The sequence below is a fragment of the Arvicola amphibius genome, chromosome 2 (genome assembly GCF_903992535.2).
Source record: "Arvicola amphibius chromosome 2, mArvAmp1.2, whole genome shotgun sequence".
In the NCBI taxonomy this organism is placed as follows: domain Eukaryota; kingdom Metazoa; phylum Chordata; class Mammalia; order Rodentia; family Cricetidae; genus Arvicola; species Arvicola amphibius.
This window is the reverse complement of record NC_052048.2, coordinates 188,919,714-188,991,802: the sequence shown is the minus strand read 5'-3', so window position 1 is coordinate 188,991,802 and position 72,089 is coordinate 188,919,714. Positions and strand designations below refer to the sequence as shown.

Genomic DNA, 72,089 nt, shown 5'->3' with positions numbered 1-72,089 from the left:
CAACTCCATCAAAGACTCCAGAAGGATATAATATTACCTAGGTGAACAAAAAGTAAGCTACTTCCAAAACTCTAGAAATCACAGAGACATCTTGCTACCTGGACAGTCACCCAAAGTTCTTTTGTACCGTTTGGGGCATCCATCTTTGGCCTACAGGCCCATAAGTATCCAGCAGACATTTCCATGAAGTAGGACATTTCAAAGGCATTTCAGTCAGTATCTGCTGTGTCCTGCAGAATGTCTTGCAGACTCTTTCATGAATCAGGAACCCCGAAAGACCATCTCACCTTTAGGCAAGTCCAGCAGTCCTCTTTCTGTGGGTTCTTTGTGTCGAGTTTATGCAACAGTCCAGGCAAGAGCAGTTTCTTGCCCAAATGGCTATCAAACTCCATAAGGAGCCTCTTTGATGCCCATCTTCCTCTTGAAGTAGATTGGTGCTGCCAGGAGCAGACATGTCTTATTGTCATGAAAAGCCCTAAGTTATTAAAACATTTAAATGCCATATTCTGTAGTCTTTGAAAGATATTAGGAATGCCTATCTAACTGAAATATCTCTCTATATATCTAGAAAATCTAACTAACATGACTACAAGCTTGACTATTATCGATGATTATTCATTAGCAACCTATATTTCCCAATTACACATTTCATTTTTAAATGAACTACACCATCATAATACCTTAATCAAGATCAGAAATACATATACATATAGAATTGACCTTAAATTTAAATCACTAAAGCAAAATCCATATCAATGCAAATTATTCATATCTATATCATATCCCCCTTTAAATGTAAAAGAACATTTATAAACAACATTTGGGAACATGGGCACAGTTATTTCTCTCCAAACTGCTTCCTGCTGAATGGGGGCGCTGTTATTTAGGTCTTTCATGGTATAACCTGTGTGTCAGGGTCATCTTAGTCAGCAGTTGAGCGAAGTAATTTTTTGAGGATATTCATAGCAACCTTTCAGGAGGGTGTGGTCTATCATACCATATTGGGATAGAAGCAATCCACAGGGTCTCATCCTCTGTGAAAACAAAAGAAGAATCTCTTTTCCAAAGTATCATATCCTTAGATCCAAATTCTGAAGTCAAGGTATTTTCAAAATATCTATCTTGGATTAGTTCAGCAGCATTTATAAACAAATATCTTTTAGCAGCTGGTGCTCCTTCCTCAGCATTCAAACAATTCAAAGAGAGCATAATAGCATACAGTATCAAGATTTTCTGTGTATTTTCCATCTTTGTGCGGCTTTATTTTAACCTCTATTTCATTTAATTTTACTTTTAACTTTTTGCTCTTTGAGACAGGTTCTCTGTATATCTTTGACCTAGAATAACTCTGTAGACCAGGCTGTCCTTGAACTCTCAGATATCCATCTGTCTCTGCCTCCAAGGCATTGGGATTAAAGGTGTGTCCTGCCACACCTTGAAGTCACAGAGGTCAATTTACCTCTACCTCCCAAGTGTTGGGATTAAAGGTGTGTACTACCACACCCAACTACTTCCTTTTTTGTCTTTTTTACTTTTTATTGTATATCTCTCTTTTTGTGACCACATGAGTCTTTAATTTACCAAACAATATCAGTAGGAGTAAAGCTGTGGCTTTGGCAGCTGGATCCAGCCCATTCCTTAGCTTTCCAGCCTCATGGCAAAGGTACCGGCTGTAGCCATTTTTATTGCCACAACTTTATAGTGTTTCAAGGTCCTTGCCATCAAGCAAGCTGCAACAGTGTTAAACAACACTCAAAAGCTCTGTAGTCAGGACCACCTGCTTGAAAGAGTAAGAGTTTTCCCTGGCAGGAGGGCCCAGAAAGCTGGCATTATAAAACAGCACAACTTTTTTCCTGCTACAGCTGAAAACCATCAACACTTTGTAAGTGTTTCATGGCAGGACCTCTTAAAAGAGCTGCAGGGTTTTGCAGCTAAAGCTGAGTTAGGAAGCCTCTCTTAGATGAGAGCACTTGCTTGCCTCTTGCAAGCAGAGCCAGACCCCAGAAATTGCTGCTACCAAGAAAACATGCTTTACTCTATTCTTTCCCAAGCTTTCTCAGGCTTTCTGTGGATTCAGTGCCCCACGTTGGGTGCCAGATGAAGGCATATGTCACAAACAATCCCACACCAGTTTGGAATTATGATTAATAGAACGATTATTTATTTTAAAAGGAAAAACTTACAGATCACCATCCCAGCCAACAGCCCTCTGCGCAATCAGGAAGGGAGCCTAGTCGCCGGAAGCAGAGCTGGAAGCCAGAGCGTGAGTGGATGGAAGTGGCCGCATTTTTAAAGAGAGAGACCATGCCCCAGTGGGCTGGTGTCTCAGTGGCTATTGGCTGAAGGAGTGGAAGGAGCTCCCGCAACACCTGGTCATAGTTTTAGGGTCTCAGTTTCAAAATCCATATTTGGTAATGGCCTTTTCCCAGGTGGGTTTCTAGTTGGTGTAGATTATCACCCAGTAGGAGAAAAGAATGCACATTTTTGTATTAGTTATTAATATAGTGTTTTTGTATTCTTTTAAGGTTTATTAACTACTTAAAATTTAAAAAGTAAGCAGTATATTTTTAGAGTTTAAAGACTCAATTATAAGACATAGAATTTGAATCTTAAAGATTTATCTATTTACCCTTTGACCCATTCTCTTCCATAGAGACATATATTAATTAGATTCCAGAGTAACCCAGTGTATCTTTTATTTATTTTTCTAAGATTTATTTTGCTTTAAATTGTGTGTTGCGTGCCTGTTTGAATGTATATTTCTGCAGGTGATTCCAGAGGCCAGAGGAGTTGGATTCCCCCCGGAGCTGAAGTTGCAGGCTCTATGAGCCACCAGATGTCAGTTCTATAAACTTATTTTTGCCTTTGGCAAAAGCAGTCTATGCTCTTAAGCACTGAATAATCACTCCAGCCCCATCCAATAGTTCATTATATCAGCTACTAACAAAATAAAGACTATGTCCTAAATTTTCTGGCACAAAAGTTATCACAATTGTTGTTATTTTCTTCATACTTTTATTTAACATTATGGTGGAAAAAATTTTAGTATAGGACAGAAACTCAGCATTTACAAGTTTTTTTAAATGAGAGTTATAATTTATTTAAGCAGATTTTAACTGGCAGATACTATGATTTTTATTTATACTTATTTATATCTCTCTATGTAGTCCTTGCTGTCCTAGAACTCACTATGTAGATCAGGCTGGCCTGGAACTTGAAGAAATCTGCACACCTCTGCCTCCTTGGTGCTGGCATTAAAGGTGCATGCTACTACACTGAATGATTCTTTGCTAAATCTTGCCATACTTTGTTTCAATGGAAAACTCTTTCCAGAGTTATAACCAATGATGTGCTCACCTGTAGGGTAAATTCCCAGGTTTCTAATCAGTAGATCAAAGAGAGATATTTCTGTACATTTCATTGGATTTTCCAAATAGTCTCCATAGTTTTATATTTGAATATCAATAATAGACATTTGAAGGGTCCTATTTCCTCACAGCACCATCAACAAAAATTGTGTCTTGAAGCATTTTGTTCGATGATATGATTGAAAAGTATTTCAGAGCAATTTTAATAACTTTTGTTCAGAGAAAAGCTACACATTAGGAGAGTTATTATTATTTTTCATCTTGACTTTTGCATACATCTAAGCAATATTTCAATGATTATGAACTGACTAGCATTGAAGTGATTAGTCTTATTAGTGCAAAAAAGTTAGTTATATCTTTTCTACATTTATGAAGATCTGTAAAATTTAATAGTTGTAAATGTTTGTATGCCAATTCTTATTAAACTATGTAAAATAAACACGAGAACCAATAAGTTAAAATATTATATTAATTGAAGTAAATGACTCAGGCATACATTTTCTTTCACGGTTCTTTATATGTAAATTTTTCTCACCTTTTATTGATTCTCTGTGGATTTCACAGCATGCATCCTGATCCCACTTATCTTTCCATCCTCTCACTTCCACTCTTTACCCAGGCAATGCCCCCAAGACAAAACAAAGTTTAAAAGAAGAAACAAAACCAAAAAGGAAGAGGAGGATAGGGAGGAGAAGGAGAAGAAGGAGAAAAAGAAGAAATACCTCAGATTTTTTATTTTGTCTTGGAAGTTGTAGTGTGACCCATTGAATCACACAGTTTTCCCTTTAGTCCATTCATCTTTAAGTGTTTATTGCTGAATCATTTGTCTGGTTCAAGGCCTCTGACTTCTGCTATATTACTAATAATGGGTGCTCTCTGAGGCTCCTCTTGGATATACTGTTGTCCTGTGTCATGGAGATCCTACTGTTTTGGATTTGCAGGTTCATTCCCTTCACAGACTCCAACAGTTCATAGATGAGGTGGATGTTGGGGTGGACCCTTTTCCTGGGCCTAGGTGCTAGCTGGATTGGTCAACTTGCCAACTTTCCCTCATTGTCACTACCTGGGTGAATTCTCCATCATTGCCTTAGCTAGCTCATCCAATTCAGCCTGCAGCAAGGGGATGAGGCCAGTTCTCCTATTTTTAGGTCCCCAGATCCTACTTGCCTGTACTCACACCACCAGAACAAGTTCCACTGTTTTGCCCAAGCGAAGTGCAGGGCCCTTTCTCCAGGCTGTTGCAGGGGGTCTGGGGGGCGGGCTCTAATCTCTCCTGCTCTCACATCCTCAGAGCTGGCTCACCTGTGCCCATGGCAACTGGGTCAGCTTTAGTGTGCTGTCCATGAGGGGCACAGAATCCACTCTCCAGCTGGTGAGGAGAAGGGCTAGTTCTTTCACTCTTGTGACCTCAGGGCCAACCCTCTCACCTACCACAGGTGCCAATGGGTGAGCAGGGGAGGGCATCTCTCTCTCTCCCATGCCACTACATGGCAGATGAAGCATGCTGGGTCAGGTCTCCTGCTCTCTTGGCCTCAGAGTCACCTGCATCCCTTCCCAACAGTAGGGCCAGCTCTAGTGTGCTGCCCTGGAGAACTTCAGGACCATGGTGAGGGATGGATGCAAGAAGAAGGTAAGCTCTCACCTGAGAGGTGAGGTTAGCTCTCCTGCTGCAGTGTCCAGTGAGGGACAAGCCATCCATTTTGGTGGAGACAGCTCTTTCATTCCTAGCCATCCAAACCAGAAATAATCACACAGAAACTATATTAATTACAATACTGTTTGGCCAACAACTTAAGCATTGTTAAGATGTAAGTTAGCTCTTACATCTTAAATTAATCCATTTCTATTAACCAGTGTATTGCCATGTGGTTGTGGCCTATCAGTAAGGTTCGGTCTGGCATCTCTCTACTGTGGAGGCTACCTGGCATCTCCATGACTCTACCTACCTTTTCTCTACATCACTGTTTGGATTTCCCTCCTGGCTTTACTCTGTTGAGCTATTGGCCCAAATCAGCTTCTTTATTAAACAATGGAAATAAAACATATTCATAGCATACAGAGGGGAATCACACATTGTATCCATCCCAAGGCTAGCCAAGAGTGGGACTGGCTCAACACAGCCACTTGATATCCACACCCGTGGTTCCTATGACTTGCTCTGCTAACATCAGCCATGGACATCATCACAGACCCCATCTGTATCAGGACCATGGTCCCAGACATAGTCCTGGGCATCAGATCAGCCTGGATATCACCATGACCTCAGTGGCAGAACAGGCCACAGAGATCAATATGGCCATCATGGCAGCATAGCCCTGACACCAACATGGTCCTAGGTGGCTGACCAGACACTGGGGCATCCACAGAGCCCTCTAGAACATATCTCATAGGAGATATGGGGTTCTTTATTATTATAAATAATATATTTATATAATTTATATTAATAAAGATATTATTCTACATTTGCATTGATTTAAAATTGCTTTGAAGTTTATCTCTTTGGATTTTAAATATGTATCCTATTTTCCTGACTAATAATTGTTTCTGTTTTCATTAACTATAATTCTTGTTCATGTTCATTTGATCATGTTCAAATAGTTTTTCACATGGATGGGTACATGCTATGATATGTCAAATAGCACAGGGTTTTGCCTTGTTTACCATCGCTCAAGCTCTTTCTTTGGTGTTTGAGGTTTGATTTTTTTTTTATTGGTTTCAGGAATCAACACACCATCACACATTCCTATCGCTGGTTTCCCACTCACTGAAGTCCCAGCTCATCACTGTCCTCATATCTCTATCGCTCTGTCCTCTGCTAGTTATCTTCATCTCCACGGTAACTCACCGTGGCATTTTTCTAACGATCCTCCATTTTCACTAATTCTGTCTTTCATCTTGGTTGACGATGTTTTCATTGTTAGATTTTTCCGCTTGATTCTTAACTTGAGATGACTCTGACATAAAACCACATGAACCTTTAACTTGGAAACTAGATATCGTCTAGGTCTGACTTCTTTCCTCATGCACCCAGGAGACAGTCAAACAGATACTTAGAAATATGTCCGGATTTCCCACACAGTGTTTGATTATCCTCAACTACTCACCACAGAAGGAAAGCAACGACTAAGACTTTCCTCTTAGGAAACTTGAGTTGGCATGCCAGACATCACTGACTCGTTCAGCATTCCCTGCTCTACTCTAGTCATTTTTATCTCTCGGGTTTATGAAAATTCATTTTCTTTCTTAGTCAACATCACAGTTAAGTGTTTTAAGCTTATTTTCTTTTTCCTAAATTCTGATGTTAGCCTGTTTATTGATATAGATATGAATAATTTGCATTGGTTTGGATCTTGGTTTACTGATACAAATTTAAGGTCAATTTTGTTATATGTATATGCATTTCTGACCTTGATTAAGGTATTGTGTTTGTTTAGCTCTTTTAAAAATGTAATGACTAATTAAGAAATATAGGTTAATAGATACTCATCTGTAATAGTTAAGCTTGTAGTCATGTTAGTTAGATTTTCTAGATGTATAGAGATATATTTCAGTTAAATAGGTATTCATCAAGTCTTTCAGAGATCTTAAAAATATGGCATTTAAAATGTTTTAATAACTTAGGACTTTTCATGACAGTGAGATACATCTGCTCCTGGCAGCACCAATCTACTTCAAGAGGAAGATGGGCATCGAAACATCTCCTTATGGAGTTTGTTAGAGAAACTGGACATGCAGGATCCCCAGAGAAATGACTGCTAAACTTGCCTAAAGGTAAGACGATCCTTTGGGGTTCCTGCTTCATGAAATTATCTGCAGGACATTCTACAGGATAAAAAAGAAAGTGACTGGCAAACGGCCAATATAGGCAGACCTGTCTTTAAAATTTCCTACTTTATGGAAAAACCTGCTGGGTACTTTGGGCAAGTAGGCTGAAGATGGATACCCCAATGGTACAGAGGAACTTTGGCTGACTGTCCAGGCAGTGAGATGTCTTTGTCATTTCTAGAGTTTTGGAAGTTGCTTACAATGCACTTTCTACTTACTGAGGTAATATTATGTCCTTATGGAGTCTTTGATGGAGTTGAAGAATTTATAGTTATATTATAGTTTTCCTTAGTTATGCTAAAAGAGAAAGTAGATATAAATATTGTAACTGTAATTCTTGTTTGATACCTATTTTTTATATGTAATTTTACTATGTTAAATTTAAAGCCTTTCTTTTTATCTAAACAGAAAAGGGGAGGTGATGCTTAGGTCCCCTCTGTGTGCTGTCATTACCATTAATGGATAAAGAAACTGTTCTGGACTTACAGCAAGTCAGAATTTAGGTAGGCAGAAAAAGCTGGACTACATGCTGAGAGAAAGAAGGGCGGACTCAGGGAGATGCTATGGAGCCGCCATCAGAGTCAGACATGCCGGAATTTTGCTGGTAGGCCACAACAATTGTGGTGATATACAGATTAATAAAAATGAGTTAAACTTAGATGTAAGAGTTAGCCAATAAGAAACTAGAGCTAATGGGCCAAGCAGTGATTTAATTAATACATTTTCTGTGTGGTTATTTCGGGGCTAAGCTAGCCGGGTAGCCGGGATGAACAAGCGGGCCCTCCTTTTACAGTTTATTCTAAATTCTCAAATGGCTTCTTTAAATACATTACAGTCAAATCTTATTTCACATTACTTCTTTCCCTGACATAAGCATTTTTTTAATCATAGGACTGATTTTTAAAAACTTGATTACTCTCCCCCCTTCATCCCTTCCCTCAACCCTCACCTGATTTTTTTCGACCTGTTCCCACCTGCCCCCGGTCCACCCATATAATCTATTCTATTAGGGGCTTTGAGAAGTGATATGGAAATCTAGTACAGTGGAAACTTTCTAAAATATATGAAGGCAATCCTAATGATGTTTCCTAATAATGAAAGATTATGGAGTCCCAACTAGCCATCTCTTTCAACAGAGAAGGTTTTCAATACTAGGACTGGGTTGCATTCAGTTGAGTTGTTGCGTGAGGGAAATCCCATGGAAACTCCCAAACAACCTAGGCATTGCTAAGAAAATGGGCTGCTCTCGGAAAACTAACAGCAGAATCCATTGCTGAGGACAATACCCCCACAACTCATTAAATTTGGAGGAATCAAGTTGAAGTCTACATAGAGCCTTCACTCTTACGTTATAGTGTCTTTGGTGCAGGAAGGTACTCTGCAGGCTACCAAAAGAGAAACAAACTCATCAACCCAGCCACAAAACCTTGGACCTATAATTTGTCCTGCTTTCAAGATACGCTAGGGCATCGGTAGAACAGAACTTGTGGGAGTGTCCAACCCATGTCTGATTTGATGTAGGTCCACCCCATGAGATGGAACCCGTTTCTGGCAGTGCTTGAGTGACTAAGAACTACAGACTAGATCATTCATAGATCCACAGTGAAACCAAACACTACTGGTCTAACAAAAGTATCAATAAGATGATTTTTAATGATATTTCACAATACTCATAGATCAGTGTCTTATTCAGCCACCATCAGAGAAGCTTCCTCCTGCGGCAGATGGGCACAGATGCAAAGATGCACAGCCAGGTATGATACAGATGGAGTGAGTGTTTGGAACACACAGCTCTAAATTGGATATTTCCATCAAATCCCTTCCTTCAGAGCTCAGGGAACCCGGAGGAAGAGGAGGTGAAAGAATGTAAGAGCCAGGAGGAAGAGAGGACAACAGGAGAAGGGCCTCTGATTCAGCTGAGCAAGGCACATATGAACTAACAGAGACTGAAGCAACAAGCACAGGGTCTATATGGGTCTGCACTAGGTCCTCTTCATCTATATTATAGCTTTCAGCTTACTATTTTTATGGGACTCCTGAATGTACAAACGACCAGATGTCATCATATTCTTGTGCCTGCTCTTGGGACATTTTTCCTTCACCTGGGTTACCTTGTCCAGCCTTGATGGATGGTTTTTGCTTTATCTTATATTTTATTTTGTCTTGTTTGGTTATTATCTCTTAGATGCCTATTCTTTTCTAGTGAGAGACAGAAAGGGATCCGAATGGGAGGAGAGATGGGAAGGTATTGGGAACTGGAATGAGTAAAGGAAGGGTAGACTACATTTGTATTATATTGCATGAGAAAAGAATCTATGTTTAATACAATGGGGAAAAGATTCAAAAAATAAAAAATAAAAATGTGGTTTCTTTTTGCCATACACAGTTTCTCTATGGCAGGTACTAAAGCCACTTGACCATGCAATGATAATGTGTGACTGAAGAATGTAGGCTGCACAGCTACCTGTGCAGCTGAACTTCCTTCATTCGAAATCTTCAACCCAGTTTTATTTATTTTATACTCTTAATTTGTTCTCATGATTAACCAGAACATTAACTGAGCCCCTATTATGTCCCAAGTCAATTCCATTTTGAACAACTAAAAGGACTTCGTTTTAGGGAGCCAGACATAATCTCCCATTTGGAACAAGAACCCAAATCACAAAGCTGTTTGGGGGTGTGTTGAGGAAGTGCTAGAAGTGAGATAAGTTATATAAAGCAACTTGGGGACTGCTCTGGCAAATAAAATGTCCTATATCATAACAACTTCATCTGGAGGACTGACAATATGGCACAAAGCCTGGTGAACTCAGTTTGATTTCTAAATCCCACATTCATCAGAAAAGAACTGACTGCAGAAAACTGTCCTCTGACTTCCACCGATGTGTCTTGACATTTACACACACACACACACACACATACACACACACACACGCATGCACGCACGCACGCACACACACAGTAAATAAATAAGTAAAATATTTAAAAATCCACCTGTAGATTTTGTCAATGTCATTAACTAAAACAATCGCAAAGTGTCCAATAGAAAAGACCTAAGGCAAAGAGAGGTTTGGACAGCTCGTGCAAACGTGCTAATGACTCTGTCGTAGACTAAACAAAAGAACTTCTTCCAGAGTTATTTGCTCCCCACAGGAATGGAAGGCATTATAGCTATGAGTGTTTACAGGAATAATCTCAAATGAAGAACACACCTTGGGTTCTAAAAAAACCAAAGAGAAGCTAAACTCTAAAAGTGTAGGTGGCAAAAGAAATAACAAAATCAAGACAGGCATTAATAGAACGGAGACTTAAAGAACAACAAACAAGAACCACAAAAGATTGTTTTTCTTTGGAAAAAAATGGCAAACATTCATCTAAACCTACTGTAAGATGTGAGATCAAAATTGCTAAAATTCGAGATGAAATGGCAGAGTATTACAAAAGACTCTAATCAAATTTAGAGACCCATTAGGGAGTATTTTTTTTTTAACATTTCTGAAAAACTACAGGAATGAGCCAGATGTGATTTTATTTGAGGAAGGCATCTCATATTCTCCTAGAGAAAATGTTGGCATAGTTGGAGTACAAAACGGAAATGTCAGACCCATTCTGGAACATTTTAATACTAGTAATTTAAGGCAAAAGGCTTCACTGATATGCTTAAGGGAAACCTGACTGCCTTCTAAGTTACAGAATGTCTTCTATTTTAAATGCTGGCACACAGTGGAAGGTTCCTTGATAGCGTATTCACATGCACTCCATTTTGGTTGATCCTCCTTGCTCCTCTCCTCCATTCCCTCTGCGACCATGTAACCTTCCAACTGCAAAAGTTCCTTCCCACATCCCTGCCACATGTATTCTACTATCCTGTTCCTTTCTGTTACATTATTTTTTTTTCTCTCACGATCCCCTTTTCAGTTTCATGAACTACACCAACATTTACGCCTGTGTGTGCCATACACATGTAATGTAATGTTAATATTATAAATGTTAGTAACTAGAATGCAGAAATGAGAGGGTACATGGCATATTTGTCTAAGTCTGTGTTACCTGGTCTAAAAAAATAATTTGCAGAGTCATCTTCTTTTCTGAAATTTTCCTTTCCAGTTTTTATGGATGTTTATGTTTCATTGATTGCATGTACTGCAATTTTGTTACCCATTAATGCACTGATGGGCATCTAGGCTCAATCCCTACCCTTGCTCCTGTGAATAAAGCAGGAATAAACAAAGCTAAGCAAGAGTCTTAGTGATAGTGTATAAGATCATTTGGGGGCTCACCCACCAAATTTAGAGCTGGACTGGTGTAGTTCTATCTTTAAGTTTAATCACATTGATTTCCATACAGTGTTATCAGTTTACAGCCCTACTAGCAAAGAAGAGTGGGTCCTCTTTCCTCACATCCTTTCCAGGACTCGGCATCTGTTTTCTGGATGAGGTGAGATGGTGTAGACCCTTCAGCTGAAGTTACACTTCTATGAGACCTCATACCAGTGGAAGTCAGATGACCCAGCTCTTTGCTTTGAGTGCTGGTGCTTCTCTTCTGGCGCTATGTCTACACACCTGCTCTGCTGCACTCGCCTTTCCAGGCAAAATGAATTTGGCCTCCGACTTGTGTTTTCTGCAGCTTAGGATTCTCTTTCCAACTCTCTGGGCACTTGGTACGTGGTGTGCTGACATGTACTTCATGGCAAAACTACAGCATTTCTTTAGCTCATTTCACGGAAGGTCACTTGTTTGTATTTTTGCTGCATGCATTTTTATTTTTTTACATCCAATGTTTCTAGTTGGCTTCTCCTCCCTGTTTATTTCTTTTGGCTTTTTTTCTGCTTCATTCTCTATTGTTCTGCTGGGTTGATATTGGATGGATATTAGATTTCTGTCCGTGTCTTTAAATTGGAGCTCGGAGTGTCCATCTTAAACCAGGGAGATTTTTCTCTTTCTATACTTGACAGTTTCATTGTTCTGGGTGTTTATTTTCCCAGTGTAAAGAATAAGGTCCTTGCCTTGTGTTGTTATTGATTTGAGAATTTTTGATCCTTTCAGATATGCATATTTTATTAACAATTTAAATCCTAGCTATAGATTATTTTTCCCCAAATACTATCTGCTTACTCTTCTCATCTCCACCACAATTCTTTATGGAAGCATAACATTTCAATGAAACTTATTTTGATTTTAATAAGTCTCATAAAAGTATGGCCTTTAAAGTATTCACACCCAAAAGATGTATATAGAAATGTTCTATAATAATTTTATCTTCTGGTTTCTGATAAGGTGGACTTTATTTTCTTCTGTGCCTTCCTTTAGGAACTGATGGCATCCCAGCTTATCTCCTTCCTTCTTGAACATTCTGGCTCTTTACTGTAGTGTACTCCAAGGGAGGCCATTAAGACTAAGATTTAATTGTGAAAGTTCCTTCTGAAAATGAGGAGACCACTAGCTATAAAACGTGATGCTGACATGCACAAGGCCCTTAGATAAGTTAGAGGTAGAGTAGGAAAGCGCCTCACCACAGAATGGAACCTAGCACAACCCTGAGGGAAACATTTCGCACACGATGTCAAAAACAGTACTTTTAACTTTTCACTCCAGAGAAATAAGACTCTATATATCTATGCTAAGTAAGTGCTGAAAGCTTGCTGGGGTTTTTACGTGTCTCTTCTTCCACTGAGCCATTTCTGGCTGTCATGTGTCTGACAACTCTGCACTCTTACTGGTCTAGAAAAGATTCAGAGAGGGCTGGTGGGAATTGTTGGGCACAGCAATGTAGACATTGGGGGTTATGCAAAGGCATTGAATTACAGGACCAAAAAGACTTCTTCTTTTTCAGACATCTGCAGTGCCAACCATGGAAAAATCTGTTTCTATGACTTTGAGTGTTTAATTGATTTCTTCTAAGTAGAGACAAACAGGGTTTATATTTCTGATTTTCATAGGTAGGGTCACAAATTTTAAGTGTGATGGGAAGAGCATCACATGGAAATGGGACAGTAGAGATTAGACTCAACCTGGGCTATGAGTTTTAAGCTACAGAAAATTTTAAAAAAGGAAAGTATTTTCAGATGAGATGGTTTTGTCCATATGTAAATATTGTTCCAAAATGGAAATAGAAAGGAATTAGTTCCAAGCCAGAAGGTCCAAGTATGCTGCCTAAGTATGTTTATCATATATATAGTATATGCATATACATATACTATAAACAAATATATGATTATTTTTACTACAATTAAAGGCTATTCATTTCTTCTTAGCATCAAATATTGATAGACGTTTGTTTCCTAAGCTAGTCTGCTCCAAACACCCAGAAAAATCCACAAAAGCATGCATTGAGGACCTTAGACAACTCAAATTACCCTTTAAATGTGGCATTCAGAGTTTTCTACAGCAGATGCAAAATTCAAACAAAGCCTCAGGGAAATGATTACAGACACAACTACAAGACTAACTGATAATCTTAGCCCTGGGAACTAATGAATATTTTCAGGTAGGTAATAATCTGCCTCCACCAGGCTAAAGAGAGGGTTGTACAGGGGCAAGGTCTGATGCAGGTGTTGGAAACCAACATACCAGAAAAAAATGCCTTGGGGAAGGGCACTCTAAAAAGAAACAGAGGTTTGTGCCCTCTGCAAAGATGCAGATCATTGTAAGAGACAATGCCTTAACTTCAGAAGGAAGCATGGGCTTTAGCGCCTGTTTGACACAAGCAATTGGTGTTAGGTTCCTAGTAACATCTCAGACAGCCTTTTTGAGCAACTTTCTTTACCTTTCCTGGATTTGGAGCCTCATCTAGGATCACTGGCCTAGAGGATGTTACTCAATTTTCTTGTTTAGGTAAACTCAATCTGTTCTGATTCTGATCCTTCTTGTAGCATCCTCTTGAGTCCTTCCACTTCCTCATGCCCAGGACCAGAAAGCTTCCCTGCAGAGCATATGCTACCCTTTCATGTTTCGGATTTTTGAAACCTGCTTCTTTACCTAGCAGAATTTGCTTCATCTATTTTATGACCCTTGCTCCTGTCTCAATTCTATCAAACAATAGTAGTGGAGACTGTCAGAGGAGACACCCCAGGACGCTTAATGTGTCCAGCTCTCCAGATCATCACAGCTTCTTGTTTGTAACTGGTTGAGAAGAAGGAGCAGAATGTCGTGCAGTGTTGTAGGTCATGGTGATGACCACAGGCTGTCCCAGCTCTCTGTGTTCAAATCAACCCTTCTCCTGGAATATGAAGGTGGAGCTCCTGGAGGGCAACGGGATGGAGAAAAGCCGAGCAACATGGAGCTTGGCTTCTTGCCCTGGCTCTCCCTCTTATTTGTTGAGTATTTGAGCCATCATAGTAGTGACCTTTCTACTCTTGCGGAGAGGTTCTTCTCCTCCCATGTACATGGAATACATATGGCGATCAAGAGTTGGCCCTCGCCTTCCACCCAGCTTAAAAGAACATCTGCTGTTGTTCGCCATTGCAAACACCCAGCTAGCTTGTTCAAGAGCTTCTGGGGAGACTTTTATCTCTGCCTTCCATCTCACTGGGAAAGCACTGGGGTCACATATGTGTGCTACCATTTCTGGCTTTATGTGGATTCTTGGAATCCAAAGTCAGATCCTCACACCTGTATGGCAAGCATGTTACACACCGAGGTCAAGCTCCTGCCCTTCTTTCCTTTTTTTTTTTTTTTTTTCTGCCACAGCATAGTAAGAACTCAAAAATCTCAACAATGGCCCTTTAAAAGACGTATGTAAGAAATTTGGGGTACTTTGCTGACTTTGAGGATGGATTTTGGAGTCAAGATGCAATAATACACAGAGCAGCTTACAAGAATTTTATTTAGTAGATTGTCATGGATATTCCAGTCAATTTTAATTAGAGAAAAATTGAATTGGTTTTGAAAGACACATAAGATTCTTCCGTTAGTACACATACACAGTACGATAACTATAATACAGGTCTCCTTTGATGGGCACCATTGCCTCGTCGTTAGGGCAGATATTCTTGTCCTTAACAATTTCAACCACTACTGCAAAATTGAGAGTTTCTGGAAGAGTGAAGACAAAGAGCTTCCGTCAGACACGTTAGGGTCCTCCTTTTTTCCTGCTAGGACCAGGTAATTGACCCCTGGGATTCAACTTCCCCAAATTACTTGCAAACCAATACCCTATTTAATTTTTCTTACCCCATGCCTTCTACAGTTTTAGAACCCAGGAATTGCCCTCATGAACTTCCTTTCCACCCACCACCTCGACTTTCTATTTTTCCATCAGAAAGTTCTGCGGCCCTATTTATTTCTAATGTTCCCCACTTGGCAGGTAGTTCTTCCAACTTACTGTTAACTGGAAAGTCCCAGTACAGGTTTATTCGATGATCATTACAGAGGCAGCGGGTTTGTTTATAGTTGAAGCTACCTTCCATTGGGACATTACTTACAAGGGAAGCTTTGATCTGGTTGGGAGAGATGGCCCAGTGTTAGTTTACAAAATGGGAAGAAGACAGCAGTACAAGAGAGGAAGTAGCTGAGATCAACTAGTGGTACATACACGTTATATTCACCATCACAGGCTAGATTTGCTAGGCTCTCCCTCTTCATACCTTCAGACTCATGCCTGATGTAAGTGAATCCATCAGGCAAGAAGATTTACCCCACTGTGGCTATCTCCTGGGGGAAGGCTCGCGTTTGGTACCAGCTAGGGTTCTAGGAAAGGACTTGTGTGCATTTTCCTCTGTGACCCAGTGGAATGGCAGCCCAACTGTTTGAATGTACATACCAGGACAAGGCTTTGGGAGAATGACAGCCAAAGCCCATCTGCAGCCCCTTCTAACTCTGTAACAATTGAATTCACCTGTTGCTCCCCTTTATTCCAACCGTAAATTTAAAAGTTACTGCCTCTGCCCATGCCTGGCCACAATTAGATAAGCAAATAATTCTTGGGGCCAGTTTCTTTGCTTTTTAAACCTGAGAATGCCTGTCAGCTTAAGACTTCAGACAACTGTAACATATCAACTCCTGTTTCTGGTGTCTAACATAGGAGTTTTGTCTTAAGGATATGTCTACCCAGATGGACCTGTGAATAGAATTCAGTAAGTGTGAAAAATGATGGGGAAATGCCTTTAAATGAGATTTAGTATTTCTCCTGAAATTACAGTCATCAATGCAACATAGTAAATTAGGAGTATATGTGATTTTTTTTTTTACTACAAGCAGAAAGAAGGCAAGTCATATCAATTTTCAGATTCAGTTGTTTTGAAATACTGCCTGCACTCATTTTTTTTTTACCTTGATCATTATCAGGGTGGTGACACTCATGGGGCTTAGGACACCTGCTGTATACTCATCTATGGTGTTTGCTCAGATATCTGGCAGCTCTATGTTGAATAATGATAATCCCCCCAAACACTAACAATAGCATTGGCATGCTATTCAGGTCTGAGAACCGTATTTTGAGAGTCCTGTTCTGGTGTTGAGAGAAGCCCTTGTTTCCTTTTCATTATATTTTCACAAGGTCTCTTCACGAGTTAAGAATTTTTAAGGATTACGTGCAGCGACAAATTAGGATCCAGTGAATGTGCTACACATCACCTGTGGTACTATGTCAACGGCCATCACAGTTCTTCCTTCTTTAAGCTGAGCCAGGCACAACTATCACAGACAGTGCCTTCACAAAACAAATTTAACTTTGCCTGCATTTCATATGAGTTAGGTTTTGGGGTACGTCATTAATAAACACATAGACACATAGATTACTGTAGTAGGTGATTCTATCATTATTATTTAAAATGGCAGTTTCTCATGTCATTAAGTATACATTCTGCCCTTAGAAGAAGTTTTCTGGTAACTGAATTATAGGTTTCCTGAGGTCAGGAGACTTGTCTGTTGCACAAAAATGCCAGGGGCTGTGGTTCACCTTAAGTTCTCTCCAGCATTAAAGAATTATTGGGTCATTAATTTCTAGCATATAATAGCAGGTATATGCTGTCCTCTTTTAATTTTAAAATAAATAAATGTGACCCTAAATCTAAAAATCATTAAATATTCAGTTGTAAAACATTATAATTACTATAAAAAGAGGAGTTATAATGTTCAGTCAAAAAGAAGTATATTCCTAAATGGTTTAAAATATAAATATACTTATAGTTATATGTTGAGCCTTTTCCACATGCCACCTCAGAAAACTCTAAATAAAAACAAGTTAGTTGATGGGCTGGAGAGATGGTTCCATAATAAGAGCATTTCAGTTCTCAGCACCCAAATGACAGTTCACAGCCACCTGAAACCTCAGTTTCAGGGACTCCTACTTCCTCTTCCGACCTCCACAGGTACCAGGCACACACAAGGTACATAGGAAAATATTAAAAAAAAAAAAACCATTAAAAATTGTTTGTTGCAGGTTGGGACGGCTATAATCTCTATCCATAATCCCAACACTTGGAAATCTGACACACGAGGATCATGCCAACAGGCTCTGCTGAGCTCACAGTGAATTTGAGGCTAAGCCAGAGAAAAAGAGTGAGGCTGCTCAAAACAAACTGGCAACATTTCCTTTTACACAAATCATGGTTGAAAAAAATTACTGTTTACGGAGTTTTCACACCTTTTGATTCTTCTCTTTGGGAGCTTTTTTTTTTTTTTTTTTTTAAATAAGATCATTTGGGGCTGGAGAGATGGCTCAGAGGTTAAGAGCCTTGCCTGCTCTTCCAGAGGTCCTGAGTTCAATTCCCAGCAACCACATGGTGGCTCACAACCATCTGTAATGGGGTCTGGCGCCCTCTTCTGGCCTGCAGGCATACATACAGACAGAATATTGTATACATAATAAATAAATAAATAAATATTTTTTTAAAAAGATCATTCTTTCTTAGTAGAAGCATGAATCTTAAAATCAGAAACATATTCACTGTAATATCACATGCCATTTCATTGAGCTCAACACCATTATTGCACTGGCTTTTTAAAGGTGCAAACAGACTTTCATTGCTTGCCATCATCAGAAACTGTCTTTGTCACAGAGATCTTTATGTATACCTTGTATAAACATTTTCCCTAACCTCATCTGTGGTTATGACTAACAAAACACAAAGTGCACAACTATGAATCAAGCTCCATCCTACACTCACATTAGCAAGCATAGTTCATGTTCTTGTCTTGTAAACGGAAAAAAAAATGATAAAGCGGTGGGACATGTTTGCACTACGTCCAAGAATCGTTCTTTTATCAAGATGAGGCTATTTTTAGCTTATATTTTAATAAACAGTCTTCTGGTACTATTTTGTTTTTTATTTGATTACTATTCTTGGGATCTCACTTGGATTAAGAAAGTCATGCTGTAGGGAACTGCAGCAAAATGCTGCATTTTCATTCAGATTGCTCAGCATGTAGAGCTGGGAGCCCCCTTCTGTACACCCTGGGTATGTGATTGATATGGAAGATGTGGCCTCTCCCTAGAGGGCAAGATTTTGCCTTGTAACGAGTGCTATTATAGTTTCGAAACTTGGAAGGCTCTCTGAGAAACAACACACTAGAAAAAGAAGGAGCGGCTCAATATCTTGACAGGTCAGGAGGCAGTGGAAGGGCAAGAGGAAACCAGGCTCAGCTTGGGGGCTTCCGGAGAAGGAGAATCAGATCCTCCCTGTTCTCTTTACCTGTGTTCCAACCTGTGGCTTTGACTGTAGGATGTTCTTATGAAAACCCTGTTCTCAAGCCCTTATTAAAGTCCAGTCATGCTTATGACCCTGGAGGAAACCCTACCAGTTTTCCATCTCTTTCTTTCTCATTCTTTTACTTCCTAGACCCCTCTTTACCAGAGTGTCTTAATCTGTAAAATGGGAATCATCATCTGCTAAAAGTTCTAACCTTGTTCTGAGATTTGAGTAACAAAACATGTACGAAGATTTTTATATTAAGTTTATCATGCAGTATTAACACAAGAGGTAAAGTCAATCGTTCATAACTCAGGGGTCAGATTGTGACTTGGAGTCACCGACCCAGGCATCTACTTACCACTGAACATTCGTTATATTGTGTTTCAAGTCCAAGTTTCACAGTGATCTCGTCATTTGCCTCTGCATATATTGGAGCATCTAAATAAAATAAAATTGACTTTCCACCCTCTCTGGGAAGAGAAAAACAGGGCACAGAGATCAGAGACCTGCATATGGAAAAAGCACCAAGCTGGAAGGAGGCGTGGGGACAGAGCAAAGGAGGGAGTTATATAGCTTAGACACAATGCTAAGCATCAGAATCCCCAGGAATTTTTGCATGTTGGCTGGTTTGAATATTTATCTTTGTTTAATTAAGCAACAGGCATATTGTTCAAAATGGAACATCTTTCTTTTTCCAGTTTCAAATAACACATTTTAAAGTGGAAAACTACCTACTGTCTCATGCTGTTTCCTACCACTGACAGCAGTGCTTCATAACCTGTGGGCCGTGACCCCTTTGGGGGGGGATTCCCTTTCACAGGACCCACCCAAGAGCATCAGACACCCCAGGTGTTTACATGATGATTCATAGCAGGAGCAAAGTTACAACTATGAAGTAGAAATGAAGATAGTTTTATGGTTAGGGGAGTCACCACCACATGAGGAACCGTAAGAAAGAGCTGCAGCAATTGAGAAGGTTAAGAAGCACGGCCCTACAGTTTGCCAGCTCCTTATCTACTGAATGGAATGAACGAGTCCAGTCGTTCTTAGAAGAGAACTTCACACCCACAGACTCATGTGAACAACTCTGCACCGGAGCAGTTCAGAGATCTCCCTTGGATATCTTCCTTGATGATTCCCGGAGAGGGCCGAGGAATGTGTATCTATTTAGGTCTACAGAAAATCTGCACATATTGTGATTGGGAGCACACCATAGCTGAGAAAAAGAGCCTGCGATGAAGTAAAGGGCTAAGTCAACAAAGTTGTTCCTCTCTAGTCAACAAGGCTTTTCGGGGCCAAGGGGATCGTGTCTTCTCCATAAAGAAACTTGGCTAAGGTCCTTGGTGTTCTGTGGAGTAGGAAAGACTTCCTACACAGTATTATTCATAGCTCCGTTTTCTTAGGGCAAAACATATTACATTTTCCTTCTTGTACCAAATGCTCTAGGACTCAGTTTTGGGAAATATACATGAAGACCAGGCTTTTTAAAAATTTCCATTTTGTGAAAAAGTCTAGGGTTGGCATGGTGACCAGATTAGCTATAGCGATTAGCCATGCCCGTTCTTTTCTGAGGCTAAGGATTCCATACAAGGTAGGGATTCATTAATAAACACAGGAGAGTTACTGGCCAGTGTGGATGACCTAGACATTTTAAGTGTAAGGTTTATTTCAACATAAGCTTCCTTCTGGCCCAGAAAAAAACGCCATCCAAATTGGAATATGTGGACAAGACATTTGGCCAAGTTTCCCAGAGCATCCGAGGGTCATAATCCAGAAAGCCAGCACTCGAGGCTGCTGCAAATGCAGATGTTTCTAGTTTAATTTGGTGACGCTGCTTCCCCCCCACCCCACCCCCCCACACACGGCCTCTGGCTTCATTTCTTACTTCATTCTACTCTTTCAACTTCTCTGCTTTCTTCAAACATGGATTTTCAGTGTGGTGGCTTCGAGGTCCTAGTGTGAGTGTTACTAAAGGTCCTAGTGTTTATCTTTTGGGTTTATCTTGGGAAAATATCTATGATGCCTGAGTTTAACCTGAGACTACAGGTCTGTGACAAAGCTCTTCTTCCTAGGGACCCCTGCCAACGACATCTGAAGCTGGTGCGAGAATGTGCAGACCTTCTTACCTTTGCCAGGTAAACTGGATAAAAAATCCCAGCAGTGAATCAGAGAGAGTGAGACTAATTGGTGACAGCAAAGTCATGTACAGAAGAGGTGTTGTTTCCCAGGCAATCCCATACAACCAGAGGAAATGTGAAGGGAATGGATGGAGCCTACTAAGTGGATAGAACCTGCCGTGAGGTCTATGAGAGCATTCAAGGTTAGAGATCTCTGCAGTCTAAAAATCTACAGAAGTACAGGTTTCTAGATTAGGAGTGGAATTCTCTCTATGGCTTTCCTACAGGAAAAAAAAAAAGAATTTGACTCACATGTCATTCTGAGCCTTGTTGATCCCCAGCTGCAGGCCCAGGACCAAGAGGGTGGCGGCTTTGAACATGAAAGAGAAACCGTGCATGGTGGAGAAGACAGGACACCAGAACAGTAGGGCCACTGGAGCTCACGCAAGTTTATATTCAGATTGAGGAAGCAGAAAAGCTGGCATTCTCTATACTCATGATCCTTCCTTGTTGAGGAGGGTTTTTTCCATGGAATAATATTATTAAATTGTTAGAATATTTGTGACTGAACTTCCTTATTTTCTCAGTGTCAGAGATCTTCAAAGGCCCGTTCTTGGCTTACGGACATGTTTTTCTTCTGTCTCATTGAATCCTCTGTTCTGTTCCTTAAGTCACTGCTGGTTTGATCTTCACATCTAGCAGACATTCTGGGTGGTAATACAGCACGTTCACTTGATGATTTTGTAGTTGATTCAAAGGGAGATGGCATGATGTCTTAGAGTTCTGACATGATCAGACACAGTTATCCAGAAACCACTACCAATGATAAAGCTGAGAGAACTAAGGAAGGGCTGAGCTCTCTGGATGTTGTAGAAGTGTGACCCTAGTTCCCAATGACATGGTGATGTCTGTGATTGTTAAACCCTCTTAAATTCAGGATGGATTGTAAGTCTTCCAGATGCTCAAAATATCTAGGAGAGAATGATGCTTTCATTATATAGAAGTCATTTACATAGTTGCATTCCCAAATCCAACCTTTCAGCCTTAAAGTCCCCAGTCATTTCCCACACTTGTTTTACGGTAGAAGGCATGTAGGAAGAAAATGACAAGGGCTTCCTCCACTGCACCAGAACCCAAACTATATCACAGAGACATCCCGGCACATGCATTTCTCCCCCATGGAATGGCAGGAGACCCACTATTCCTTACATATCCCCACTGTTTTTATTGACCCAAAGATATCATTTAACCTAAAATTTATTGTTTCGAGATTTTTTTAAAAAAAATCTCTTGAATGACAAAAGGCCAGGATGATCCTCTGGGGTATGAATATGAAAGTCTTCCGTCTAAGACTTACCTATGTATTCTGCTTTAGTGAGTATGGAGAAATTAAAGTCTAGCTGTGTGTTCACAGTGGATGAAGTTTTAAAAATTTTCCCCTGATTATTTATTCTTGTGCTAATCTCTTCATCTTCTTAAGCTGGGCACCAATAATTCGTCACTCTGTAGTTTCAGCCAAACACTTGCTTCTCTGTCTCAAGAGTGACACTTTCTCATTCTCCATTGCCCTAGTCTCAGTGACCCTCCTTCATGAACACTTTGCCATGTTTTAACTTTCTTTACACCAAATCCTTTTCTTGTTTACTTGAGTAATATCTCACAGAGGATCATCATAGCTGATATTAGCCAAGGAATGGTCTAGACCAGATCCACATGGGAAATAGCTCTTTCTAGGTCATAACCTCCTTCAAAGATACATCTCTCTTCTTTAATGTGTATAGGGGGCAGTTTTGATAAACTAGGGATCAGGAAAGATAGATGGAAATAAATTCAGAGTATTTATAGAGAGTAAAGAGATCATTCCAGAAAACCAACAGAGATGTATAGCATTCATAACCCTATAAAATATGTAACAAAAGTAATGGTCATATTAACATTGGTTGGTGTGATTATTTTATAAGTCAATTTGACTAAGCACAGTACCCAAAAATATAGATTTTGCTTTGAAGACATTAAAAGACAAATAAACAATGTGATTAACATTTAAACTATCCAGATTTTGGTAGAGTACCTTCTATAATGTAGGTACACCTCATCTTGTTGACTCAAAGCCTTATGAGAAAAGCCCTGGTCTCTCTGAGGAAAACAGATTGTTTGCAGATTGTCTTCAAATTGTAGCTCTGTGCTGGTAAGTGACAAGTCACTTTGGAGTTTTGTTGCCCTCTGCAATGAGTAATGTTGATTTATCAATTTGGCCAGATCAAGAATCACTTAGGACACAAACCTCTCCAAATGTTGAAAGGGAGTTTCTAGGTTGTGTTGATTGAGGTGAGTGTGTCCACCCTGAAAGCAGACTATACTGTGCCATGGTCTGGAGCCCAAGACTGAATAAAAATGAAGAAGTGAGCTTAGCACCAGACTTCATCTCGGCTCTTGAATGTAGGTGCCATGATAGCTGCCCGACACTCCAATCACCATGCCTTCTCACTGTGCCCTCAAGCTGCGAGCCAAAGCAAACCTTTCCTTGCGTAAGTTAATTTTAATTTTACCAAGGATTTTGCCATGAGGGCAAAAAAAAGTAAATAAAGCACCCTCTGTTGTCTTCCATTCTCACTTCCTCCTTTGAATAGGATTCTAGTTGCCCAGAGTGACCTTAGAAATAGGTCTAGCAAAAAGCGCTTCTAGGAGCTGAGGTGCCTTTTAAGAGGTTTTTATGGCAGCTACAAATGAACTTCTATTGTATTAAACCACTACTACTTTAGGATTAATCGATGAAGGCAGCTAGAATATTGTGTGTGCACATGAACACGCACCACACACTCATGCACACACACACACACACATGCACACACACACACACGCACACACACACACACACACACACACACACACAAAGTCATATTCATGTTTCTCTCAGACAGATTCTGTTCCACATTGCAACACTTCAAAAGTAACCTCCTGAGCTACATATCTCACTGCATCCTTGGTGTGAATTAAATGCCCCTGTGTAAGTCCTGTAACCTTTAAAGTCTCACTAGTTAAGAGGAAATAGAAGTGTGAGAGTAAGTGCCAAGTCTGGATTCACTTCTACACAGGTTTCAATAGAACTTTTGTTACTTTTTGGCTGGATGATATGGACAAGTTATTAAAACCTGTGTGAGTTTCCCTTCCTGAACTTTGTGTATCTATATATTTGTTTTTGAGAGAGGGCTTCCCAGAGCATAGCCTGGCTTTGAACTCACTACATAGCTAAGGATGACCTTGAAATCCTTATTCTCCCACCTCCACCTCTCAAATCCTGGGGTTTGAGCAGGCATCAGAAAACCCTATTATCCTTTCTCAACTTACTTATTATTGCAAAGGCTGGTGAGACAGCTCAACAGGTAAAGGCCTTAGTACCAAACCTGAGAACCAGAGTTCGATCCCCAGGATCCATAAGACAGAAGGAGAGAACAGACTCCTACTCACACACTGTCCTCTAAACATCATGGATACATTATGGCACATATACGCAGGCACAGACAGAGAGAAAGAGATGGGGAAGAAATGGGGAGGGGAGAGGGAGGGAGAGAGGGAGTGAAAATAAGTAGATGTAATAAAATTATATGTATATGTCTGTATATTGCTTTCATTGAGAACAGGATAGGCAAGTACTATAGGTACATGGACTCTGGTATGAGACTAGTTGATTTTGAAGCCCAGGTTTTCCTGTAACAAACACTGGAGCTCATTCTTGTAAACAGGTAATGCAGTGAGTCAACACTCCAGTGTAGAACCAGACTTCTTGAGTTCAACCTCTGACGCCATTCGCAATGTGTGTTTACTCTGAGTTAATATGGAACTTCAAGGATCTTTACTTGCTGGTGCCTCTTTCAACATCCTCTGTATTTCGTATTTGTCAGTTTGTGTCCTGCCTCTGAAGGAAGTTGCTTAATATCATAAATCAAAACATTTAGATTGCACAAAGCCTGACCCCAAATTTGGCTCCTTTGGATACTGTTTTATAAGTTGTGCTGGGAATTTGCTTTTCTTAGCTTCAGTCGGCCCATTTATGAAATGGGATTAAAACTAGAAACCTACTGTGTAATATTGCTACTAGGATGCAGTGAGGGACTTCATAGAGAATGTTAAGAACATTGTCATACATGTGCCCTATCCTCATGTGTGATGCTTCTGTGATTCCCTTCGGGAGCCACACTTTATCCGGTTCTTCACAGCTCTATTGGATTTAATGTTACCCTTTTCTTTGTACTGGCTTCACCTTACTCCTTCATCCCTTCCCTTTGTGTCAGTGTGTATGTACCATAGAAGTCTCCTGAGTCATTTACAGTTGGGTTTTTATCTGTTTGTTAGATCTACTTAGTCTCATAACTATTGGGTTGTTCATAGCTTCCAGCATGACAAGTTTGGTTTACACTTGCTTACTAAGAACTATCTGCTAGACAAGGTTTCTCAACAATAGTATTGGCAAGAGGATGACATTACCATCAACTTTTATCACAAATTGTATTCTGAAAACTGTAGTGAGGGGCTGCGGGCAGGCTTTTCATCCCACCCAGCTCCCGCATAGCTAGCTTAGCCCCAGAAAGAACAACACACAAACTGTGTTCATTTAAACACTGCCTGGCCCATTAGTTCCAGCCTCTTATTGTCTAATTCTCACATCTTGATTAACCCATTTCTAATAATCTGTGTAGCACCAAAAAGTGGTAGCTTACCGGGAAAGATTCAACATGTCTGACCTGGTGGCTGGCTTCATGGCGACTGACCCAGAGAGGAGAGGCAGGGCAATTGCCTGAGGCATCTCCCTCACTCCCAGCATCCTGTTCTGTCTAATCCACCTATCTAAATCCTGCCCTATCAAAAAGCCAAGGCAGTTTCTTTATTAACCAATGAGAGTCCTCCATCAGAAAACATTGTTACATGTCATTACAGAACACACGCTTAGCATGTATGTAGATCACCTGAGGAGAGGTGTTGGCTGAAGCTGATCAGAATGTTTGGTGCTCCTGTCTTTTGTAATTTGGAGGATGTCTTATAGAGATGCTAATTCAGGCCTACGTGACAGCTAGCATACTCCCAAACAGGTAGATGCGAACGTGACAAAAAGCCATTCACCTGGTTACCTAGGAGACAGCCTAATGTATTTTCCCGCTCAATTGATGTGATGATATATAAACTGTTTGGAGAATAAACTAGAGAGATCTTGCCCTTCAAGGAGGACCGTGTAAGCTGCGTCTGGTTATTCCTCGCAACTCCGTTCCAGTCTAGTTAGGGAAAGATAGCTTTCATATGTTGGAGCCACACCGGCTCTCAACATGGAAGGGAGAAGGGACCAAGAGAAAGGGTGATAGGCAGTGCATATGAACAAAATGCAGTGACACATATGGATCTTAAGTATCATACTCAAACTCGTTATTTTATATGCTCACCATGAAAGAATTAATATAATAAATATAATGAGATGGAATTCAAAAAGGTAATAATATTATATCGATCATATATATATATATGTGTGTGTGTACACACACACACACACACACACACACACACACACACACATATCTGTAAAATGGAACTCGAGGAGTTTTGCAGTTGTGTTCACCTGCTCTGACTGTAAGCTAAACTCAGGAGAGATGAGTCAGGAGAGCCCTGCTGCAGCATGTGCAGAAATCTGTGTCTCTGTCCCTGACAGTGCAGGTACGGTGGCAGCGGAGGAAACATTAACAGTGATTGGATGCTTGCTGTGTGGGGCTTATTGATGCATGGGCAAAATTGGTTTCCAGAACAAAGCCCATTGCCTCTGAAGTCAGGATATTTAAGCAATGTTTACTAGCCTTTATATCAAGCTAAAACATGCAGGAGCCCTCTAACCAAACATTTAAGTGGGACTCTTGGGTGAAATACAGGAGTAATGGAATTACTGGTGGCCTCTGAATAATTTCATTGAATAATTTTATTTTGTAGCCATGATGGATTGTACCTGATATCCTTGACAAACCATAGAGTTCTGTGTTTTTTAAAGACAAGGTTTCTTTGTGTATCCCTAGCTGTCTTGGAACTCACTCTGTCTTGGAACTCACAGGTGTAGCCACCTGCCTCTGCCTCCTCAGTTCTGGGATTAAAGGTGTGCATCACCATTGTCCTAATTCTAAATTTTTAATATAATACAAAGCTAAACTATACTCTATAGTTTCTCTCAAAATTATATTCAATGGGCAGTTTACTGTTTATGTATGGACTCTTTAAGGATTGAAATGGAACCAGACTGAAGCCCCAAAATGATGGCATCAATACAGTGAGCCTACAAGATTTATCTCCTTCATTGTCTTCTGATCCTATCTGAAACTGACTGTGGATTTAGATCCTAATTCCACCCAAGCATTTGTAGCAAATTTTTCTCTTTTTAGTGTATTTTCCAAAATATCAGCAGCACCTGTGCTAGAACCGTCCAGAGAAACAGAATACAGAGGAGGGAAGGGGATAGAGAAGGGAAGAATACAAGAAAGAGGAAAAGGAGAGAGGAAAATTGTCTCATGTCTAGTAAGGCCGGATTATGGAAAGTCTGTAGGATGGATAGGGATGTGGGCACGAGGACGCCAATGTCAGAGGACAACTTACACAAGTTGGTTATCTTCTTCCACCATGTGGGTCCCAGGGACTGAACTCCAGTTGTCAGACTTAACAGCAAGTGCTTTTCCAAGTTGAACCATCTCACTGGTAAAAAACCAATACTTATGCACACTGGTGCAGTTCACATGACAAACGTCTTCTAAAGGCTCACATATTGAAGGCTCGATCTCTGGGTTGTGCTTCTGAGAGACGGCAGAATGTTTCAGAATAAGGACTTATTATCAGGTGTTTTACTCATTAGAGGTGTGTTCTCAAGGGTCTTCCTGGTACTTTTTGAGATGATTCTTATACAAACCTGGGTTTGTCCCTTCCTGCACTGCTAGTTCAAGATATAATCATTAGCTTGTCCTCATGTGCACAGCCGTCATTCGTATTTGTATCATAAATGTGAATGCTAAAGGGTGGCTGCCAAACTTGTGCCATCCTGTCTGGATTTTCGACCCCCAAAACCTACCAGAAAAATCAAACATTTTTCCTTATAAAGCTAGGTACAATGGGTGCTTTGTTGTAGTAATACAAATACATACATCTTGTTATAAACATGCACTTCCTTTATTTGGACGATACACAGATGGCTCTACTATAATGTCATAGACATTGCTAAAAATCAGTGTACTATGTAAATCTCACAGCAAAACCCATATATCTCACAATGTAGTTGGTTTCTACATGAGTGTTCTAATCTACCAGTTTACAGGCTACCTGAAAAGATGCAATCTGAAAAGTGAAAGGTCTTGAAGGAAGGTATCCTGCATGGATAGATAATACTGCTCTTAGTAGTCACGAGTTTTTAAATTACACCTCCATCTGAGTTGTTTGACAATCAATCCTGAGTGGCTCACAAAACAATACAGTTATTGCCATTGCTCTTGGTTGCCTAATAGAACTAGATGGTAAGACCCCATTGATGAACAAACACATCACACACTTTGGATGCAGACATAGTGAAATCACACCACAAATGAACTGGATATTTCCTCCCTGACAGGCAGTGTTCATAGTGTTAGAGGATCCTATGCAGGCTACTGGGGAAGAAAAGTCATCAGAAGCCAGGCAACTGTGGCCCCTGCATCCTATAACACAGGAAGACCTACTAGACAAGATATGCCTACTGATGGAACAGTGGCATAGATATTCTGGAGGATACCAATTTCTTTCTTATTTGATTTGTAGCCAGGTTCATGAGATAGAAATAATGCCTGGTACTGATGGAGGAGGGTCTTCTATCTATCTGTTGCTTTCATTGGTTAATAAAGAAACTGCCTTGACCCTTTGATTGGACATAAAATTAGGTAGGCGGAGTAAACAGAACAGAATGCTGGGTAGAAGGCAGTGAGACAGTTGCCATGCTTCTCCGACCCGAGATGGATGTAGGCTAGAATCCTCCCTGGTAAGCCACCACCTCTTGGTGCTACACAGATTATTAGAAATGGGTTAATCAAGATATGAGAGTTAGCCAAGAAGAGGCTAGAGCTAATGGGCCAAGCAGTGTTTAAATGAATACAATTTGTGTGTTGTTATTTTGGTGGCATAAGCTAGCCGGTGGCGGGGAGCCGGGCAGGATGAAAAGCAGGCTTGCCTGCAGCTCCTTCTACAGGGTACGGGATGTCTGGTCAAAATCTTGTGGCTTGGGAGGCTACAGACCCTATGGAGGAATCTGCTACTGATGTTTTGCTAACTGTACATGCAATTAATCTGCCTTATAAATATTTAAGTTTATACTATAGACTGGTACTGCTTTCAGCCTTGGTTAGAGAAAATCTTTTGCAGTGGGCCACAGTAAAACAGACTCATAACTGGTCAAAGTGCAAAGATTATGTGGCTGTTGAGTGCTTAATCCTTATAGGACATCTCTGTCCTTCTATGGCCTAGGGAGCATGATAGAATAGGTATTGGAAAGACTGTGAGAGCCAGAAGATAAGGAGCAGTGAGTGCCATGACTGACATGCTGTCTTCTGGGCATGACAAGGCCATTGCAGATGTAAATACAGCAGCTGTGACCACCTGCACAAGAATACATACAAGAAGACATGGAAGTAGAAGGGGGCTAGCTGAGAATAAGATCAAGGTCAGCAGGACTGGCAGGGTGGATAAGATTGGAAATTTGGACAGCAAATATCACAATCAATTTTATGCATGTTTGGAATAGTCAAACATAAAGACAAAATGGAAGAAAAATCCCACAAGGCTTATGAAGAAAATGGGATTAAAGGCAGAGTCCTAAATCTTTTCCAGTTACAACTAAACTGAAAATAATAGTAGGAGGCTGTACATGTTAGGTAACAGAAACCAAGTCCTGAAATTGACATGCTACTTTACCTTGTGCAATACATGAGGTTTGCTTGAGGAAGTGGATATCAGAGGGTGGAGCGCGCGAATTGGTATGAAGTGACTGAGGGGCAATAGTCTGAAATCAGAAAGCTGAAATGCTAGAAGTGGATAGGCGTGATGCATTTTCATAGATTGGCAACTGATTGTTGCTTTAAAACCCTTAAATACTTGGATATACGTTTGCTTTTCTTCTATTTTTTTTAAATGTAGGTTCTTTGAGGTTTATAATGGAAACTGATTTATTAAAGTAATGCCATTTTTCTTGATCAAATATGGTGCCTTCTTCAATTAATGTTTCACTGTAGGAAATCTTTTGTGGTTTTCTAATCTAAACTCATGATTTTATCTGAAAATCTGAAGTCTTGGGAAATTGTAATGATATTTTGAACACTGAGTTAACAACAATAAAAAGAGTCACTTTGGCAGGATTTGGAAGTTTTCATTTAACACCTTCATATTAAACTACTATTCCCTTCTTTCTTGCTCCTGTCTGACATCGTGAATTAGGACTGAATGTGTTTGAGATGTTAAATGAGTATTTGTTTATTTATAGAAGTGCTTGATTATGTGAGATAAAAGCATAAAAATAAGTCTTGTAGGGTCATCCAGGCAGTGAGCAGACAAAGCTAGTTGATGCTTGAGGTACACAATTGCTTTGTATGATTCTATGTAAATTTAGTCTATTAGGTACATGTTTTCTACATGAATTTGGTCCACTGGTTAGATGTTTCTATGTAAATTTGGTCTGCTGGGTAGTTCCTGTTACCTTGTCTTTCTTTCTGATGAAACTGTCTATAAAGAAATGTGACATACATACAAATAACTTTGTACAAACTGAGCAGGCTGTACTTATGATTTAGGAATACATACATACACACACACACACACACACACACACACACACACACACCCCACACACCACCGCAAAATAATTGAAAAGGAGTCTATGAATATTAAAGAGATTAAAACGGGATATATAGGAGGGTTTGGAGGAAAGAAAGTGGGAAATGACATATCTTAAAAATAAAAGAAATTATTTTTTGAAAAGAGATGTGAGATTTGCATTGTGATCAAATTTTCCACCAGTAAACCGACTGGATTGAAACAACTTTAAGTTTTTAGAACAAGTGCTGAAACAGAGTTGACTGCATCTTGGAAGGAAACTACCCTACCTCAGCACAGCCAGTAACCTTTGGAATAGTTACTCAGATTTAGCTGTATCGCCAACAAAATCTTCAATTTTCACCCAACAAACCTTGCATTTGAAGTTCAGCTAAGCCACATCCTCACCAGCTTTCTACTGTGACAATATGCTTTCTTTGCCATATTTCTTTTTCTTTTGTTGAAAATAGATATTTTATCAAAAATATATCCTGATTATGGTTTACCCTCCTAATAATCCTCCCAGCACCTCCCCACCTCCCTTCTCATCTACCCACTTTCTTTCTCTCATTGGAAAAAATACACTTCTAAGGGATAACAATAAAATAAGATAAAATATAAAATCAAATAAAATCGAACATGTCAGAATTGAGCAAAACAAACAAAATGAAAGAAAAGGCACAAGAGAAGGCATAAAGAACAGAGACCTACTTGTTTGTATATCAGGAAATTCATAAAAATGCTAAATTGGAAGCCACAATGTATATGCACAGGATCTGTGGGGTTAAAACAAAGAGAAGAAAAAAATAAGTAAAATAAAATAAAATATAATTTAAAATTTAAAAAAGAAAAGGCCTTGACAAAGCATTATGAGGCGAGGAATTCCCAAAGATGCTGTTGAGTTCCTCTCCTATTGGCCATCTATTGCTGGGTGTGCAGCCTACCCTTAAGAGTTTCTTTCCACAGTAAGACTTCCTTGGAAGAAAGTAATTTTTTATTTGCAAGCGGTTATCAATTGAAGACTGCTTCTGAATTAGGAATGGGAGCATGTGTCTAGTTCTTTCAGCTCTAGGACCAACTGCAGTTGAATCTCATTGTAGTTTTCATTTGTATTTACTCAAAGACTACTGATAATATGGCCATTTCTTAACCTTACTGCCCACTTGCATGTGCTTAACTATGGATGCAAGTATTTTTTTATGTTACTGTATATTATGTTTGTCCAGGAGTAGCAGAATAATCAAACACACTCCTTGAGGAGGTAACACTAGGAAGATGATTTCAGCTGTCATCACAGAGATGCATCTAACAGTAGATAAGAAGATCCTTGTGCACATCTCAGGACTTCAGTGTGAGGATGGAGCACCTCATAGACCAATGTGAAAGTGGTTGGTGACTTTGTACTCTGACTGATGGAGGTGCAGTCTTGAGAAATTTGGTAACAGAATAGTTTTACTACAAGCAGAGTCTGTCAAGATGCAAAGCTCAAGTCCCTGACCCGCTCCCGTAAAGCCCCTGGCTTTCTGTTGAAGTGTTCTTTAAAATACATATAGTTCAAAGATGAAATGCCCCTGCCCAGAATAATGTGTTTAAAAATTGTGCCACTGTTTTGGATGGTTGTAGAACCTTTGGAAGGTAGTCCATCTGGAGGCAGTGGCTCACTGTGAATGTGCATTGAGTGTTGTAGTCCTGCCCCACTTCTAATCTGGAGTCTCTCTGCTTCCTGGTGAGCACACATGACAAAGCCACTGTTTCAAATTCCTGTCACTGCCATGTCTTCTTCATCATGATGAACTATATCCTTTGAACTGTGATCCAAAGTAAAGTTCTGGCTTAAGTGGCTCTGTCATATATTTGTTCACAGTGATGAGAAAAACACATTGAGTTGGGGAGGCAAAGTGTAGGTCTGCCAATATCTGCAAATGGGAACATATATCCTCACCTAACCCCTGTGGTACAGTAGCAGTTCGGCTAATTCACGGGGGTCTGCTTGAGTGTTCCTAGGGTTGGAATGCCAGAACAGGTACTTCTGACTTACTCCAGCTGAGCATCAAGCCCAGAGACTTTATAAAACCTTCAGTATTGCTTTGAGAACTTTCCTACTACAGTTTCCAAACAGCACTGCCTTCCAGTCAGGGGAAACAGCTTTCCGTCTGTGTGATCAGAGGATATGGCAGAGCTCATCCTGTGTGAATACCACTGACTGACTACGTTCTGACCAGTGCGCTCACCTGACTCTGAAGAATCTCAGGCCACTGGACGTAACAAATAACTCTAGAGAGCCTTAGAGCAATATTTCTCTGTTTGGAGTTGTTCTTTGCTGATTCATTCAGTACCCTAAGGTAGACCAGCCAGGGAAGATGAATTTCCACTAAAGAATACCTGTGAAAGCCAAAATAGGAAGTTGCTGTAAAATGCACAGACACCAATGTGGGGAAATCAGGATCCAATGTTCAAAACAATCCTGAGCAGAATTCAAAGAGTTGCAAGAAAATATGGAGAGAAAATTAAGTGAAGTCTGGAAAATAAAACTTCATGACCAAAGTAAAAATTTTGACAAAGAGAAACAATACTAGCCCAAGAGATAAAGAACACAGTAGCTGAGGCAAGAAGTTCATCTCAAAGCTTCAACAGCAGAAATGGTTATGCAAAAAAAAAAAAACCATTGAACCCAAATACAAATCACTTGGATTATTATTGAAAGGACAGGAATTAAAAAAATAAGAAGACTTTTGAGAATCATCAATATATCACCAAGATACCAAAGGTTTATTCAGGGGACATTTTATTACAAAATAAAGAAGAGGAAAACAAACTAAATTTAAGGAAACAATGGTTGAAATATTCCTAAATTTAGTAAAAGATAATAATAGATACAGGAAGCTGTAAAGTTGTCATCCAAATTCAACTCAAAGAGGAATTCACTAATGCAAATCATGATCAACCATTACAAATCAAAAGCAAAGGATTCTGAAAGCAACAAGAGATAAGAAACATCAAGTTTAAGGAAGGTTATATATGTAGTAGCTCTTAGGAGACTTCTCATTGGAAGCCTGAAGTCCAGGAGAGATGAATTATGTGTACAAACTTCTGTAGGAAAAGAAATGGAAAACCCTGCAGAGTAAGAATCTTTACCTGGACAAACAGGCCTTCCAAAGTCAGAGAGATTTTGCTGATTTACACTCCCAAAGGCACTCAAGAGGCTCAGCCCCGAGGATCTCTTAAGTTGGAGACCAACTTAAGCTACAAAGTAAGAATTGTCTAAATACAACAAACAAACAAGCTAAATAAAAGAGGGAGGTGTAAAGATTTCCCGAAATTGAAACCAAAGAACTTCACTTTTTTTTGTTTTTTTTTTTTGTTGTTGTTGTTTTGTTTTTCGAGACAGGGTTTCTCTGTAGCTTTGGAGCCTGTCCTGGAACTAGCTCTTGTAGACTGAACTAGCTCTTGTAGACCAGGCTGGTCTCGAACTCACAGAGATCCGCCTGCCTCTGCCTCCCAAGTGCTGGGATTAAAGGCGTGTGCCACCACCGCCTGGTTCAGAACTTCACTTTTTTGTTGCTGTCTTACAAAGATTTCTAAGGGTGTTCTCTAAGCTGAAACCCCAAGCTACTAGTGAATTCAGTAAAACAGGAAAGTTCCAAAGTTGATGTTATCAATAATATATATCTATACACAATATACTGTAATACTTTGTGCATGGTAGGGAATAGAATTTGATCTTCAATATAAGAATTAAAAAAAACACTAAAACCAAATGCAGTCAAATGACATAACACTGTAAAATTTGAAATAAACATTATAAAATGGAGTCAGCGTGTATTTTCCGCAAATGACTTAAGTTGAAATGAACTTAAACAAGCTCATTACAATTATTAGTTTTTAGGGCTGAAAAAGGATGAGTGGTTAAGAACTTGTTTTGTTCTTTCATCAGATTGTGATTTGGCACCCAGCACCCACAAGGTGGTTCACAACTGTTAATCACTCTAGTCCTTGGGATCTATCACCTTTTTGTGACCTCTTTAGGCACCAAGCATGTGGTGCATAGACATAAATGTGGGGGAAACATTCACATACATAAAGCAAATAAATCTGGAAACAAATGTACTAATTGTTTTTATTGAAGCTTCTGGGTAATCAAAAACCAAAAGACTTTATAATACTTGTACAAAACAATAACAACAAAAAATACAAACTTTTTCATCACAGAAAGTTATCAGACAAGGGAAGGGAAAATGGTGTAATTATATTGTAATCTCAAATTAGAAGAAATTTAAAAAGGAGAGAAAAATCCTAGGATATCTATAAAGAACCCAAAAAAAACATGTACAAAATGGTGGTAAATGTACTCATCTATCTGTAATTGCCATAAGTGGGTTTCTATCCAATCAAGAGATGTCAAGTGATTAAATAGACTAAAAAAAAAATCTAATACATGACTTTACAGTGCCATAAAAGTCTTAAATTTGTAGTTAACTGAAAGTAGAGACTGAAAGTAGAGAGATGGAATGGGCTACATAAATGAAAACCAAAGAGAAGAGGATAGAGAAACAGGTAGAAAAACAGACCTTAAAATTTAAACATTGTTAGAGAGATGAGAGAAGTCATTGTGTACAAATTCATCTAGAAGCAATAGCAATTACAAACATATGTGCTCAATATTGTAGTACCTACATATATAAAACAACTATTTCATGATCTGAAGGGTGAGAACCATTAAGAAACATTAGATTTGATTTATATATCAGCCCAAATGATGAAGATCCACAAATGTAGGCAGCTGTACCTAATAATAACACAAAACACATTTTTTTTTCAAAAACACAATGTTCTCTAGGAAAGATTGTATGTTAGCAAAGGAAACAATTCTTAAAATAATAACCATAATGGTTAAAGTCAATTGTCAGCTCAATGCAATCTTGAATCACTTGGCAGATAAGCCTGTAGGCACGCTTTTGAGGGGATTATTTTGATGACCTTAATTGAGATGGGATTCCAAGCTGTATAGAAAGGAGAAAGTGAGTTGAGCACAGCCCTCCAGTGCTCTGTTTTCTAACTGTGGTGTGATGTGACCTACAGCCTCCAGCTCCTGCCTGTCTTGACTTCTCTGTCAGGATGGACTGTAACCAGGAACTGGGACCCCAAAATTAATCCTTTCTTTCTCAAGTTGCTTTCACCAGGGTCTTTTATCACAGTTCCCGTAGAAGGAATGAAGACAGACACCTGAGGTTGGGATCATATCAAGGCTCTTCTCCAGTCTCTGGACCATGACAGTAAGAGCAGGAGAAAAATGGGAAAATTCTAAATACATGAAAATTAAAGTTATCTCCTAAATAACCAACAAGTCACATGAGCAACAGGAGGAACGAAAAATTGGAAACTATAACACAGAGCATATACAAACCAACAAAAACAGCTCTCAGAGGAAGATTCGTAGCCATCAACACACATCAAAAAGAAGAAAGAACTCAAGTTAAATAAACTAACAGTTAATTTTAAGGAACTAGAAAAAATATCATAGCCAAACTGAGCAGAAAGAAACAAACGAAGCCCACTGAGTAAATGAACACAACAGAGATGAGTAAAAAAATAAAAATATGCCATTAAAAAATTTAGAAAAATAATCAAAATCAACAAACCTTTAGACTAACTAGGAAATGGGAGAGTAAAATTTAAATAAAATTAGGTTTAGAAGAAGATACAGGAGTGACATCCAAAAGATCCAAAGAAATTACTATAAATGATTATATATCAGTCAACTGGATGCTCCAAAAGAAATAGACTAATTCCTAGATACACAGCATCTACGAAGACTAAGGCACCTCAGACCAACAATAAATGATGGAATTGAGTCAGTGATAAAATGAACAGTTAAAGAAAAATCAGGGACCAGATAGCTTTAAACCTGAGCCCTAACAGTAAAGTACTCAATACTTCCCAAACTCTCTCCAAAAAATCTGAAGTGGAAAGAATACTTCAAAGTCATTCTATCAAGCTAGAATTTCCCAAATAGAAAAGACACCGAGAAAAGAAAATCTCTCTGATGAAGGCAGATGCAAATATCCTTTAACAAATTACCATCAGGCTAATTTTAAGGATACATCAAAATGATCTTTGGAGGGTGAAGGTGCACTTACTATGTTAATTTAGAAAACACTGGAGCTCAGCATAGTTTACCTTTAATGTATCATTAACATTAAGCTAAATTTAGGTGGCGTCATCCAACACAAAACCCAATAAGTGTTGAATATAACAAGCAATTTTTTGAATGCCTGTATCCAAACAATTCTGACAGCACAATCTATTAGAGATCATCTATTGCTACACTTGTGATCACCGCCTGGCATTTAGACAACGACACATATGACTAGCGCGATAGAAGATCAAAATTCAAAATCCGAAGCATGGTTTCTGCTACAGGCATATATATCTCATACCCTCATACAGCAACGAACATTCAGTAAATCACCAAAAGTGAGGGCCCATCTTATGCTCATAATAGGCAGGATGTGTAATCAATGCAAGTTTCTATTACATGGGAATGAATAAAGGAACTGGGGCATGTATACACAATATACTCTTTAGTTTTTAAAACGACTGAATTGTCCTTTGCATCAGTAAGAATGAACTCAAAGAATATTGTGGAAAATAAAATTAGATAGGTATGTAAAGGCAAACACCACAGGATCTTACATGAGGAGAGAGAATACAGTTTCCAGAGGCTGGAGTAGAGGCAAGGGAGTTTCTAGTCAAAGGGCACAGCGTTTCAGTTTATATAAGAAGGAGTAAGCTTTGGATTCTGTTCCAAGGCAGAAGTGACTATAGTTAACAGTGAATACCAGTATATCCCAAAGTAACTGAAAGGATGAATTTCAAATGTTTTCCCACCCAAAACAATAAGTGCAGTGATAATTATGCCAATATGTATGACTAAACCATTCAAAATTATGTACATACATCGAGACATAGTAAATGAGTTTATTATTTTTCCCATGAAAACATAAAATTAAGAAGAACACAGGACTTGGAATAAGATAATTTTTTTTTGCTTAAAGCCGGAATTGTTCTCTGGTGGGTAATTTTACATAATTTTAATATGCTTTTTGAGATGGTGTCCCATGTATCTAAAGCTATCCTTGAACTTCTACCCTCCTTCCTCCATATCCCAAGTTCTGGGCCATGGTCATGCACGTCCCTGGATTCTCTATGCCCATCTCCTTTCACACTAAGAATTCAAAAGCGTTAAGTGTCTTTTGGCCATTTGAACTTCTTCTGTTGAGAATTCTCTGTTCAGTTCAGCGCCCCATTTTTTAATTGGGTTAATTAGCATTTTAAAGTCTAGTCTCTTGAGTTCCTTATATATTTTAGAGATCAGACCTTTGTCAGTTGCAGGGTTGGTGAAGATCTTTTCCCAGTCAGTAGGCTGCCTTTGTGTCTTAGTGACAGTGTCCTTTGCTTTACAGAAGCTGCTCAGCTTCAGGAGGTCCCATTTATTCAATGTTGCCCTTAATGTCTGTGCAGCTGGGGTTATACATAGGAAACGGTCCCCTGTGCCCATTAGTTGTAGAGTACTTCCCACTTTCTCCTCTATCAAGCTCAGTGTGTTCAGACCTCCTTAGCTATCAGGGAAATGCAGATCAAAACAACTTTGAGATACCATCTTACACCTGTCAGACTGGCTAAAATCCAAAACACCAATGATAACCTTTGCTGGAGAGGTTGTGGAGTAAGGAGTACACTCATCCATTGCTGGTGGGAATGCACACTTGTGCAACCACTTTGGAAAGCAGTGTGGCGGTTTCTCAGGAAATTTGGGATCAACCTACCCCAGGACCCAGTAATTCCACTCTTGGGAATTTACCCAAGAGATGCCCAATCATACTACAAAAGCATTTGCTCAATTATGTTCATAGCAGCATTATTTGTAATAGCCAGATCCTGAAAACAACCTAAATGCCCTTCAGTGGAAGAATGGATGAAGAAACTGTGGAATATATACATGTTAGAATACTACTCAGCGGTAAAAAACAATGACATCTTGAATTTTGCATGCAAATGGATGGAAATAGAAAACACTATTCTGAGTGAGGTAACCCAGACCCAAAAAGATGAACATGGGATGTACTCACTCATAATCGGTTTCTAGCCATAATTAAAGGACATCGAGCCTATAATTTGGGATCCTCGAGAAGATAATTAGAAGGTGAACCCAAAGAAAAACATATAGTAATCCTCCTGGATATTGGAAGTAGACATGATCGCCGGGCAAAAATTGGGAACTTGAGGGTGGGGCAAGACGGGGCCAAGGGAAGATGGGGAGAGAAAAGCGTGAAGGGGAGAATGGGGAGAGCTCAGAGGAATGGGATGCTTGGGATACAGGAAGGGTGGATATGGGAGCAGGGAAGCATATATCTTAATTTAGGGAGCCATCTGAGGGTTGTCAAGAGACTTGACTCTAGAGGGGTTCCCGGGTTTCCAGGGAGACGCCCCCAGCTAGTTCCTTGGGCAGCTGAGGAGAGGGAGCCTGAAAAGGCCAGTTCCTATAGCCATACTGATGAAGTTCTTGCATATCACCATAGAACCTCCACCTGGTGATAGATGAAGAAAATGACTGAGCCCCACATTGGAGCACCGGACTGAGCTCCCAAGGTCCTGATGAGGAGCAGAAGGAGGTTAGAAGATGAGAAAGAAAGTCAGGACCGTGAGGGGTGCGTTCACCCATGGAGACGGTGGGACAGAACTAACGGGAGATCACCAACTCCAGTTGGAATGGGACCGATGGATCATGAGACCAAACCGGACTCTATGAATGTGGCCGACAGTGGAGGCTGACTGAGAAGCCAAGGACAAAGGCGCTGGGCTTTGATTCTTCTGCATGGACAGGCTCTGTGGGAGCCTTCTCAGCTTGGTTGATCACCTTCCTGGACCTGGGGGGAGTTGGGAGGACCTTGGTCTTACCATAGAGTAGGCAACCCCAATGGCTCCTTGGCCTGGAGAGGGAGGGGGGGTATGGGTGGAGGGGAGGGGAGGGAAGTGAGAGGAGGAGGGGAGGAGATGGAAATTTTTAAATATAAAATAATAAACCATATTTAAAAAAATCAGGCTTGACCAAAGGGGAAAAAAAAAATTCAGTCAGTTTGGTTGCTCACCTTCCTGGACTTAGGGGGAGCTGGGAGGACCTTGGACTTAACATAGTGTAGGGAACCCTGATGGTTCTTTGTCTTTGGAGAGGGGTGATTGGAGGTATGGGTGGAAGGGAGGGGAGGGAAGGGGGAGGAGGAGGGGAGGAGATGGAAATCTTGAATAAAAAAATGAGAAAAAAAAGAATTCAAAAGCATTGTTCAGCCTTAGCACTATTTTTAAGAGCAACATGAAGATTCATCCTGTAGATGTACCACAATTTTTACAAATAAGTATATTTAAGAGAACTTATCTATAATTAAGGCCAGAATAGATATTATAGTGAATTATTTTTTAGAATTTTTCTTAGGTTTGGGTGTTTGGTCAAATATTTGTAGTGACTAAACTGGGGAGGAATTTACTAAATTCAAAAATGTCGAGTTGTTACCAGATAATAAAATTGAGAGTGCATGCTGACTTATCAGAAAATATTAGTGTTTCCATGTACAGTTATGACTTTTCCTGTGTATTTCCTGGCGTGTGGCAGGGAGGGAAGTTAGGGTACCACCACTCATAGTATGACCGGATCCATACAGATTATTGGCTTCCTATGCTGGCTTTTTTTGTCAACTTGATATAAATCTAGATATATCTTCAAAGAGAAAGAAACTTAATTGAATAAAAGCCTTTATAAAATTACCTTGTAGGGAAATCTGTGGGGTATTGTCTTGATTAATGATTGATGTAGGAGGGCCTATCCCAAAGAAGTCAATCCCACCCCTGGGCAGGTGGTCCTTAGTTACCTGAAAAAAATAATGGTCCTCTATGACTTCTGCATCAGTTTCTGCCTCTAGGTTCCTGCCCTCATTGAGTTACTTCCCTGACTTCCCTCAGGACAGATAGTTAACCCAGAAGTGTAAGATGAAGGTCATGGTGTTTATCACAGCAGTAGAAATCCTAACCAAGACAATTCTCCAGAGTAGCTGGCTAGATCCAGGCACTGTTTGACATTTTAGGACAGTCCATGTCCTGATCTGTGTTAGAAAAATTGTTCTATCCAAGCCCACATATTCAGAATGTCATACATCCATCTCTGAACATTGAGTACTGAACTATAAAATGTCACACTGCAACTCAGGATGATTTTAAGTCTCTGTGACCTGTCCTTAAAATAAGTATGATTTCTGCTAGAATAATGTTCCTTTTGTATTGGTGATGCAAGAGTTAGCTGAATTGATACAGCCCAAGTGTCACACTGTCAAACATTGTATCTTTGACTAGTTTGTCTTTTTCCTTCTTTTGAAACACAATATTTATATATGTCATTTAGCAATATTCAAATTTCTTTTGTTTCATCACCTCCCAAGACATAGAATTATAATCAAAGTTGCTATAGATATTTTCTATAGGTGTATTTTGTTTCACTTACTCCTCAGAAAGCAGTTTTGACTGCTTGAGAAGACACAGCTCTTTACATTGAGTTTTTCTGAAGTGTCTTGTTCATGGAAGAATCACACTTTAGAGTAACATTTTCTGTGGGGATGGGAATCAGGTGACAGAACCTGAAGCAAAAGGTTGAAATATAAAAGACTGGACTGTTAAGGAGGAAAAAGACCCTGGATTGGATCCAGAAGAAGTAAAATTTGACCAACTCTGAAATCAGAGTAGAAGCTTGTGAATATGGTACTGGACTCGTATCCAGATCTAAATCAAAGAATACTGGATGCTCTTCTTGCTGGCCTAGACTCAGAGTTTGGTAAAAATGAAGTAGAAACTTGATGTTTTTACAAAGCTTTACAGTAGATTCTAATGGAACATCTAATGATTCTAATGGTCATTCAAATGGGTATAGAGAATATACCTTCTTTGTAAGCAGTCTTCCTTCCTTATCTTCATTCCCTCTCTCTTTCTCTTTCCCTCCTTCTCCCTCCCCATCTCTTTCTTTCTTTCTTTCTTTCTTTCTTTCTTTCTTTCTTTCTTTCTTTCTTTCTTTCTTTCCTCTCAATTCCTTCCTTCCTTCCTTCCTTCCTTCCTTCTCTTCTTCTTCTTCCTCTCAATCTCTTCTCTTCTTCTGTCTTCTCTTATCTCTACTCTCTCTCTGTTTCTTTCTTTCTTTCTTTCTTTCTTTCTTTCTTTCTTTCTTTCTTTCTTTCTTTCTTTCTTTCTTTCTTTCTTTTTCCTCTCAATTCCTTCCTTCCTTCCTTCCTTCCTCCCTCCCTCCTTCCTTATTTCTTCCTTCATTTCTTTCTTCCTACATTTCTCTCTCTCTCTCTCTCTCTCTCTCTCTCTCTCTCTCTCTCTCTCTCTCTCTCTCTCTCTCTCTCTCCTACTTTCTTTATCTTTTTTCTTTCTTGCTTGCTCCAGTAATTTACCTTTCTGTTTGAGGGACATACAGGCGGCATCTGTTTCTTTGCGGCTACTATGTTCACAATATTCCTTTGTCCCCAGTAAAACTCTTGTATTGATTCTGAGTCATCTACCTTTGCCACTGGCACCCATATTCTGGCCACCACCACTACCAGGGTTCCCTCTAAACTTCCACCGAAGCTGGCACTCTTTCCTCATTTGTTCTATTTTTCTAGCTTCCTGAGATCAGTGGGTCTCTGATTTTTATACCTTCTTTTGTGCATTTTTCCTTTTGTTGGTCTGCCTTGTCCAATTTTGATGTGATTTTTTTTTGCTTAGTCTTATATTTTACTTTGTAATGTTTGGTTGTTATCTCTTAGAGTCCTGTTATTTTCTAAGAAGAAACAGAAATGAAATGAATCCTATGTGTGAGGGAGGTTGGGAAGAACTAGGAGGGGTAGTGTGGGGGAACTATAATCATAATATATATTATGAGAAAGAATATTTTTAATAAAAATAAAATTAAATTAAAAAATTATCTCTGTAGAGATGAATCAAGAAATGTAGACATTCAGTATTTCCTGAGGTATTTTAATGACTGTCTTTACATATCTAATGCTTTTTGGTAGTTACCACTTGAAACAAACAAAAAACAAACTAACTCACCTGCCATTTTCTTCCTGTGGATTTATAAGGGAAGCTCATTCAAAGTACTCAATGACTTCTTTATAGAAATGAGTGCTAAAATAATGGACTATAACTCAGCATTTCCAGGAAATATCTATATAGCCCAGTAATAGTGATGTGTTTGGGTCTATTACTTTTACTGCCATATACTCTATGGAGTTTCCTTCATTCCTTCCCTCTGCCTTTTCCGCCTCCTTCTGCTCTTTTTGTCTTTATCTCGTTCTCTTTCCCTCTTTCTTTTTTGAAAGGGTCTTGTGTACCCCAAATTGGCTTCAAACTCATCATGTGGTCAAGGATGGAGAGACAGAGATGTGAAGATTGGAGGGATTGAAGCGGAATATCTCCAAGGCAGAATCGACTCTACATTCTCCCTGCTACAGGAAGAGAAAACATGTTCCAATCCACTTTCATGATATACTAAGGGTCGTCTTGCCCAGCCTTAACACATGGGAAGGTGCTTAGTCTTACTGAAACTTGATATACTATGCTTTCTTGATATTCATGGAAGACCTGCCCCTTTCTGAACAGAAACAGAGGAGGAGTGAATTGGGGATAGGTTGGTGGGGAAAGAGACAGGAGTGGAGGTGAGGGGCTGGGAGGAGAAGAGGAAGGGGAAACTGTAGCCCACATATAAAATAAATAAATAAACAAATAAATAAATCTAAAAATTGTATTTGAATATGAAAGTCTATGGGGAAGATGGAGAAATAGACCCCACAAACCAACACACCATATCACATCCACAGACATGCATACATGTATATATACACAGATATGTGTACATGTGTAAACAATGTGGTAGAAGGAGAACAAGATGCCCATTTATGTATATTCTACTTGTTTTATATGGGTATGTCTATGTTGCACTTATGCCCTATGAAGTACATATTACTATGAGAAAATTAAAATATCTAGAAATTAATTCATACAGGATGGTGCAAATATTAAGTGGCCAGATAAGATTGCTATCTAGGTCTTTCTAATTGTAAAACAAGCCCTCCTTTATTATAGCACACCCCCTAATGCCATTAAAATTCCAACTTAGTTTTTGTGGCAAACTTCTGAATATAGAGTTTAGTATTAACAGTCCTTGGCTGGTATCTCCTTTAGTGTATGGAACTGAATCTGTCTGCTTTAGCCAGTGGAGTTTCTGGAGGGATCAGCCAGTAGGGAAAGATCAAGAGTGCCTTCAGGCCACTTGGCATGCCATCATGCGTCTTATCTTTCATTATGCGCTTTTTGGCAGATTCTGCTTCTACGGGAAATGTCCACAGCATCTGCACAAGTGCGCATTTCATGAAACTGCCCAGAGGGCAGAGGGTAGAGGACAGAGCGTTCTTCCGAGTTTTATAGATGAAATGGTGTCTTTGTGTTCGGGATCAATTTAATCCACCTGCTTGCCATTTTAAGTTCAAGAGTGTTTACGGACTTCGTCTCCACACTTTCCAAGCTTCAAATTCATTATGGTGACCAATGTCCACCAGTGTCTGCCCTGACTTCATCCTTGACATTGAAACACTCCCTGCAATGACCTGCTGCTTGCTTCTATTTTCACATCACATTAACATTTAACTCAGTGGATTAAAAACATATTCAAGGAACCCCTTCCCCATCTTGCTTCTGTAATTTCTTTAGTCTGCCACGTATGAAATCTGAAGTCCTTTTCTTTGTAGTCAGTATCAGAAAGAGATGGAGTTAGCAAGCCATATGGATTTCCCGTCCATCTCCACCCTTCCTCCATTTTCATCTTATTTCCCTTTTCAACTCTCCACTGTGTTTACTACACATTTTTTGTTTGTTTATGATCCTTGGCTTTTATTTTCTTTAATTCAAAAAATCTTAAAGGCTACTATTAAATTATCCTTTCTAAAGTGATGCCCTCATCAGGACACTTAATGACATTTCAATGCTTCTCCTGCCATCAAGGTGACCAGAAAAAAAAAAGGAATGGTATTCAAGACCATTTACCATGCAGCCAACTTGTATCTACGAATACACCTCCTGATTGATTTCCTATGCATAATTTCTACCTCCTAGACAAACCACATTTCCCCCTTTTTCCTTAAAGATGCCTGAAAAGAGCTTTGCTTAAACACTGCCCACCTTCATAGTCCAGCTGTGAAAGAAAGCTATATACATTCCTTGAGATATGTTTCATGCGACCCCTCTGCAGATAGTGTCTTCTAAACCTTATTAGTCACAATGTATTATGAAATTTGAAGTCTTTCAGTTCTTCCTGTATTATATCACATATCTACTTGAGTTCGTGTTCTATTAAAATATCAAGTCCTTAGAGAATTAACTACTTCATGACTAACAGTGTCTTTACAGACCACAAATTTGCAGCAAGACATTAACCTACGGATTACTGAAAGGTGAGTAACATTAAGAAGGGAGAAGAGAACAGAGAGGGTATGGGTGGAAACATGGCTAAGAGTGTGACCAGGAGTAATCTAGAGAGAGAAAAAAACTGTTGGATGACCAATATAGCTAAAATGAACTTCTGAATAAAAATACTAAAAGAAATGTGTTAGGAAGGTAAATTGCAGCTACCCAATAAAAGGCTAGTTTGGGTTGAAATGATTCAGTGTGCACCAGATTGCCCTGATGTGTCATTAATCCCTCCATCTGTACTCTACGAGGATTTCCTGCTGTAAATTAGGGCAAATTGTGTTCCTTGGGTCAATATACTTTGTGAGGAACAGGCTGTCTTTGGGTATAGTTACTCTATTATGGATCATTGATTTGTATCAGATCACTTAAAGGAAGAAAATATGATAATTTTCTGACATGTTTGGGTTTGGATTCTGTGAATGCTTAGCATCGTTGTCCTTAAAGGAAGGACATTCATAGAATATTAATTATGTAATGTCTTCAAAACTTTAAAAATTCCATTAATTAATTAGCTAATTAGTATGTGTGTGTATGTGTGTGTGTATGTGTAGGTTAGATGATAACATTTGGGGGATAACATTAGTTCTGTCTTCTACCATGTGTGTTCTAAGGATAAAATACAGATTGCCAGGCTTATCAGCAAGCTCTTTTACCTGCTGATCCAGTTACTGGCCCAATTTTATTATATTTTAATATACTAAGTAGACTAGAGCATAGTACACTAGTTTCCAGAAGGGGTTATTAAACTGTGCAAGGACAAATACAGCAAGAAAAAAATCAAAAAGCAATTTAAAAGGAAGTAAAACAATCATCTTTGGGAAGATCAAAGAGCTAAAAGGATGGTATGAGAATAGTAGGTACAACTCTTCTCTACCATACATCTAATCCTCGTATTTAGAGGAGTAAGTTCTTTTATCTTCTCTGCTAATGATCTCTATATACTGTGTGTGTGTTTGTGTGTGTGTGTGTGTGTGTGTGCATGCATATTCATATGTGTCTGTGGAGGCCAGAGGACAAGGCTGGGTGTTACTCCCAGAGCCATCTCCCTTGCTTTTTGAGATAAGGTCTGTCGAGAGCCTGAAGCTCACTGAGTGGGCGATGCTGGCTGGCCAGTGAGGAAAGACATCTGCCTGTCTCTTTTTGCCGGGTGCCAGCTCACATGCACATGTCACCATGCCAAGCTTTTTTAATGGGGCTGTTTGGGGTTAACATCAGGTCTTCATGCTTTGGGGGCAAGCATTTTGCCGAGTTCTCCCCTTAGTCACCTTCCATATATTTCAATCATAGATGTTTATTATTTTTGATTGATTTATCCCCTTAACATACGTTCTAGTCACTTTCTGTTGTGGTAGATGTGAACTTAACTTATTTAAGTTATATTTATCCTCTTTAACATCCCAAAATTACTCTTTAAGGGAATCAGTAGTTGGTAACTACATTGTGCTTATGAACATCTCATTCATTACAGAATAAAAGTGAAAGGTGATGAATTAATTCCTTTTTTGCTTTGGTTTTATATTGTATAAAAATAGTTTTACTTACATAGACTTCCACAGAAATATATTTAGCTCTTTTGAATTAAAGTAATATTTATTTTTTAAAATTTATGTGTTTGTGTGCGGATGTATTCTTATGTTGGTGCAGATGATCAAAGGGGCTGAAGAGGGCATCGGGTAACCTGGAGCTTGAGTTGCAGGTTGTTGTGAGGCACCCAGCATGGGTTTTGGGAATGAAAGCATGTCTTCTCGAGAGTGGTACAAGCTCTTAAGCATGGAGCTGTCTCTCCAGCTTCCTCATTTCATGTCACATTACATACATATTTCCTGAAACCATTTTTCTTCTCTAGAAAAGCACCCCAGAGTTGTTCTTCCTTCTGCTCCATTGTGGCCTTGCTGGAATGGATGTCTGTGATGGACAATCTTGACCATCCACTATTCTAGGTTGAGAGATTCCTTGACAACTGGTAAAGCATACTTCTTTTTTGAGAGGGGTTGTAGAAATATTTGGCTTATGAGTCAGTGAACTTGTAAGGTAATACTTATTCTGCCTGTAGAGACCTGGATAGTTTTATTTTTTTTTAAGGAAGATTTTGGAGCAAGTGTGATTTTATTCTGCTGTTGTCGTCCATGGATAGTAGACTCCAGATTCTTCACTGGCTTCATGTGCGGTCTCCAGGCCTTCAGACTCAGACTGGGGATACACCATTGGTCTTTCTTGTTCTTGGACTAAGTAGCTACATATTTCTCCAGGTTTCCTGCCTTCATGTGGCCACTGTGAACTATTCAGCCTCCGGCTACATAAGACAACTTAACAAATATTTTCTTATCATTGCATAAACATATGCAATCTATTAGAATTACTATTCCTTAATCTCTATACTACCGAGTAGTGAATGTCAAGTCAATAGAGTAATAAGCTTCAAAATGCATTTTCAGAATTAATTAATAAAAAAATCCTTGTTAATATATCTGATAAAATTAGGGAAAGGATAGTGAGCACTCCATGAAAAGCACCCCAGGCTACATTTAACAGAATCCAAACAAGGAGATTTATATTATATTTTGAGTTTTTTGAGGACAAAGTCCATGTCACACTCCCTTTTCCTCTACACTCTCTACTAGACAGTCAAATGCACAATCATTTATTGCCTAGATGACTATGATCAAGGGATCTGACAGGATGAGGGTGGCTTTAAGCAGTGAACTCTCCAAACCTTAGTCTCAGGAATCACAACACTCACAATCATCAGTGACTGGATGGCTATTGAAGAATCAGGCTGATTTGAAGCCCTGCTTCTGTATCACTCACATGGGGATGTCAGCATAAGCAGTAGGTAGCCAGTTATATGACAGAAGAAACAGGAGGCACAGCTACCACAACTTACCTAGCTGGATAAATAGACTGCTGTAGAATATCTTCCAAATCCTGTGGCTTTCATGTTGGAATTATTCTGAACACAACATGTCTGTAGCCTCCAGGAATTGCTACAATAAACTCTATCCTGACCTCTGGGAAGTCTCAGGGAAGGTCAGAGGACAGCATGGCGTATATGGCTTCACAGTGGTCATTGTTATTCTTTGGAAGCAAGAGGATGGATGATCTCTGAAATGAAATCATCTCTGGCCTGTAGAGCAATATGAAGAAAAGGGTGGAAAATGGGGAGGCACACTGAAATTGTTTCCCACACCTCTGGGGTAGCCAGGGTTTTATAGCAGCAGGGATGAATATTATCTGTCAAGACAGCTGAGTCCAGATTGTTTCTTTCGTTATTTAGGTTTATCTTTGAATTCCCCTTACTCCAGGTAGGGGATCAACTCCTTTCCCACTTTGCAGGGAGAAGAGCCATGGGTTTAAAAAGTACATCTACTAAAAGAAAGACAATTGTTTCTTCGTGTGCTGCAAAGAAGCATGCCATATCCCTGATTTGTTGCTCATAGGGTGATAACCCGAGGAAGCAAGAGAAGAAGGGGGGTGGATATCTATAGCTGTTCATCATGGAAACTAAGGCAGCACAACAGAATGGGAATTTATTTCCCCCTTAACATGAATATGTGTGAATATTGATAGTGACACATGAGGCAGGGTTTGAGGGCACAGTGTTTACAAGTGCTTGAGGACTCACATATGACCTGAGCACTGGTGACCATGGTCTGTTGTGTATGAGCATATGTATATGCCTTAGTGGTCCTGATGTATGCCAGTGTTTTCCTGCATGGATCCAAGAATTCTAACACAGGAGTGCTGAGTGTGAGCACTCTCAGAGTTAGTTATCTTCTGCATTGTCTTATTTACACACGATGTTTTCTGAAGTCTTACTCCAGCACAAATATCTGGCTGCAGGCCCTGGAAAGAAACTGCTTGACTTAATCACTTAGGACATTGGGCTAATCTCATGATATTGTTTGTCATGGTTCTGGAGACATGAATCTTTAAGACAGAAAGTAATCTTGTGACTTCTTGTCCAGAACTGCCTGTGCAGCCTTTGGTAACCCCTGCCTACTAAAGAGCTGCTTCTCTACTCTATTAAATGGGAACTTCAAGAAACAAAGCCTTTCTCTGGTAAATTTACCAAGATGACCCTGACAAAGAGGAAGCTACTGGTGTCTCCTGTCTTCTGAGCATACGAGAAACTGGAGCGGAATGTGCTGGAAAAGATGTCTCTAATTGATCACTGAAGGGATTGCTTCTGGACCAAAAAAAGGGAGAAATTTAAGAAGGGTTAATGAAGAGGAGGATGGTGACAGAGTTAATTGCTCAACATTACTATACATGGCATAAAGCTAGTGGAATCACTTGTTAATCATCTCACCTTTGCCATTGTTCATTTTATGATTCTATAATTTGAAATGCCAGTGTTTCTTGAGGGAAAGGCTGTTGATACCTAAACAAATACATGACTTTCTTTAAAGTCCTCCAGTTTGGTTTTGGAACTGTGTACCTATGGAATAGGAGGATCAGCTAAGATGATATCAGAGATTCTGGCTATATACTTGATACTGATGATCAAGCTAGAAAGACTTCATGAATCACCGACAAATCCAATCGTCTCTTTGAAATTCTCTAAAGGAGAGTCTCAGAAGTTCTTGATGTGTCTACATGTTACAGTTCGTTGGGGAGCATCTCCTCAGACCAATAAATAATGTGAGAATTTCCTGGAATCCTTCTTGGATGCTTAAGAACATTACAAAACTTGTAATATGTAGTGAAGGTTGCAAAACGCTGAAATTGTGGAAACCTGTAGTCGGAAGCCTAAATCTAGAATAGTTAACTACCCAGTTAAATGTTGAAAGAGGAACAATTGCCCTTTCTGATCAAAGTTTTGTCCTGCTCAGTAGATAAGTCTTAACATCATGAGCTGGATCATTTAGATAGTCTGTCTGAAGAATTTGAAGGAAAATCCAGAGACAACGATGGATATTTGACCTGAAAGGTAAGTTAGGACAAGGTAATTTTTATGGATTTACTGACATACAGCTTTGTCAGGTAATGGGAACTCAAAGAAAGCTGGCCAAGAGAGAAAACAGGATGATACAACAGCCAGAGGCAAAGAAGGACTACAGAACTGTATACAGGGAAGCAAAGAGAAGGAAACAATCCTCAGACATGGCTTGACTACCAACCTTGTTGAAGTGTTTTCCAGATTACCAGAAAAATCCTAAGCAGGAAGGCCAAAGCTCTCATATACTGTTCTCTCATATAGTTATGTCTGACCTCTGTACATCTCTCTGTCTTGAATGTATTTCATTTCCACTTCTGCCAAGGAAATACCTACTCCTTTTATAAAAAGATAGAGGTGGAATTTTATATAAGTTAAAATTTTAAGACAATGAAGACTCAGAGATCTAGTGAGGAAGAAGGCCCCAACATGTACATTGACAGATACTTCTTGATTTCAGCCCCTGAAGGAAGGAGTTGGAATATTTTGAAAGGGTAGAGATCAATAGGCCTCTTCTGTGTATCATACATTTGTAAATTTGGGACATAATCTCACATTTCTTATTAGATAAGTTCTTCTTTTTGTGTCTGAACATAAATTTCTCAAGGCAAAAGCTTCTATTGCCTTAAGGTCTTGAATTTTTCATTTATTTCTGAATGCGTTTCCTAAATAATGTTCAATTATTTGCTAGGAGGCGATGATCAGACAAACATAATTTCACTGTAATAAGTGTTTAGCACTCTTTTGGGAGGGCATCGCTCCTGCACAGCCATTTCACTGTCAGAATGTATAATACTCAGTGATAATAATGTGTCTCTCCTATAGAAATAGGACCACAGACTGATAACTAAGAGTTGCGAAGGGACCCGTAAAGCTCGCCTCGGCAGGAGATACTGGGGATTGTTTCAGATGAAGCGGCCCCTTAATGAGTACTTAATTCTCATTATGGGCAATTTAGTATTCTGGATGTCTAAGGATGACAGTATGCTAACTCCTTTATTAATTCTCATCAATTTATAATTTCCTGACAATTGCTTTTTCGTCTTCTTTCCAAGTCTCAATCAGAACTTAAAATGGTTGCAGCTCTTGGGTAACCTAAGCCCTTAAGTGCTAAAGAGAAGAGAAAAACAAATGACTTTAGCTGTTATGGGCTTTATGATCATGGAAAAAGAGACTGATGCAGTATTTCCAGGAAGCAGAAGTGACTAAGATGTAATTCTAGGAAGAAATAAATGGTCACAAAAAAAGAGTAAGCTAACTTGTCCAGCACAGATGGAATGTGTGGGGAACTTGGAAATAGAGAAAGGTGGAGTGAGGCATGGTATTGGGTCAGCAAGCATGGAGAAAGCTGTTTTAATAGAGCTATTTCAGACTAAAGTTTGGGAGTTTAGTTATAAAGAGCCTAAAGTTTCGTACTGAAGATACAGGATCCTTTAGGTTTTTTGGTACTATGGGGGAAAAGACGCTGGATGTTTCACCTTCAGGGACAAACCAACCATTGTGGACAAAAGATCCAGGCTTCCTAAGAGGAATATGGAATTAAGTATGTTTATGTGCAAGTGTGCAAGTGTGTGTGGACACGTGTAGAGGGAGGCTTGGTTGCTTGGAGATTATTATTTTGCAAGAAGGAAATATGCAAAGATGTGCCCGCCACTCACTTTTTGATTTTTAAGCCCATAATTAGGTAGAATAATTAGCTTCATGAGATACAGAGTGTGTAACATGTGTATTCATGAGTCCATTGCCTAAGTTACAAACTCTCAAAAACTCCTTTATCAGGGCATTTACTGACAAACCAGGTATACCACTCTAAGCAGTTCATGGCTAATGGAGTCACTTCCAAGCAGCCCTGAATCTAAGATTCTCTTCCCATTATCTATTACTTCATTGACTTTGGGGCATTTTCTGTTGACTGCATAATAGAAGACTGAATTCTTTCTGCAATTCCTATCTTTAGCCACTTTTAAACTTGTTTATAGTTTATCCAGAGCACTCTGAGAAAAGGCAATCTCAAAAATCTACTGGTAAGTAGGACATAATTTGGAAATGCAGGTATAGGATGCGTGGTGTAAATGCCTTGTGTTCATTAGGTAGAAGCTGGGGTCCAGACAACAGCCACTGGCTGATTCTTCAACTTCAATTTCATTTTAGCATGGTTTGGTGGTTGCTATTTTTCTTTCTTAGAACACCTCTCATGATTAGAAAGAGTTAATTTTATTACTCATATTGCTGCTTTCTCTACTGCTACCACTCAAGTCTCTAAACTTCGTGTCACCTGAACGACTGGATTTTTCATGCCTAAGGTGTAAATTCATCCATAGCTTTGCCTTTAACCAGGCAGAATAGCATCCTTAGCATCTCAAGCTCCCAGAACACTCACTTGTGCCTTTAGCTAAGCATCTTTCCTTTGAAAACCCGTGCAGGAATCTCGCTATTGGTGTTCTTCTGTTCTTTTCCCCGTCTTCTCATGGTTTTCCTCCTTGCTGTTGATCACAGGACTTCACTAAGTTCAGATGATGTTTTTGACTATTTTCTAATTCCATATTACTAAAACATCTCATGCCTTCATTTGTGCACCTCACGCTCCATTTATTCATCCCACTGGTTCACCCATAACCTCCAAATACACATAAAATATGCTACAGATGGCCTTAAATGATTTAGAGGCTCAGATCTCTCTCCATGTTTGCTATACTTTGCTATTTGAATACTGAAGGAAGTAATGACTGTAATCACTACCACACTGAACAGGAACCTGATCAAAGAAGTTATATAGTCCTGTTGCCTTTTGGGAAGAGATGGTAAGTCTAGGAAAAGTGCTTGGCAGATATCACAGAGAGGCAAACAGTCTATCCATGTTTTCTTTCAGAACCTGGCACTCTATGTAGAGCTTAAACTTTGGGGCAAATTTCCTGTGTTTGTAATTTCTAAAAAAGTATTTAAATTTATTTATTTATTCATTATTCATATATTTGGGGGCTTTTCATGTGTGGATGTCAGAGGACAACTTGTGGGATGGGATTCTTTCCTCCTACCATGTGGGTCCTAGCGATGAACTCAGCTTGTCAGAGTGGGCAGCCAGTTCCTTCACCTGCTCAGCTATCTTGCTGGCCTTTTTGTAAAAGAATTACACAAGTAGATTCACCAAGATCAGCTTCTATCTTTACTTTATATTTATCAATAAAAAACCTCAATAACTGAATGAAAAATACTGACTCTTTTGAATAAACACAAAGGAATCTAAGCTTCTCCACGCTTTCTGTGGCACTGTTGATAGTAAAGTTATAGGAGCAGCTTTTGATCTATGGCCTTTAACGGTTGGGTGGATAAGACAATAGGTTATATATCCCCAGTGAAATTGTAAAACATGTGTGTGCATGTGTGCTGTGTGTCTGACCTCTCTCTCTCTCTCTCTCTCTCTCTCTCTGTGTGTGTGTGTGTGTGTGTGTGTGTGTGTGTGTGTGTGTGTAATGGTGTATGTGGGGAGATCAGAAGACATCTTTGGCGAGTTGGTCCTCTCCTTCCAATATGTGGATTCTGGTAGATGGAATGCAAGTCATCAGGCTTTATGAAAGACATCTTTCCTTACTGAGTCATCTTGCTATTCCAGCAATAAAATAAAATAAAATAAAATAAAATAAAATAAAATAAAATAAAATAAAATAATAAAATAAAATTATGCTTTTTGCAGACAAGTTGACATGTATCCCATCTTATTAAACAAATTAAACCATATCCCTAAAGACTGCAATAGAACCTAAGATGTACACATAGACTTGTCCACATATATGCATGTGTTCGTGCTCTGTTCCATTTCTGAGTCCTACTCTTTTATTCATATGAAAACCGCAGTGTGAGTGTGCAAAACCCAGCAATTTTATAGATTAAGAAACTTCATTGAGGAATTAAGTAATTGATAATCTGTACAGTATTAGCCAAATGGTTAACATGGACAGAGGGACAGAGGAGGAACAAGGAGGAATGTTCTAATGTGCTTCAGGTCTCCATGGCATTATGTGCACATGGGAGACCTGTCTGCTCTAGAAAATTTTACTAGACTTTTGAACTGCAAAGCATGTCAGATAAAAGATTTGGAGGAAGATAAGCAATCTCACTTATCAGTTCCAAATATTAGTATGAATAAGTCCTTGAGTTTTAATCTGCAGCATGGGGTTATGGTAATAGATACTATCACGTATGCTTGAAATTTGTGAAGAAACTAACTAGATCTTAAATTTATTAACCTACACACAATGGTAGCCATGTGAAACCCTGGCTATATTTTTTTCTTTTAAAAATATATCTTAGTATTTATTCCAAAACTATTTGCCAGATCCTATGCAAGAAGCTTTACAATCATTATTTTTAATTCCGAATATGACTGTTACACTGAAGATTAAAGATGTTTTTCCAGTTTTCGGGTTCTGAGTTTGTTTTCTAGGCTGGTCAGGAACTCCCTATGCAGACCAGGCTGGCCTCGAATCCATAGAGATCCATCTGCCCCTGCCTCCACAGTGCTGGAATTAAAGGTGTGTACAACCACACTCAATAGTTTTATGGCCTTTCCTCCCTTTTAACAAAGGAAGAAAATGAAGCATGTCTAAGTGGAGTGACTTGTTCATTATCACACAACAGGCAGGCAGCAGAATTGAGTCTTGAGTACAGGATCTTCCATACCGTATACCGCTTACCACAAAGAAAAATAGCTGAACCGCATCTACTATTTTACTAAATTCCATCTGTAAGATCACAGCAGAGCCCACTATTCTTATGACTGCTTCTATCTTTATGATGCTAATAAAATAACAGAAAGCCCAAGATGCTCTTACTAGCCTGCAAAAGAGTTATCACAGATAACAATAAAACGGCTCCTGTCGTTAGTGCAGTGACTTAGAACTCGCTATCAGAACAAGTCTGTTGATTCAAAGGTGATGCAGATGGAGAGCAGAGACAGTTATTTACTCAAACACACGGCAGCTTTTGGTTTGTTTTCAGTTTTTGAGACAGGGTCTCACCACGTAGTCCAGGCTAGCCTTGAACTTGCCAAGTAGTCAAAGTGGGCCTGGAACCCTATTTTTAGCTATTTCCGTTGAGTTAGAATCCAAGTTGCATATATCAGTGCTGTCCAAATTTAACATGATGATGTCTGCACACAGGAAACAAAGCTAAGTCCTTTCACACGGCAAAAAGGTCCCGGGATGACCATCCTAAGTCAGTGTCTCTTCATGCCGCACATATTCCCCAATGTCTGCTTGAGTAAACACCACGATTGCCATGGGGTCCACTTTTCTGCAGTCTTGAGCAGACTTTGCTGCTACCCCAAAACCCAAAGGAAAGTAAACCACCACTCCCTGGTACTGAGAAGTGTTTTCAGTGATTCGGCCCAGACCGGATTTCAACACGTGGTTTCCATACAGGAAGAACTTCTCTGCTCCAGGCTTTATCCACACTTTATACTTGGCATAGGGTGCAAAGTAATCGAGGGCTGTAACGTGCAACGGGAACTTGTGGGTCTTGGCAAACTTTCCAAATACACGTTTCCAGTGAAACCAGCTTCTCACATAGCACACGGGTCGTTGTGCAGTCGGAAGCAGTAGGTGCCGTCAGGCCTGTCCGCCGGGAGCTGCAGATTCTCCCCGATGTATTTCGCGTTCTTCTCAAACATCACTCTGGTCTCTTCTGTCAAGGGCCGCATTTTCTTGCTAGCTCGGTTCCCAGGATCCTTGTGCCCGGAGAGACCAAACCCTGGCTATATTAGTTAGCTTGACTGTAACAATGATTTCACTGTGTTTGTGTGTCAAAACACCATGCTATACAACTGAAATATATACAACTTCTTTTTAAAATGCCTATAGCCTACACTTAGAAGTGCTATTGACAATAATTTTGGGAAAGGGAAAAGTTGATGGTGATTTCCTGCTAAGACTTCCTGATTCTCACAGGTATGACAGATAAATGCCATCAAGGGTCATTGTCAGGGAATTTGTGCTCCTAAAGTATTTTTGTATCCACAGGTTTTAAGTCTTCTGGTTTATATTTTTTTCTTGCGGATGGTGCTTGGGGTCCAGACTCTTATCACCCTCATTTTCCTTGGCTCCACTAATCCTAGTACTTCTTCCTTTGTAATGTCTGCTTTGTGGAGATATTTCCACCTCCATTATAGTTAGGATGCTGACAGACCCGCTGTCTACACACAAGACCATATCATTGGTTACGTGCTTCAGTGCCTAACCCAGTCTTTTTGAAAAAACAAAACAAAGAAAAGCAAAAACTTCTCTGTTCCTTTCCGTGTCTCTCCTATACTGTGGAAACTCTATCTCTGTTTCTATGGCCCTAAGATCATTGACCGTTATATCTGTGACTCTGCCCATGACTCCAGTTGACCTGCTCTGACAGCTGCTACATTGAGTGTATGGACATCTTTTTATCCTTGTGTTGATCATGCTTCATGATAGTCTCCTTCAGTCTCACCATAGCTGCCATACAATGTATCTTTTCTTTCCCTGGGGGTCAGCAGGCTTTTCCATCTGCACCTACCACCCCATAGTAGGTAACCATTTTTGTCTATGTGGGACCAGATAAAGTCCACCTTTGTGGTCTGCACATTTCATCATCTCCAATGATATTTCTTCCCTCACGTTCTGAAAAGCTAGTGGACATACATGTAGCACGAATAATAAACAACCCAGAGTCAGATATCAGGGTTCAACCCGAAAACCAGGGGAACAAATTTGCTAGCCACTAGAGAAGTCTTACCTCCACCAAAGCTGGGCAATCGCAGACTAAGCAAACTAAGCCTCTCTCTCCTCCCATTTTATATTCCCTCTTGTATTGGGATTAAAGGTGTGAGGTACCACCACCTGGATTTGCTCCTGCATTGATCTTCTGTAGCCCAAAGTAGCCTTGAACTCACAGAGATCCATCTGCCTCCACATCCTAAATCCTGGGATTAAAGGTGTATGCCACCACTGCCCGACATTTAGAGACTTAGCTTTGCTCCTCTGCTCCTTAGGCAAGCTTTATTTATTAAATCAATATTCATTAAAACATAAATAAAATATAACTATACATATAGCATCCTTCAAATGTTCCAAAGCCAAGTGTCTATGAGCCTGAGATAGATAGTAAAGGAACAGATTACCATGTAGGGAAAATAGTGGAATGATCAAATTAAATAAATTCATATAAATAAATCTATTAGAATAAGATCTAGCACACCGGGGGAAATTAAAATGTAGCAATTATTAGTAAATGTGCTGTTAAATTTTTCTTTGCCTCATCTTGGTTCAGTATTTTTTAAATATATAATTCATTTTTGCTTTGTGTTCATGGGTGTTTTGTCTGTATTTACTTCTATGTGAGGGTGTCAGATCCCCTAGGACTGCAATTACAGGCAGTTGTGAGCTGCTGCCATGTGAGTAGTGGGAATTGAACCTGGGTCCCTTTCAAGAGCAGCCAGTGCTGTCAACTGCTGAGCGTTCTCTCCAGTCCCCAATATGTGCAGCCGAGCTTGGCCTCAGACTCATGTTCCTCTTGCTTCAGCCTCCTTCACCAAATACTTCTAGTGTGCACGACCACTACCATTCAGTGCTTTGTTTCTTTTTGTAATCTTTTATTTGTCTCTGTAGGACACTTTGATTTGGATGTATTTCTTTATCAAAACTTGGGTTCAGTGTCTAGGGTGGAGTTCTGAAATGGAAGAAGTGCTGGGAGTGGCCTGTCACCGTTGGCTCCTCTCTCAGACTCCTGATTAGCAGTTCCACTTATGCCCAAGTTGTCTAGCTCCAAACTTCCTTTATCTTCCAGCAGAAATGGTTCTCTGAGCAGCCGCCTCCCTATCTCTATAAAGATCCCGGGGCCTTGTCTCTTCCATGCACCCGAGAGGAAAGGGGAACCTGTGTCGCCACTCTTGGACTTGCACTTTTTCCCTTTACATATTCGGCTCCTTCTCTTCTCTGGCAGAATCAGCTCCATTTCCCAGAGTTGGGATCATTTGCTTCATACCCTTGAGGCTGCTTTTCTCAGTACTTTCTGACTGAGTACCAGGGCCTCTGGTTGGTAAAGCAATGGTGGTAGAGGACAGGTGAGAACCAGATGGTAAGGATGCTGTGGGCAAGAAGCTGAGAGGGTACAGGCATTCCTTGGAAATCTGTGGTTCGTTGAGGAAGTCATGGAACTTTGTTGGGTAGTAATAGTTCCGGTGTTCATTTTCTTTCACTGGATTAAATATGAGCTGAGCCGCGACTAACAGAGAGGGAAGAAAAGTATGAGTAACCTCCTGTTCACTTCTAAAACTAGCTCTGTGCATGGCATAGCTTGAGAAAAAAAAACCCAAGAAGTGGAATTTAGTGTGGATTGTCACGGAGTGAAGCCACCAAGAATCCAGGAAAATGAAGAAAGGCTGTCCAGGTGTACAGGCAGGATCCCAGCCTCCACGGCCTGGAGACACTGATTTCTTATTATATTCAAATAAATTATTTTACTTTTTAATCAATTACCACGGGATTGATTTTATTCTCATCCGTGGATCTTGCCAACTTCAGATTCTGGAAAAGTCTATCAGTGAAAACATTTTTTTTTTTTTCAGCCTGAGAACTTTCTCTCCTCCACTTCTCGGGGGATCAATTATTTTCCCTCTTCACAAACTTGTTGGAAAACTAAAGAACCAAGTGGGGAACAATTATTCTTGATACACAGTCTCTCTGTATCTTGTCCTTGTAAGCTAATCAGTTCTTATTCCTTTTGGAGTCGCCTCAGAAAGTCACCTTCCTGTTTGCTTTCATCTCTGCACATCACTTTCTTTAAATATTAAAAGGAAAAAGCAAGAGTTTTGTGCCACTGCACTGCTAATCTTTCACAGGGTGTTCTCAGGAGTAGGCTCTCTGACTGGTCAGTCTGAGGAAGATCTGACTTGCCTGAGGGCTCCTCAGCCATCACTCATCACACTCTGCATCCCGCATCCCTCTGTCTACAAGGCATCTCAAGCAAACTCACCTGTGGTCCTTGGATGCTCCTACATCAGCATCTCTTGGGAGCTTGTTAAAAATCTCAGGGTCTAGTCAAGCCCTGAATTAGAATTGGTTACTTTTTAAAAGATAGGATTCCCAGGTGATTCCTAGACACATGAATATTTGAACTGAACTGATCTACATGATGTACAGATGGAATTTTCAAGAAGCACACTGTGTATAATTTTCTCTTGTTTTAGGCATGGGGAATACAGGAAGGGTATTTAAATCTTGCCTAGCATGCACAGGGCCCTGGGATAGATCCCCAGGAAGCATTACACACACACACACACACACACACACACACACACACAGAGAGAGAGAGAGAGAGAGAGAGAGAGAGAGAGAGAGAGAGAGAGAGAGAGAGAGAGAGAGAGAGAGAGAGAGAGAGAGAGAGAGAGCTAATTACAATGTGAAGGGCACTAGAAAAGCAACTTGATATCACAGCCATATTTGCTTTTGCAAGAGCCAAACTCCCTTAGTAACATTTTCCTTAAGTCTTATTTCTGGCATCTGTAACCAGGACAAGTGCTCCTCAGAGCCTCATCCTACTCTGATATTACACTTATTGAGAAACTTTAGCCAGATGGCCTGGCTCTTGAGTTGTTTTTAACCATAGTGTGTAGAGAGATATGGAGATGATTTGGTCTCACATATCTGTCTTGCTGAGACAAAGGCCCACAATGTCCATGAGGTCAAATGAAGGACCTGGATGGATAGGAAATAATTTTGACAAGTTTCCAGCTTACCGGAAAGAAGCCTGAGATTCTAATTCTAAACCACAGTAGTTGTTAGGAAGCATTCTCTGGTTTAAGTCATGCTGTTTCTAAGCCACATTGTCATGGAATTGTAAGGGAGTTGGTAACTCACTGAAGATCACCCCTACTGTGTGTGCCAGCATTTCCAGTGTAACTCATTCAGCCTCTTGGTTTATAGGAAGATTCTACTCAAAACAGACCCAGAAATGGAGTAGTCAAAAATGAACAACTACATCAAGGAGAGTGGCAGCAGCAACAACAACAAAAATAGTGTTAAAATAGAAAATTTGAATTTTAATTTGCAAATCATTATGCCAAATGTGACTCCCTTTCACAGGTACTTACTGTCTTGTATGCTTCTCTTTGTGTTGCAAAACCTAATTAGTGAAAGAGTAAACTATTCCATACTTCCCTTTCAGAGTATTTACCACTGGGTAGTTCCATAGAGCCCTCACTGTCTACACTGATACTTCTGGTCCCTGCTCAGGTGGATGTTCGAACTGTTTCCAGTACTGCCAATTCTGCACAAAACTAACTCTGGTAATGCATAGTGGAAAGTCTCTTTTCTTGTTTTGTCAACTGATTTTCTGTTATCAGCTAAGATGGTTCTCCATGGTTCAGGTTACAGGGTTAACTCATGTTCTAAGTTTATCTATTTTTTTTTTAAAAAAAAAACCCCTCAGTTTTAAAGACAGATAGCACTTATTAGATACAGCTGTATGGGGTATCCGTCAAGCCAAACTAGTCTCATCTTTACAAGTTTGACTGGGCGCTTATTGACAGTTGCCATTCCGTCAGGAAGGGAGAAGGCAGGGAGTGATGAAACCTTTACTAGAGTACCCAACTACCTGTCTAAAGCAGCTAGACTGTCTCAATGCAGTTCTATCCTGATTCCATGTGGGCTCTGGGTCTTCAGGAGGGGCTAGAGTATATAGTCTGGAAAGCACTTGTGGAGGGGATTCCATCTACCCATCCATAGGGAAGTCACCATCCATGCTATGTGCCGACCTTCTAATGCCACCCACAATCCTGGTCATAGTCCATCTCTATTGCTTTGTAAGTAACATTAAAATGTATTGGATTTTTAGGGTGAACCTTGGTGGACTCATACTTTGGTTTGTTTTGAGCACCTTAGGAGGAGGAGAAGTTTATGTCTCCCCCAATGAAGTTTTAGCAACAGATACCAATCATGTTTTAGAAGCAGAAGATACAAAGATGTAAAAGGCCTGCTGCCTGATTAGAGGAGCTCAGAATTTTGCACGGGAAGATAAAACCGCATAAGTTATCACAGGCAAAGCACTGTAGGAGTGCAGTCAAGGAGAGCCTCATTATTTTTGCTTAATTTGCAAGTTAATTTGAAAGAATCTTTGCTACTTACGTTGAACTAAGAGGTAGAAAGAACAGGTTCACAGTCTGAGAAAAAGAAAGATGAATTCTTGAGAGGAGGCAACTGAATACATAAACTAACATAGACAAATATGTACAACAGGCAACCAAGTCTAGAGACAGAATTAATAAGTCGATTTTCTAGAGAGTGGCCATGTGTATTAGCTAATCATATCTAAGTTCCTTGGGGGGGGGGATTTGTGAATGTTCTGTGCAAGATGCTCTGGTTCCTGAAATAGGCTGCCTCTTGTTAGAATAAATTTCAAATGGACACTTTGAACATCTGTGTAGACATCTTTGCATTCCAAGACAATGATGTATTCACAAAAGATACTATTTACCTGCAGCAATGGGATTTTATTGCATACAACATTTCAAATAACAGAGGGACATTGAGAGAGATCTTAGCTCCCTTGACAAATTTTGTTTATCCTTCCTCCAGCAACTCAACTGGTCCACCACTTTTGTTCAGGTCTTCCAGTGAGTGGAGGTATGTTGGAGGTGGCTGAAGGGCTGAGCGTGTTATCTTCTGGTCTCCTGAGTTTGTGGAGTAATAGAAGGAATAACCTTTGTGACATTCCCTTTCCTCTGATCATGTGCCATGACAAGGACAAGAACAAGGACCTCAAGCGAGTCCTTCCAACACAGTTTCAAGGAAGGGAATCCCAAGAACTTCTGGGTGAGCTTCCTTCAGTTGGGAGAGGTAACGGGAGTGAGAGTGAGTGAGAATACCAGCTGCTGGTGGAGAAGGAAGGTCTTCTCACATTTGGGGCTCTCAGTGTACATGAGAAATAGGTACTCAGAAAGGTTGCACTATGAAGTTTGCTCCCATAAGACAGAAGGGAAAGTAAGTGATAAAGTGCTGGGGCTGAATGAGTAAACCTGGAAGCAGAATGCTACTTATGTCCCAGAGACAATCACTCTCCACCGAGATCCCACCATGAATTTGTCAAGAATTAAGCACAACCACTGTTATCAAATAAAAAAAGAAACAGTCAGGAAATGATGCTGTAATAAAGCAGTGCAATTTTAAATTGTATTTCTGTGTCTTACTCTTTATCGTTCTTATCAAGTTTTTATGTCACCTGTATCCTATCAAGGTGGCAGAAATGTGGCCTTACTGGGTATCTTTGCTCAGCACCTCATTCAGTGATGAGTAATCTGACAGTGGACACAATAATATTCACACTGTGGAAGTGGAAAACTCTACATGACAGCACATGGTCATTAAATATCTACCATCTTAGTGACTGTCAGGTCTTAGGATAAAAATACATATTTTGGGAAATTAAATTTTTAAATAATTATTAGAGATAAAATGGCTACTATAGGAAATTTTAAACTTGTTTTCGGAGTTTTATTAACCTTTTCTTGTTTGAGAATTATATATATTACACACACACACACACACACACACACATATATATATATATATAATGCTTTTGGTTAAATTGATTACCTCTTCCCTCTCTCCCAATACTTCCCTACCTCCCTCCACCTTTCCCTCCCAACTTCATGGGTTCTTTCACAAAACTTTTGAGATTATCATTTTTGATTTTATGTGTGGGGGTGTTTTGTCTGTGTGCATGTATGTGCACCGCATGTGTCTTCAGTGACTATGGGTGCCAGAATAGGATGTGGGATCCCCTGGAACTGGAATTACACATAAATATGAGCTGCCATCTGAGTGCTGGGAATTGAATTCAGGTCCTTTGGAAGAGCAGCTAGTCTTTCCTGCCACTGATTTAAAAAAAATAAACATCTCACAAATGTGAGTTAGTGTTGCTTGTATGTACATGAGTGTAGGACCTTCTACTGAAGCATGGGTAACCTGCAAAGAACCAGGTTCTTGAAGAAAGCTGATTGTCTTTCCCTAAGCAGTTGTCAGTTGCCAATAGCTTCTGGGCTAGAGGTGGAATCTCATGAGTTCCTCCCTGATCCATGCAGGGAATTTGCTGACTTGGTCTTGACCTGGTATGTGTAAGCAGTCAAGGCTGCTGCAAGTTCACATGTGTGATGGTGCTGATGGGACAGGAAAGCCTTGTTCTTATCACAGGCATCCTCTGTATCCTGCAGTCTGTCTACCTGCCTCCTTGCTGATGATCCCGAGACCTGAGGGATAGAGCAAATGATATAGATGTCCCATGCAGAGTCAGGCTTTCCACAGTCTCTTAGTTTCTGCATGTGACCAGCTGTGGGTCTCTGTCATAACTGCCATCTACTTTATAAAGAAGTTCCTCTGGTAAGGGTCGGGAGACCCATTAATCTATGGACACCACTGGGAAGACTAGTGAATTTTTAAAACTTTCACACAAAGACATTTTTCACCTTTCCCAGCTGCTAAAATCCCATTTATGTCGTCTTCATTAGTGCTGTCCATAAAGGGCCCATTCCTGAGCTTAAGTGGTTAGTTTAGCTTGCATTTTTTCATTAAAAGTATCCACACCCTCATGCTGTGCTCTCTGACCATCTCAGGTGAAAATCCATTTAATTTTGGTTTCCCATTGGGACTTACATGTGTGACAATAGGTTCTTGTATGAATCATTTAGCACTTCAGTTATTCTGAAACACTGGGGGTAAGAATGCCTGAGCATGAAGTGAATCTGAGATAGGAAAAGCATCTCGCAACCTTGAGATCTTGTTTGTATTTAAATGAGTGCTGATCATGTGTGATAACCTTGCTCTTTTACCATCTTGAAATAGCTCTTCAGTGTAAGCTACATCTGTGAAGTGGAATAGAACGTACAGCTGTGGCTGATGAACTTATGAACTAATGCATAGCCATTGCTCTCATTTCCTTTGAAAGAGGAGTTATAGCAAAGAACTGGAAACCCACCATGCAAATAACCTTGAACATGAGCTGAATAAAAATATTCACTTCAAGTAGAAACGTTCTGCATAAACCTTTGATGTATTTACAGATACTATTGCAATAAATAAAACATTGACCTTTGAAAATGACAGTGGCATTTTAATGGCTTCCTTAAAATTATCTGTATGGCGCTTTTATTTATGAGTTAACTAGAATGAAATGATTTTATTTAAAACAAATAAAGGAAATACAAGTAACAGTGATTCTATAGTTGCCTTCTACCAACAGGGTCCCTTTCAAGTGATGGCAACTAACCACACAATCACTGATAGGATGGGCTATTGGAACTGACAGTATAAGACTAAGAACCAGACACAAGTATGATAACTCCATACTGGGGCTTGGAGGAAGGAAAGCAAAGCCACTTCAGATCCTGGAGATTCCAACTTCCGTTAAGTCTATGATTCACCCAGGCAGAAGAAGAAATCCCAAGGCTAAGGAGATGAGAAGAAAGAGTCAAATTCTCCTGTCAGTTCTACCCTCTCTTTCACTAATTTGTTTTCCTCTTTGCCAGTCACCTGACCCATAAGTGTCAAAAACACGACTTCACTGTAGTGCCAGAATCAGTACCTTTGTCCCGGGCTCTCACACTACTCTAAGCAAAATCTCCTTAGTAAGATAAATGGAGACCCACGCATCTCCTCCTGGAGTCTGTAATGAAACTTGTGAAACTCAGCTCTCCGTTCCTTTGCTGCTCAGCAGCACATGCTGAGCAGTGTTTCACGTCTGAGGGATGATTAGTGGATCTGCATCTCGCCGAGTCACTCTCAACTCAAATTGAGTGGAAAGAAAGTGCAAAGTAGTTTATAAAGTTTGAGAAGATATGTAAGAGCAAAGTATTATTAATAGAATCATTCTTACCATCATCTTTTTGTTAAATATGAATAATTCACAGAATGATAAACAGAATTTAATTTCATCTAATGTGTATCAGTTGGTTCAATAGCCACTTCCCCAGAGTCATTGCTCTGATATGTAATCAAAGGAGAAGCAATGTTTGGGGGCAGAAACTGAAAGCAGGAGCCTAAAGAGAGCCTGATTTGGGTGAAAGGTGTTGCAAGTAGAAGCACACTTCCACAAAGCCAGAGAAGGAAGGGCCTTCTTAAGAACACATTCTGGGGTGGCAAAAGAAGAGTCAGTGGACTTGCTAAGTTGCTTAGCTCCTTGCTAAGTTGCTTCTCCTGAGTTGCACTCGGTGTACTGTCTCAGAGTGACCTACCCTGCTGGATTTTAAGCAAATATTCTTTTTCTTTTTTTTTAGTTTTCAAAGTAAAATATAGTTGCATAATTTCCCACTTTTCTTTCCCCCACTCAATTCCTCAAGTAGACTTTTTTTTTTAAATTTTGATATTTTCAACAAATAGTGTTGGTATCTAAAGAATATGCTCTTGCTTAAAATTTATAGTCCCAAAATTGGGGGTATGGTTTGATAAATTAAGATTTATTTATAGAAATTTTTGTTGGAATGAGTTAAATTAAGGTTATTATAGTAAATCTTAGATTAAGGTAAAATAAACCAATACCATTTTTCTCTCAGTCATTGTTTCTTGGTAACTAAATTATTTTTAAATTTCATGCTATAATTGAGGCAAGGAAGGAAAATGGAACTGAAATTTCAGTCTATCTCATAAAAAAACATAATGAGAGGTCAGAGAATGGTTAAGTTTATGACAGATGGGAAGGAAGTAGAACACAGGGTGAAAACAGACCATGAGTGAATGAAAAAGATGACATTATCCTAGATCAGCAGATCAAAGATCAGCCTTGGCACCACAGTCAAAGTCATCAATATCTCCAAGAGGAAAAATAACCAAGAGGAGGTATATTCAAGTGTGTACGGTGTTGTCTATGACCATTGTGAGAATACTTCCCATGATGCTGTGTGGTGTTGTCTATGACCATTGTGAGAATACTTCCCATGATGCTGTGTGGTGTTGTCTATGATCATTGTGAGAATACTTCCCATGATGCTGTGTGGTGTTGTCTATGACCATTGTGAGAATACTTCCCATGATGCTGTGTGGTGTTGTCTATGACCATTGTGAGAATACTTCCCATGATGTGGTGTTGTCTATGACCATTGTGAGAATACTTCCCATGATGCTGTGCGGTGTTGTCTATGACCATTGTGAGAATACTTCCCATGATGCAGTGAAGAAAAGAGCGTAGAGAAGGATGAAGAAGTTGCTGCTGGCCAAAGTATGAGAAACCCAAGAGGAGAGGACAGACTCAGAGACGTGGTTCTTACTTACCAGGATTTAAGTACTGGATCTCTGTACAGAAGGAAAATAAGAGACAATGCCAGAGGCAAAGAATTGTTAATCATGAAAGAGGGAATGAGCAGAACACAGACAGGGAACAGGAAGGGCAATGTGAGGAGACAAAAACTGATTAACAATGGGATAGAGAAAAGAGAGGCTTTGATGAGGAAAGATATTAGAGCAGCTGGCATCGACACTTAGGAAGAAAAAAAGTGATAGTAAAAGAAGCAGAAGGAATCAAGGAAAACCAAATATAGAGGAGGGAGAAACAGAAAGAGAGAAACTATGGAAAGCAGGAGAGTTATGGAAGTCCCAAAGCCTTCATTGTAGGAGAGTGTTGTGAGTCTGTGCTATAACGCAAACACTGTGATGAAGACCCCTTCAAAGGGTCTGCAAAAACCTATCCTCTGAGGACCCTTGTGTGCTCACATTCACTTGTTGGTTATCTTGAACACAGAGAAAAATTAGTGCTTGTGTCAACGAATTAGGTTGCTTTTGACTGGTGATTCCAGCACAGATTGAGGTCAGGAGATACTCTTGTGAATCCAGGGGGCTGTTCTGTCCAAGACTACTGGTCTTCAGGGGTCTACCTGGGAGTCCTTTCATGGCTGAGGGGTCTGCCCTATGCTTTCCATTTCTTCTTCTCATCCAGCGGTGCAGGACACCAACTGCGGAGTCACACTGCCTGTGTGGTGATTCTGGCTCCAATCCTTGCTTCCTACAGACCGCAGATCTGCTCTTCTCTTTCTTTCTGGGTCTTTGCTCATCTCTAAGTTGAAGATGGCGGTAGTACTCGGCTTCTATAGCTATTTTACATGGAATAGACTCAACATCATGATTCACACAGCTGTACTAAGAATTAAAAACATAACTGTTACCACTTGACCCTTGTTATGATGATCATGTCGGCCAGGCTTCCATGTCCTTTACCTCTCACCCGTCCATACTGCCTGAGTACCAACGTGTGTGTGTGTGTGTGTGTATGTGTGCGTGTGTGTATTATGTGTTCAAAGCCTGGTAAACACCTTAGAATAACAATTCAGTAAAAGAATATTGTAAAATACTTAGTACACAGAAGAACAACATTATTACAATATCAGCTACCAGGAGTGGAAAGCACAAAGACTTTGGCTTTCTTTGTCTTTGCATAGACAATCCTGACTTTCTTTGGTCCCATAAAGACTCCTCCTGAGGCAGTGACCTGGTAAGTTGACAATGGCAGTGGGATTTAAAGACATCACTCCCCTGTGCCACTGGTCAACCTGAGTAGTAGTTTACATTACATGCTTTGCATTGACTAAAATCAATTCAGTCCTCATGTGTGTACTACATAAGACTCTGAGAAGTACACAAACATGAGCCGCTTCCCTTAGCCTCTAAGTCATGTTTCCTTGTACTGCTATCATTTAAGCATTAATTCCTGGAAGATCCTCGTGGGTGGTTGTTTGTCTGAATTCTCCCCAGCATTAGGCATTATCTGGAGATGCTTGAACATGAAAAAAAGTTTAAAAGGAAATATTGGCCCTATTAATAGATTCTATCTATCTATCTATCTATCTATCTATCTATCCATCTATCTATCTATCTATCTATCTATCATCTATCCATCCATCCATCCATCCACCTATCTATCTATCTATCTATCTATCATCTATCTATTTATCTATCATCTATCTATCTATCTATCTATCTATCATCTATCATATGTTATATATATTGAATATTACATTATATACTGAATATGTGTGTGTGTGTGTGTGTGTGTGTGTATGTATTGAGCTCTACATTTTTCTCTGCTCCTCTACCTGCCTCTCTGCTCCCCTTCAATCCTCTCCCAAGGTCCCCATGCTTCCAAATTTCTTAGGAGATCTTGTCTTTTTCTACTTTGCATGTAGATTAGATCCATGTATGTCCTCATTGTTGTCTAGGTTCTCTGGGATTGTGATTTGTAGGCTAGTTTTCTTTGCTTTGTGTTTAAAAATCATTTATGAGTGAGTAATAAGATAATTGTCTTTCTGGGTCTGGGTCACCTCACTCAGGTCACATAGAAGGCTTTGTCTTGAATTCCTATGAAAAGATGCTCACTTGAAGAAGAAAGGCAGAGCATCAGGGACCATTCCAAGGTTAAAGGCCCCAGAAACTTTTGAGTCACAACTCTTCATCTCAGAGATATGCATACCTTTGGATAGCACTCAGCTCAACTCCATTAATAGAAAAAAAATAACACAAGGACCTCAAACAAAAAGTTTGCAATGAAGATAGTACAAGTTGGCTTCAAGCACAGCCAGAGGTGGGAAGAGTTGATCAGAAATCAATAGGATCTGAACCTAGAACTGAGTGTTTAGAACTGAACCATAAATAGTAAAGATTAATTTACATCATGAAGAATGGGGAAGCTATATGGCTCCCAACCATTAAGGAAACATTGGAGAAGAGGATGTAGAAAGAATCCAAGAGCCAGAGGTTGGGGAGGCCTGCTGTAGAATGCCATCTTCTGACCATGACAGGGCCAGTACACTCATGAACTCATAGGAACTGTGCTTGCCGGAACAAGAACTGCACAAGGTCAAGCCAGTTAAAACACCAGCTTGGGTAGGGGAAACTCACAAGGTTCCACTTCTAATTAAGAGTCCCTGGTAGTTGATGGCTGCTAGAGGAGGGAGAGTCAGTTTTCTTTGGGCCTCTCTCAGGTTGCCCTGCCCCATGGATAGCCCTCCACTCATTCACATCGAGGCAGCATTAAATAGACTCAGGGAATTATAAGAAAAAGCAAAGAGGGCCTGTAGGGAGTTGGGAGGTTTTGGAAAATGTTTGAGGGGTCAGATAGAATCAAGATACAGTATATCCATGCATGCAGTTCTGAAATAAAGTAATAGAAACAAGATAATGAAGAAAGGAATATATTGCTTATCGGAAGTTCAGGCAGGTGGATATGAGTGTCGGAGACAGGATGCCTTCAGGAGAACTGAAGAATACACAGAATGGAGCTATGGGACCTTCAGGATTGTGTGCCTTTTGTATATTCTAGAAGAACGTGCCACCACATCTCTGATGAATAAAACAATAAAATTTGCTATTTGATAAACTCTACAAGTTATAAGCTTTGAAATAGGCCTCCATGGGCTCATATCATTATGTTGTTGTAGGCTCCCATGCCTTTTCTCCTCCCAAAGGTGCATATTCCTTGGTACATGGTTCTGTTCCTTGGTAATCAAAGCTGTTGGCTTTGTTGGTCTACATCCATTCTTTCCACCGCTTCTTACTACTACAGATCTCACAAAGGTTTCTGGGAAACTTTCTGGAGAAGTACTCCACATTGGCACATCCAGTGGAGTAGAACCTACTGACTTAGATCACTGAAGGCAGTCCCCATGTCAAAGTCTTCACTTAATTACATCCCAGAGCCCTATTTATTATTGCAACAGTTATACCTCTGAATTCTTCTAATAGGTTTCAGCCATATTCACCCTCTATCCTACAAATCTCCCCACACCCATCACCTCCTCCACCACTACCTGACTTTGTATAATCCCCCCCCACACACACACACTAATAGCCATTTGTGTTGGTCAAATGTTCTTGCAAATGTGGCCTTCGACTGAAGTGTGGCCTACTTATCAAGAGCCATATGATTATAGAAGTCTGACCCTTCTCCCAGCAGCTAAGAAATGTCAATAGTACTGTGCTAACGATGGCGCTTCATGTCTAATTCCCACACCTATGATGGGATTTGGTCTAACTTTGGCTTATATAGGTCTTGTTAATGGTTTCAAAACCACTGTGAGTGTATATTTATAGCTGTCCTATTACATCAGGAGACACTGTTTTCTTATATTCATCCACCACCATATCTGGCTCTTGATGGGGGAGCTGACCAATCTCTTTGTCTGAGGGGCGTGACCCCTCTGGGGCTCCGAATACCTTCAAAAACATCCGTGTGCTTTTTTTTTTTTTTTGCTCTCTTTGTTTTCCTGGGCTCCTCGCTGGAACCTTGGCTTTTGTAAGTTTCCTTTTCTTTCCTTTATTAAAGCTGAATATTATATATTAAAGCTAGTCTGGTTAATCATAATTGCCGATCGACCATGCCCCTTCAGGCTCTTATACTCTTTTTACCTCATCTTCCTTACTGGTAGCTCAGTCTTGAGATTATGTGTGTGGGTGGAGTATATATAATATTTTAAGGCTGAAGATTCTGCAGTCTCTTGCTCTCTGCATCTTATCCAGTTAGTTTTAAGTCACTGTGTTGATTATCAGCATCTACGAACAGAAGCTTCTGTGATAAGAGTCGAGAGATGCCTTAATCTGTGGATACAATGGCAGATGATTAGGTATGTTTTAATGCTATGTTCATTTAGCAGAATGATAGTAGTAGGTGCTCTCCTAAGGTATTTAATCTGCCTTGACATAGGTTCTTGGCTTGATAATGGTGCCAGGTGTGGCTTTCATCTTATGGAACATGTCTTAAATCAATTATAAAGTATTTGGTTACTCCTTCAGCAATCGTGCCACTATGGCACCAGTGGGCATATCTTGCCAGGCTAGCTGTTATTGTAGCTAACAGGATCCACACCTTGGTAATAGTGATGATTACTTCTCTTCTCTGGGTAGTGTTCATATTTCTTTGACATTTTTAACTTGTATTATCAGATTCTATCTCATTACACTGTGCCAGACTATTTAGTCAAAATAGTTCTCTGGTGTCCTCTTTTCTTGGATACCAACAATGAATTTTGGACTCAATATCGTTGAAGCTCATCTATGCTTTTCTCTAAATGACTCCATTAAACAAACTTGGAGTGATGTGAGTGTGATGTGGTAGAGAAGGGGTAGATGAAAATGATGATCCTGTTTGGTAGTTGGAACCTTTACTTAATTTAATTCCTTTTGTTGATAAAAAGAGGGAAAGTCTCTGAGTTTTATATTCTGTCAATATTTTTACATTTATTCAGTCTGTGTATTTATGTTCACAGGCATATGTGCACATCACATGGTGTACACATAGATCTCAGAGAACAGCTTACGGGAGCCAGTTCTCCTCTTCCACCACGAGAATCCCAGGTACAGCGCTCAGGTAGTCAGACATAGCAGAATGGGCCTTCACCTGTCAAGCTACCACTCCTTCCTCTCTTTTCTTTATGTGCTTCAGGAATACTATGTTCATTACATTTGCTAGCTCCCAGAGATCCATGCTATTACTCTGACTCATAGTGTTTTGTATCTCTGCCTCATATCCAGTGGTTTCTCAGCACATTGTTGCAGATCTGTGCTGGATAGAGGTAGGAGGAGGTTGTCACCCCTCAACTCTGGCACATTAACAGACTAATAAAAGCTAAATAATCCTTGTAAGGCACAATGGTAGGCAAAGCCCTATGCGGTTAAGGAAGAAGTGGTGGTTTCTAGTTATATGTTGGCTATTTCCAACTCTCAATTTCTAGTAGCTCAAAACATCAATGATTATTTCATGTCTTAAAAATGTTTGCATAAAGTATTTGGATGAGAGCTCATCAACAGGAGTCTCCAATACCAAGCAGC

The 72,089-nt window shown here is 39.8% G+C and overlaps 1 protein-coding gene and 1 pseudogene across 1 annotated transcript; both read right to left on the bottom strand.

The window, feature by feature from the left end:
• Positions 1-15,101: 15,101 nt before the first annotated feature.
• On the bottom strand, positions 15,102-21,340 carry LOC119807372 (prolactin induced protein). Its single transcript, XM_038319399.1, has 4 exons — positions 21,255-21,340; positions 19,184-19,295; positions 15,516-15,630; positions 15,102-15,226 (listed from the first exon to the last, which is right to left on the bottom strand). Exons 1-4 carry the CDS (start codon positions 21,338-21,340, stop codon positions 15,102-15,104), a joined length of 438 nt encoding a protein of 145 aa, XP_038175327.1.
• Positions 21,341-55,478: 34,138 nt separating this feature from the next.
• On the bottom strand, positions 55,479-55,966 carry LOC119808462 (annotated as a pseudogene).
• Positions 55,967-72,089: the final 16,123 nt, after the last annotated feature.

What these genes read in the sequence shown, in the direction of transcription:
- LOC119807372 (XM_038319399.1), bottom strand. Translation starts at nt 21,340, where the DNA reads ATGCACGGTTTCTCTTTCATGTTCAAAGCCGCCACCCTCTTGGTCCTG. An exon ending in AACAAGGCTCAGAATGACAT is followed by an intron (nt 19,296 to 21,254) that starts GTGAGTCAAATT and finishes TTCTCTTCCCAG; the next exon opens with AGAGGGTGGAAAGTCAATTT. An exon ending in AATATAACGAATGTTCAGTG is followed by an intron (nt 15,631 to 19,183) that starts GTAAGTAGATGC and finishes TCTCCCAACCAG; the next exon opens with ATCAAAGCTTCCCTTGTAAG.